The sequence below is a fragment of the Trichechus manatus genome, unplaced genomic scaffold (assembly GCF_000243295.1).
Source record: "Trichechus manatus latirostris isolate Lorelei unplaced genomic scaffold, TriManLat1.0 scaffold00153, whole genome shotgun sequence".
NCBI lineage: Eukaryota > Metazoa > Chordata > Mammalia > Sirenia > Trichechidae > Trichechus > Trichechus manatus.
Genome location: NW_004444089.1, coordinates 2,296,026 through 2,368,114, shown reverse-complemented (window position 1 = coordinate 2,368,114; position 72,089 = coordinate 2,296,026). Strand labels below are relative to the sequence as shown.

General features: G+C 42.6%; 1 protein-coding gene across 1 annotated transcript; it reads right to left on the bottom strand.

The window, feature by feature from the left end:
• Window positions 1-23,152: 23,152 nt before the first annotated feature.
• On the bottom strand, window positions 23,153-55,052 carry LOC101351367 (zinc finger protein 556-like). The gene is made up of 6 exons (XM_023740333.1): window positions 54,939-55,052; window positions 52,111-52,363; window positions 32,187-32,313; window positions 30,853-31,003; window positions 29,979-30,273; window positions 23,153-23,208 (listed from the first exon to the last, which is right to left on the bottom strand). The coding sequence occupies exons 2-6, from the start codon at window positions 52,111-52,113 to the stop codon at window positions 23,185-23,187; spliced, it is 600 nt and encodes a 199-aa protein (XP_023596101.1). The 5' UTR covers window positions 52,114-52,363; window positions 54,939-55,052; the 3' UTR covers window positions 23,153-23,184.
• Window positions 55,053-72,089: the final 17,037 nt, after the last annotated feature.

Sequence of the window (72,089 nt, the reverse complement as noted above, 5' to 3'; positions counted from 1 at the left end):
GTCTACATGTACACTTCAGTGACACTGATGACATTCTTCGAGTTGTGCAGTCATTCTCACCCTCTTTTTCTGAGTTGTCCCTCCTCCATTAACATAAACTCACTGCCCCCTAAGGTTCCTATCGAACCTTTCAAGTTGCTGTTGTCAATTTGATCCCATGTAGATCTTAAAGGAGCAAAATACTCAAAGGCAGACATTCTTTACTAATTAAGCTAAATTACTGTTTGCAAACCATTGATATTGCTGCATTAGTTCTACAACTGTTTATTAAGCACCTACTTCATGCAAGACCCCATGCCAGGTCCAAAGGAATAAACACTGGGACCTGTCTGCGAGATGCTGGCAGTATGTTTTCTTGCACGAGTCTGAATAAGAGCACAATGCTCAAGGCGGACATTCTTCACTCATTAAGTTACACTGATGTTTGGTTTAAAGAAGTCTTCGGAGATATTTTGGTTAAAGGTTTAAAGATGATCTCAGGGCATCCCCAAAGGTCTTTAAACCCTTCAACACTCTCAGAGAGAGTTTCATAGAATAATCTTTATGTGTAGTCATGGGAGATTGAAGAGGCTCAGTGATCATCTATCTACAGGTAAGAATTAAATCTCACGAGGTCCAGTGGCTTCAGCTCTCTAGCCACTCTTCTCCAGAGTATCTCTCAAGGAGCAGCGAGGCCTGGCTGACATGCACATCTTGTCTCTGAGACTGAGCCGCTGGAGGGCAGAGCCAGGCCTCCCCTCTGTCTGGAGTCCCCTCTCTGCACTTCCCGCAGGGCCATGCCCATGGGACCAGCTGAAAGAGAAAACATCTGAGCTTTTTCCTTGGCTCGTGAGTTATCAAATGTCTAAAGCATAACACAGCCTCTACCAGAATGAGCCCAGAACAATTAGATGGTGCCCGGTTACCACCACCGACTGCTCTGACAGATCACAATAGAAGTTCCCGGACAGAGCTGCAGAAAAATGAACAAAATTCAAATTCACACACACACAAAGTAGACCAGGCTTGCTGGTTTGACAGAGACTGGAGAAACCCCAAGAGTATGGCCCCCAGACACTCTTTTAACTCAGTACTGAAGTCACTCCTGAAGTTCACCTTTCAGCCAAAGATTAGACAGGTCTATGGGGCAAACAGGAGCCCTCTTGACACAGGGGTTAAGAGCTACAGCTGCTAACCAAAAGGTCGGCAGTTCAAATCCACCAGGCATTCATTTGGTTTTTATAAAGCAAACAATAACATACATGAGGGACATGCTTCATAGTTCAATCATGTATACAAGACTAATGGGCACACCCCATTAAAAGCAAAGACTAGAAGGCAGGAAGGGAAGGAAAACTGGACGAACAGAAATGGGGAACCTGGGGTGGAGAAGAGGAGAGTGTTGACACATCACGGGGTTGGCAACCAATGTCACAAAACAATTTGTGTATTTACTGTTTAATGAGAAACTTATTTGCTGTGTACATGTTCACCTAAATCACAATTTGAAAAAAAAAAGTCTTTAACAACAACAACAAAAATGTCTGAAGCAGGGGTCGTAACCTGGGGCCCATGGGCCGCTAAGGGTTTGCCGGTTAGGCTTTGGGAGATGCAAGAACTCCCTAGTTTTATGCAAAACACTCAACTTCGGGGTCTCCCCTATTGGGATTCCGTGGGTGTCTCACTGTCGGCAGATGAGGATCTGCAGGCTGTGGCTTGGGAAGGGTGGGCTGAGACTCCGGCAGCTGGGGAGGGGGCTGGGTTCCAGCCAGCACTGAACGAGACAGCTGGCCTCTTCTGTCCTCTGTGTATTCATCAACTGGTTCAAGACTTGAAGGGAAGACGTGTGACTGGTAAAACAAAACTGACCCACTGCCGTGGAGTCGATTCGGACTCACGGCACCCCCATGTGTGTCAGAGCAGAACTGTGCTCCACAGGGTTTTCAGTGGCTGATTTTTCAGAAGTAGATCACTGGGCCTTTCTTTCAAGGTGCCTCTGGGTGGACTCCAACTGCCAACATTTCAGTTAGCAGCTGAGTGTGTCAACAACTGTTTGCAACACCCGGGGACTCCTAGGAATGTGATTATCACCCTAAACCCCAACACCCAGCACTGCGCCTGGCATACAGCGGGTGCTCACCATGACGAAATGCATCAATGAACCCATGATCATAGTAGCAGATGGAAGACCTGAAAGAAATGGAACCAGGACAGAGGAATTGCAGGGAGTAGGGCAGAAGGAAGGGGGGAAACTTTGCAATGCAATATACAAGCAGTAAGGACAGACCCTAAGGAGCACTGGTGGCACAATGGTTAAGCGCCTGGCTGCTAAACAAAAGGTTGGCGGTTCAAACCCACCCAGCGGCTCCATGGGAAAAAGAGCTGGCTATCTGCTCCCGTAAAGATTACAGCCTAGAAAACCCTGTGGGGGCAGTTCTACTCTGTCACATGGTGTCGCTATGAGTCAGAATCGACTCAACGCACCCAGTGAAGAAAGCCCTGGTGGGGAACGTGGCGGACATGGCCAGGGAAGACCCTGGAGTCTGGTGGTGAGGGCGGCAGATAAGCCTGGGGAACACAAAGAAAAGCGACAGCTAGGAAACTGAGGTGGGTGGGGAGTAGGCCTGTACGCGGGCGATACGGGCAGAGGGGCCCATGGGGCAGAGCCCTTCCGGTTGGCTGTGGATGAGGAAAGGGCTCCTGGAGGGGGTGGGCTGGCATGTGAGATGGGCTTTGATGGACGGCTGCCTGGAGATGTGGGACGAGCCAGCTGAATCCTGGAGCTCCCTTCCAGCCCCGAGAATCTCCACTTGACAGGTCCACGGGAAGCCGTGCCAACCCCTTACAACTGGGGAGCAGTCCAGAGCTGGAATTCCTTCCAAACCCCTCACCCGGGGGTTCAAGCCAGGCCAGCCGAACCTGCTCTCTCACCTACGGGGTCATCAGAGGGGATGGGACTGTTCAGCTCGCAGTACATGTGGCCTGAGATGACATTCCAATGATTTCCCAGTCATAACTGGAGCTGGCAAGAAGGAACAGTGGGCACTGAGCCACACAGAGGACATCTTCCTTATGCCTGTGGTTCTGAGAAAGAGCGAGAGACAGAGTTATGAAAGTCAATTCCAAATATGCACAATCCACACTCCATCTGGTCCCTAAGACAGAGGACACAGTGGGCTCCTCCTTCTGTGGTTGCCCATGTCAAGGACTCGCCTGGAACCTCCATGGCCCAGCCCAGGGGTCAGAAGCATCCATCCGACTAGGAGTCTGTAGGTGAGCCAGAGATTTACCGGCTTGGGTCATTCCCTTAGTCATTTAGTGCTGCTCTAACAGAAATACCACAAGCGGATGGCTTTAATAAACAAATTTATTCTCTCACAGTCTAGGAGGCTAGACGTCCAAATTCAGGGCGCCAGTTCCAGGGGAAGGCTTTCTCTCTCTGTTGGGTCTGGGGGAAGGTCCTGGTCATCAATCTTCCCCTGGTCTAGGAGCTTCTCAGCACAGGGATCCCGGGTCCAAAGGGAGCACTCTGCTCCCGGGACTTCTTTCTTGGTGGTGTGAGGTCCCTCTCCTCTCTGCCCACTTCTCTCTCTTATATCTCAGAAGATATTGACTCAAGATACACCCTAATCCTGTAGATTGTGACTACCTCATTAACATAACAGCCTCTAATCCTGCCTCATCAACATCATAGAGGATTTACAACACATAAGATAATCACATCAGATCAGAAAATGCAGGACAACCACACACTACTGGGAATCATGGCCTAGCCAAGTTGACACACATTTTTGGGGGACACAAGTTAATCCATGACAATAAGTTGTGTCACCTCTAAGAGCCTAGCCTTTCCCAGGACAGTGATGTTTCTAGCAGCTTCTGAACTTCACCACAGTGCCAGCAAGCAGACTACTCACAAGGTGCCCTCACTGGGGCGGGAGTGTGGGTGGAAATGGGGCAATGGAACCCAAGTCCTGGCCAAGGCAGTTGGCTTCCCAACAGCCCCAGGTCTTAACCCCAGAGTATAATGTCCCAAAATACCAAACCTGTGGCCGTGGAGTCGACTCCAACTCATAGCGACCCGTGTGTTACATAATAGAACCACTCTGTGAGGGTTTCTTGGCTATAATCTTTACGGAAGCAGATCGTCAGGCCTTTATTCCACAGCACCACTGGATGGGTTTGAATGGCCAACTTTTTGATTAGTAAAAAACCCAAAAACCAAACCCGTTGCTGTCAAGTTGATTCTGACTCATAGCTGAGCACAAATCATTTGTGCCACCCAGGGACCACGGTTTACGCTCCACTACTAACCTAAGATTGGCAGTATGAACTCACACAGCAGCACTGTGGAAGAAAGGCCTGGCAACCTGCTTCCGTAAAGATTACAGCCAAGAAAACCCTATGGAGCACAGTTCTACTCTGGCACATCGGCTCATCAGGAGTCAGAACTGACTTGACAGCAACGAGTTTGGGGCAACAGATTTATTTACTTTTTTAATGTCTACATGGAGTCCCTGGGTGGTGCAAATGGTTTTCATGCTTGACTGCTAACTGAAAGGTTGTTCAAGTTCACCCAGAAGTACCTTGGGAGAAAATCTTGGCAATCTACTTCTGAAAAAACAGCCATTGAAAACCCTACGGAGCCCCGTTCTATCTGACACAAATAGGGTGGCAACTGGTTACTTGTTACGTCTGTGGTTCTCCTTACAAGGCCCCCACTGTCCACAGAGTCAAGCTGATACGCCTTAGCACAACTTTTCATGCTCTAATTTAACTTTCCAACCACATTTCCCTCTTGTACCTCATGCTCCAGCCCCTGAAACATTTCATAACCCCCCAAACAATATGCTCCTCATGCTCCCCCACCTGGACTGCCTTTCCCTACCTTGTCTTCTGTTGTTGCTGGATGCCACCGAGTCCATTCGGACTCATAGCCACTCCATGTGACAGAGTAGAACTGCCCCATAGGGTTTCCTTGGCTGTAATCTTTACAGCAGCAGATTGCCAGGTCTTGCTCCCTGGGAGTTGCTGGGTGGGTTTGAACCTCCAATCTTCTGTTTAGCAGCTGAGCACTTAACTATTGCGCCACCAGGGCTCTCTGGTCCTGGGAATACCACGGTGAAAAGACAGACAACGTCTGCCTTCACGGAGTCTGTATTCTAGTGACTGGTACCTTCTGGAATATTTACAGAGGACAGAAGGTAGGCTGGAGTCCTTTGGTGGTGCAAACGGTTAGTGTGCTCGGCTGCTAACTTAAAGTTTGGATGTTTGAGTCCACTGAGAGGTACCTCAGAAGAAAGGCCTGGTGATATCCTTCCAAACAGGCTGCCAGTGAAAACACCATGGGGCAGAGTTCCACTCTGACAGCGTGGGGTTGCCATGAGCCAGTCTGGTTAAGGCAGGGTGGGGCAGTGGCAGAAGGCTGGCACAGTCACCTTGCTCCCTTGATGCTCGTCTGTCTGGCTCGGCATCAATTTTGAGGGAAGTCATTCAGTTCTGGGAAGCTGCCAAAAGTTGGGGGCATTTTGAGTCCCAGCAAGCCTCTCAAGCAGCCCCCTGGCTCTGGGACCCTAGCCAGCAGCAGGGCGGCAGGAATGCCATCTCCTGGGCTCCGCGGTGTGGGAGGTCGGAGCTGTGACTGTGTGCGGCTTGGCAGGAGCAGAAGTGGGTGCTGATTTGAGGACAGCCACCGCCCATCCCGACCCTGTGCTTCCCGTCTGCACCACTGGGCTCCCGGCAGGGCGGATGGAGCACAGCACGAACTCGGGTCCTTAGTCCATACCCCAATCCCAGCACGCTGCCCCACACTCCTCCTGGGCCCCCAGTACGAATCCCACCCAGCTGGGCTCCTGAGGTGCCGTACTCGCCCTGGGCAGGCCTGGAGTCAGGGAGACTCTCATGAACCCCTACAGGCTGGGCTGAACCCCAGGTCGTCGGCCAGAGGGGAGGAGAGTCACGTAGCGTCTTCTGTACCCAAGGCAAACAGCAAGCAATGCAGTGAGTGGCCAGCACTCTGGCCACTTCCCCCCAGGGGCTGGCACGTTTTATCACCCTGCCTCTCACCCCACACGCCATGGAGATTTTCAGAATGTCAAAGCCCGTTCCCCGAGGGCCAGTGGGGATGAAAAGCGACCCACACCTGCTGTCTGGGTGTCTGTGTTTCAGTAAAATCAGACACCGACCAACTGGCTCGGCAGGGCCGGGCTTGCAAGGCCCTGTCTGTGTAACCAGACCCCTAGCTGATGTAGGCGGTGAAACAAAAGCCATCAGCCCAGGGGCCTGGAACACCAGAGGGCAGGTTCCCGCCAAGGACTCCCAGGTAGACACCTGTCAAATTAATTCTGAGGATGCAGGGCTTAGGCTGAGAAACACGGCACACTTTTAAATGAATATTAAGGACTTCGTGTTGAAAGATATTCAGTAATCCATGTCCCTCTGGCACAGTACACGGGGGAGAGAAAATGCCACAAGTAGATTGAAGACAAGGTACAATGGTTGAGCACTCAGCTGCTAACCGGAAGGTCTGTGCTTCAAACCCAGCCAGCGCTCCGCAGGAGAAAGACCTGGTGATCTGCTTCTGTAAAGATGACAGCCTAGAAAACCCTATTGGGAAGCTCTACTCTGTCACATGAGGGACCTGGGAGTAGGAATCGACTCCAGGGCACCTGACAACAGCAGATTTAAAACTCAGTTGTGGTCAACACTTTCTGCTTCCCCTGTCTCTTTAACATTTTCCTATCTGTAAGCCATTCAAAAAAAAGAAATCTTTGTTGTAGAACTGCTCATGGATGGCATTTCATCTCCTGCTTCCTTTTAGAGAGGGACCAGGGGGTTCACTGGTAGATTTCTTCGAACCCAGGTTTGATTCCCAGCCAATGAACCTCATGCACAGCCACCACCCGTCTATCAGTGGGGGCTTGCGTGGTGCTGTGATGCTGAACAGGTTTCAGTGGGGCTTCCAGACTAAGAAAGACTAGGAAGAAAGGCCTGGTGATGTACTTCTGAAAATCAGCCAATGAAAACCCTATGGATCACAAGGGCCGATCCACAATTGATTGTGGGAATGGCACAGGAAGGCAGCATTTGGTTCCGTGGTGCGTGGGGTCGCCATGAGTTGGGGGCTGGCTCGATGGCAGCCAACAACGACAGAATGTAAAGACAAGGCAGGAGGAAGAAGGAAGAAAAGAAATGGCTGATCAATTTATGGACTGGTTAAGCTTCAGGAAGGGGTGCTGCATGCTGGGACAGAGCAGTCGCTGTCACCTGCGTGATGGGTCTGGAAATGGCCAGGTGTGAGAGTCCAGGTGAGGAGCTACATGTGTCCCCAGCACAGCCTGGCTGGGCTCCCAGGGATGCCATCTCAGCCCCAATAGCTCTTCAACCAGCACTTCTTCCCACAGAAGAGACACAGGAGGGAAGTAACTCTGAAACAGACCAGGTGAAAAGCTTTCTAAAAGGAAAGAAGGAAGATAAGCTATTTTTTGCTTCAAAGAAGACTTCAGGCCAGGGGATATTTTTAGTTTAAAGATTATCTCAGGGCAATAGTTTTGGGGGTTCATCCAGCCTCCATGGCTCCAGAAAGTCTGGATTCCACTGTGCTCTTTTAAAGAATTATCTAGGTGAGATCAAACTGACAAGGGCAACTTGAAAGGTTGGATGGGAAGCTTAGGGGGCAGTGAGTTCAGATAATGGTGGTGGAAGAATTTGGAAAAGGGTGGCAAGAATGGTAGCACAACTTGAAGAATGTAACCAGTGTCACTGAACTGGACACATGGAAATTGTTGAAATAGTATATCTTTGGCCATATATACTTTCACCAAAAAAAAAAAAATAATAATAATAAAAATAACGAAAAAAAATATCAAAACCAAATCTGTTGCCACTGAGTCAATTCTGACTCATGGTGACCCTATAAGGTGTCACTGAACTGGACACATGGAAATTGTTGAAATAGTATATCTTTGGCCATATATACTTTCACCAAAAAAAAAATAATAATAATAATAAAAATAACGAAAAAAAATATCAAAACCAAATCTGTTGCCACTGAGTCAATTCTGACTCATGGTGACCCTATAAGGTGGAGGAGAACTGCCTCATAGGGTTTCTAAGGGGCGGATGGTGGATTTGAACTGTTACCTCTTGGTTAGCAGCTGAGCTCTTAACCACTGTGCCACCAGGGGCAAAAAAAAAAAAAAAATGGAAAGACAGAAGGAAATAAGGAGGGAGTGAGGAAACGGCTGTTTATATCACAGCCTGACTTACAACAGGTGCATAACCAATTTCTCCAAAAATCTATGTTTAAAAGCAAATTAATCCACACGGAAAGAAAGGAGAAGGGTATTAATCTGAAACAGGGTTTTGAAAAGGCGTCATTTTGCATATTTCACTTACAAAATACACATTCATTCTTCTGTCCCATGCAATGGCTATGATACACCTAGGACAATAATAGAAGCTTACATTTCGATACTTGAACTTTTCATCTGAATTAATACTGTGGTTTCATTTTGCCATATCACTATCCACATAAGAAAATGAAGAAAGAAAATATTCTCTTCTGTGCTTTTCAAAAAACGAGATAAAATGTGATTTGATAAGTTAGGATCAGTTTTTTGACTGATGCTTGAAGGATAAGAGGAAGCCCCTGGGTGGTGGGAAAGGTTAACCTGCTCGGCTATTAATTGAAAGGTATGTGGTTTGACTTTACCCAGAGGTGCCTCAGAAGAAAGGCCTGGTGAGCTATTTCCAAAAACGCAGCCATTGAAAACCCTGTACAGCACAGTTCTACTCTGACACACATGGGATCTCTATGAGTCAGGGTTGACTATATGGCAATGGACTTGTTTTTTTGGTTTAAAGAATATGAAAATACTAACAGGACATCCCATAATTCCCAAGGTCCACATTTGCTGCCCCTGAGCAGCTGCTTGAGGGTTGCCCGATTCTAAGAGCACAGTGGAACCACGGGGGCAAGAGCACAAACAGAGCTTGACCGAGAACTGCTTTGATCTGTTTTGTGTTCAGGAGGGAATCTATTGGATTTTTAGTCTTTGAGTACAACAGTTTCTGATTTATTCCTTAGAGAAAGCATTTGATGGGCTCTTGAATGGCACACAGTCATCACAATGTGCAGAGAATTTCTTCCAATATTCTGAAAAAGCCTAGATGCCTACGTTATGGTCAGGGAGCAACCGGAGTCCTCGGGAACACGTTGACACTTTCCTTCTGGAAAACTCCCTTTGCTGTCTTGGGATCCCCCTCCAGGACAAACTCTGTATCAAAGATGTCCCACTAGATATAAAAACCAAAAACCAAACCCACTGCCCTGGAGTTGATTCCGACTCATGGGCGACCCCACGTTACAGAGTAGAACTGCTCCATAGGGTTTTCTAGGCTGTAATCTTTATGGAAGGAGTCCTGGTGTTGCAATGGTTAAGCACTCGACTGCTAACGGAAAGGTCGGCAGTTTGAACCCACCAGCTGCTCCGGGGGAGAAAGATGTGGCAGTCTGCTTCCATAAAGATTACAGCCTTGGAAACCCTGTGGGGCAGTTCTACCCTGTCCTACAGGGTTGCTATGAGTCGGAATTGACTTCATGGCAACAGGTTTAATCTTTCTGGATGTAATTGCCAGGCTTTTCTTCTGTGGCACCACTAAGTGGGTTCAAATCACCGACCTTTAGGTTAGCAGATGAGCACAAACCACTTGCACCGCCCAGAGACCTTTTCTGCTAAATGCAGCCCCTCTTACGTCCAAGCTGAATAACTAACTTATTTTACTTCATCTCCACGTAGAAACAATCACACTTCACTTTGGTTTTCAGCTGGAAAGGTAATTTTATATTAGCATTTTTTCTTTGTTCTCTAATCAGTCTACATATACTAATCTGATCTAACTGACGACTGGAAGGAAATGTCAGTACTTCCTAGTTTTCAAATCACTGTTAGGTTCACGCCACCAAAGCACTGATGACTTTCAGCCACCCTCGTGTCCCCCGAAAGCTGATTCTGCCCTTTCTCCAGCTCTGGGAAGGGGTTCCACTTCTCCTGAGACGCCCCTGCATAGTGCCCAGCACTTCCTGTGCGAGCAAATGAACAAATGAAGGTTACAGGCACAATTAGGAATCATCACTAACTCATGACGGTAGTTTCACGACTTTAACTATGATGTTAACATCATGTGTCACCTTGGCTAGGCTATGATTCTCACTGGTTTGGCAGACGCTGCACTGGGTGCTCTTCCATATGTAATATAATGTAATCACCTCCCATGATGTGATCTGACGTGAGCAGCCAATGGGTTGGAAGGGGAACTTTCTTGGGAATGTGGCCTTCCTCCAGAATATACATGGATGTTCTGGCAACGCTTGCTCTCAACCCTGCGCTCTTCTCATTGCCTGACCTTTGGCCCTTGGGACATAAGCCTGCAGAGGTCTCCAGCCTGCCACCTGACCTAAAGATTTAGGACTTGCCAGTCCCCACAATCATGTGAGCCATTTCCTTGAAGTAAATCTCTCTCTCTTTGTATATATACACATACACACATGTACACATCACACTGATTTTGCTCCTCTAAAGAACCCAGACTAAAACAGAAACTTTTCATTTTTGTTTTAATGTTGACTTCAATTATCCCTTCGAATAGTTGAAAAATCTTTGTTGCTTAGATTCCCTACAGGAGTTTTACAGAACAGAACCGGGGACACAGCAAATGAAAAGAGTAAGCAGCCTTGGAAAGAAATCGCAATAACAACAAAAGAGACTTGCTTTCAGTTTATTGATCTAGATGTTGACTTACATGAAGTTAAAAATGTTTAGAAAAGTTTAGCTCTTTTAAGGAATCTGATATAAACCAGGTAGCGGAGGAAAAACTGCAGAAAGCAGAGCTGGGCGTACATGTTGTTATTTCTGTTAGCTGCATCCAGTTTGCCATGAGTAGGGACTGACTTGATGGCAACAGGTTGGGATTGTTTTGTCATCCAGTTGGCCCCGACTCATGGTGGTCTCATGTGTGTCAGAGTAGAACTGTGCTCCATAGGGTTTTTTCAGTGGCTGATTTTTTGGAAGTAGATTGCCATGCCTTTCTTCCAAGGCACCTTTGGGTGGACTCAAACTCGAACCTACCTTCAACCTTTGGGTCAGTAGCCAAGCATGTTAACCATTTCCACCACCCAGGGACTCCCAACCAGTTGCCGTGGAGTCAATGCTGACTCATGGCGACCCACGTGTGTCAGAGTAGAACTGAGCTCCATAGGATCTGCAGTGGAAGCCCCTGGGTGGTGCAAACGGTTAATGTGCTCCGCTGTTGACAGAAAGGTTGGAGGTTCAAGTCCACCGAGAGGTGCCTCAAAAGAAGGCCCAGCGATCTATTTCCCAACCCTCAGCCATTGCCAACACTAAGGGAGCACATACAGTTATGTAAAGTGCATCCCGACCTCACAGAACTTCAGAGTTGTTAGTAAAAGGCAGTACCAGAGAACAAGGCCGTGGAGTTGCTGCGTGCATCCTCGGCCTATCTCATTTGATTTCTTCCACATTTACTACAGAGGCCTAATCTTTCATCCTTATGGGGACCACTTGATAGGAAGTAACTTGCTGTGTTTCAGGGTATGCAGACAATGCCCGCTATTGTAGCTCCGTATTTTCAGACAACTGTCTCTGCTCCCAGTGGCTAGACTAGGAAACGGAGTTGCTCATTAGGAGGGCATGTCAGGGGTCACACCACCTAATGGCTGAAGACACTGGAGGAGGCAAGTACCTCCTTCCGCTGGAGTCGAAGGTTGAAGTGACTCCTGCACTGCCATGAGCCCCAACAGATTCAGACAAGAGTCTCTTTGTTCCAAAGTCCCACACTTTAATCACCTGTATCAAAAGTTGGAAACAAAAGTGATCTAGAGGTTTTCTAGTTGCTGTTGAGAGTAGAACTGTGCTCCAGGGTTTTCAATGCTGATTTTTTGGAAGTAAATTGCCAACCTTTCGTTCGGGGTGCCTCTGGGTAGACTTGAACCTCTAACCTTTCGGTTAGTAGCTGAGCATTAACTGTTTGTACCACCCAGGGACTCTCGATCTAGAGATACTGGATATCAAATTAAAAAGAACTGATATTTAAAAATCTAGTGCCATAGGGACCAAAGATAAAAGGTTAACCCCAAAACATCTGTATTTCCAGAACAAGTTGGCTTACCAATGAGAAAGTAAGATTTAGAAATCATAGGGTAAAAACGTTCTGACCCTCTAAGCTCAGAGAAAACAGGTGTGGATTGGATTTTGAGCAGCAAAATTTATTCACTGTCAGGGAAAATCTGAATGAGAAAGGTGAACTTTTGCGGGGGGGGTGGGTCTCTATCTTCTGAACCCTCAACTTTAACATTCCACTCAGTCCATCTAGTTCCAGGCTTGCAGTTGCTTTCCTTTTTTGTGTGTGTTGTTAAAATATACACAGCAAAACATACCATTATTACACGTACAATTCAGTGACAGTGATTAGTCTTCGAGTTATGCAGCCATTCTCACTCTCGTTTTCTGAATAGTTCCTCCCCCATTAACATAAACTCACTGCCCCCTAAGCTTTCTATCTAACCTTTCAAGCTGCTGTTATCAATTTCATCCCATATAGATTGTTGTTGTTGTTGTTGTTAGGTGCTGTCGAGTCAGTTTCAACTCACAGCAACCCTATGTACAACAGAACGAAACACTGCCCGGGTCTTGTGCCATCCTCATAATCGTTGTTATGCTTGAGCCTATTGTTACAGCCACTGTGTCAATCCATCTCGCTGAAGGTCTTCTTCTTTTTTGCTGACCTTCTACTTTACCAAGTGTGATGTCCTTGTCCAGGGACTGGTCCTTCCTGATAACATGTCCAAAGTATGTGATACGAAGTCTTGCTGTCCTTGCTTCTAATGAGCATTGTGTTTGTACTTCTCCCAAGACAGACTTGTTTGTTCTTCTGGCAGTCCATGGTATATTCAATATTCTTCGCCAACACTATAATTCAGAGGCATTGACTCTTCTTTGGGCTTCCTTATTCACTGTCCAGCTTTCATGTGCATATGAGGCGACTGAAAATATCATGGCTTGGGTCAGGCACATCTTAGTCCTTAAAATGACATCTTTGCTTTTTAATACTTTAAAGAGCTCTTTTGCAGCAGATTTACACAATGCATTGCATGGTTTGATTTCTTGGCTGACTCTTCCATGGGTGTTGATTGTGGATCGAAGTAAAATGAAATCCTTTACAACGTCAATCTTTTCTCTGTTTATCATGGTGTTGCTTATTGGTTCAGTTGTGAGGATTTTTGTTTTCTTTTATTGAGGTGAAGTCCATACTGAAGGCTGTGGTCTTTGATCTTCATCAAAAGTGCTTCAAGTCCTCTTCACTTTCAGCGAGCAAGGTTGTGTCATCTGCATATCGAAGGGTGATAATGAGTCTCCCTCCAATCCAGATGCTGCATTTTTCTTCATATAATCCAGCTTCTCAGATTATTTGCTCAGCATACAGACTGAATAAGTATGGTGAAAGGATACAACCCTGATGCACGTCTTTCTTGACTTTAAGCCACACAATATCCCCTTGTTCTGTTTGAACCACTGCCTCTTGGTCTATGTATAGGTTCCTCATGAGCACAATTAAGTGTCCTGGAATTCCCATTCTTCGCAATGTTACCCATAATTTGTTATGATCCACATAGTGGAATGCTTTTGCATACTCAATAAAACACAGGTAAACATCTTTCTGGCTCTCTGCTTTCAGCCACGATCTGACATCAACAACGATATCCCTTGTTCCACGTCCTATTCTGAATCCGGCTTGAAGTTCTGGCAGTTCTCTGTTGATGCACTGCAGCAACTGCTTTTGCATGATCTTCAGCAAAATTTTACTTGTGTGTGATATTAATGATATTGTTCAATAATTTCCACATTTTGTTCAATCACCGTTGGAATAGGTACAAATTTGTATTTCTTCCAGTTGGTTGGCCAGGTAGCTGTCTTCCAAATTTCTTGGCATAGATGAGTGAGTATCTCCAGCTCTGCATCTGTCTTAGGCTGGGTTCTCTAGAGAAGCAAAACCAGGAAAGTGTATAAAAAAATAGAGACAGATATTTATATCAAGGAAACAGCTCATGTGATTGTAGAGGCTAGAACATCCCATCAGGGTAGAGGCCTCTCCCAAGTCACGCAGCCGCAGAAGCTGGCAAGCCCAAGATTGGCAGGTCAGACAGCAGGGTCTCGCTCACAGGCTGTACAGATTGACGAATCCTAAGTTCGGCAGATAAGCTGACAGCTCAAGTCCCAAGAACTGGAGATGAGATGACAGGAGGCAGCCGCAGGATCCACAGCTAGCAAAAAGCCAGAACGTCTGCTTATATTCAGATGCGAGCCACACCCCCAAGGAGACTCCCTTTCATCTGATTGGCTACTCACAGTATATTCAATCATGGGAGTGATCACATCAAAACACTGAGAAGCATGTTGACACAATCTTAACCACCACAGCATCCGTTTGTTGAAACATTTCAACTGCTATTCCATCAATTCCTGGAGCCTTGTTTTTCGTCAGTGCCTTCAGTGCAGCTTGGATTTCTTCCTTCAGTACCATTGATTCTTGATCATATACCACTTCCTGAAACGGTTGAATGGTGACCAATTCCTTTTGGTACAGTGACTCTATGTATCTCTTCCATCTTCTTTTGATGGTTCCTGCTTCGTTTAATATTTTCCCCACAGAATACTTCAATATTGCAACTCGAGGCTCGAAATGTTTCTTCACTTCTTTCAGCTCGAGAAATGCCAGGCATATTCTCCCCTTTTGGTTTTCTACCTCCAGGTCTTTGCACATGTTACTCTGTCTTCTGAAGCCACCTTTTGAAACCTTCTGTTCAGCTCTTTCACTTTGCCATTTCTTCCTTTCGCTTTAGCTACTCTACGTTCAAGAGCAACTTTCAGTGTTTTCTGACATACATTTTGGTCTTTTCTTTCATGTCTTTTTAATAACCTTTTGCTTTCTTCATGTATGATGTCCCTGACGTCATTCCACAACTCTTCTGGTCTTTGGTCATTAGTGTTCAATGCGTCAAATCTATTCTTGAGATGGTCTCTAAATTCAGGTGGGATGCCGCAAGGTTGTACTTTGGCTCTTGTGGACTTGTTTTAATTTTCTTCAGCTTCAACTTGAACTTGCATAGGAGCAATTGATGGTCTGTTCCGCAGTCAGCCCTTGGCCTTGTTCTGACAGACAATATTGGGCTTTTCCATCGTCTCTTTCCACAGATGCAGTCGATTTGATTCCTGTATTCCATCTGGTGAGGTCCACGTGTATAGTCGCCGTTTATGTTGTTGAAAAGAAGTATTTACAATGAAGAAGTCATTACTCTTGCAAAATTCTATCATGCCATCTCTGGAGACATTTCTATCACTAAGGCCATATTTTCCAACTACCAATCCTTCGTTTCCAACTTATGCATTGCAATCTCCAGTAATTATTAATGCGTCTTGACTGCATGTTTGATCAATTTTAGACAGCAGAAGTTGGTAAAAAAATCTTCAATTTCGTCTTTGGCCTTAGTGGTTGGTGCATAAATTTGAATAACAGTTATATTAACTGGTCTTCCTGGTAGGTGTATCACTGACAGCATTGTACTTCAGGATAGATCTTGAAATGTTCTTTATGATGGTGAATGTGAAGCCATTCCTCTTCAATTTGTTATTCTTGGCATAGTAGACCATATGATTGTCTGATTCAAAATGGCCAATACCAGTCCATTTCAGCTCACTAACGCTTAGGATTTCAATCGTTATGCATTCCATCTCATTTTTGAGAACTTTCAATTTTCCTAGAGTCATACTTCGTACATTCCACTTTCCAATTAGTAGTGGATGTTTGCAGCTGTTTCTTCTCATTTCAAGTCGTGCCACAACAGCAAATGAAGGTCTTAAAAGCTAGAGTTCATCCACGTCATTAAAGTCAACTCTATTTTGAGGAGGCAGCTCTTCCCCAGTTGTATTTTGAGTGCTTTCCAACCTGAGGGGCTCATCTTCTGGCATTACATCAGACAACGTTCTGCTGCTATTCATAAGATTTTCACTGGCCAATTTTTCAGAAGTAGACTGCCAGGTCCTTCTTCCTAGTCTGTCTTAGTCTGGAAGCTCTGCTGAAACCTGTCCACTGAGGAAGACCCTGCTAGTATTTGAAATAATCAATGGCAAAGCTTCCAGTATCACAGCAGCATGCAGGCCACCACAGTATGACACTTGGTGGTGTGCAAATATACACATGTATCTTTATTGTGCTTTAGGTGGTAAGTTACAGCTCGAGTTAGTTTCTCATTCAAAAATTTATACATATATTGCTTTGTAACATTGGTTGCAATCCCCACAATGTGATAGCACACTCCCCCTTTCCACTTAGGGTTCCCTGTGTCCATTCATACAGTTCCTGTCCCTTCCTACCTTCTCATCTTGCTTTTGGGCAGGAGTTGCCCATCTGGTCTCGTATACTTGATTGAACTAAGAAGCTGGTTCCTCACGCGTGTTACCGTTTGTTTTATAGGCCTGTCTAATCTTTGTCTGAAAAGTCGGCTTCAGGAGTTGTTTCAGTTCTGAGTTAGCAGACCATCCAGAGGCCATAGTCTTGGGGGTTCCTTCAGTCTGTCAGACCAGTACGTCTGGTCTGTTTTTGTGAATTTGAATTTTGTTCTACATTTTTCTCCCGCTCTGTCTGGGACTCTCTGTTGTGATCCCTGTCAGAGCAGTCAGTGGTGGTAGCCAGGCACCATCTAATTCTACTGGGCTCAGGCTGGTGGAGGCTTTGGTTATGTGGTCCTTTAGTCTTTTGGTTAATATTTTCCTTGTGTCTTTGGTTTTCTTCATTCTCCTTTGCTCCAGATGGTATGGAACCAATAGATGTATCTTAGATGGCCGCTTGCAAGCTTTTAAGAGCTAGATGCTACTCACCAAAGGAGGATGTAGAACATTTTCTTTATAAACTATGTTATGCCAATTGACCTAGATGTCTCCCGAGACTATGGTCCCCCGTCCTCAGCGCCAGCACCTTGGTCCTTCAAGGTATTTGGGTGCATCTAGCTTTTTTTTTTTTTAAACAACAAATAAAAAGCAAAGTCACATAGAATTGCTCCATGACCTAGCAATTCCACCCTTAGGTATATACCCAGAACTGAAAACAGGGATTCAAACAGATATTTGTACACGAGTGTTCACAAAAATATTGTTCACAATAGACAAAGGCAAAAACAACCCAAGTGCCCATCAAAACATGAATGTATAAACAAAATATGATATATGCATACAATGGAATATTATTCAGCCATAAAGAGAAATGAAGTTGTGGTACATGCTACAACATGGATGAACCTTGAAGACATTATGACGAGTGAAATAAGCCAGACATGAAAGGGCAAATATCTTATGATTGCATTTATATGAAATGTTCAGAATAGGCAAATGCAGAGAGAGCAAGATTAGTGGCTGTATTTTTTTCTGTTGTACAAACGGTCGCTATGAGTTGGAACTGACTGGATTGCACCTAACAACAACAACTAGGGGCTGGAGGGGAGGGGAAATGGGGAGTTATTGTTTAATGGGTACAGAGTTTCTGTTTGGGGTGATGAAAATTTTTTTGAAATAGGCGTGACAGTTGCACAACACTAAACATAACTAATGCATTTGTACATTAAGATGGTTAAAATGCAAAATGTATGTTACATGTATTTTACCAAAATCTTTTTTAAATTCAATTGTAAAAAACAAAAACAATGTCTAGTCAATTCACAGAAAACAAAATATAAGAAACTTCGAAAGACTATGCAGCCTTTGTTATAAAAACTTAAATGACAAAAACAGGATACCATATTTTTTGTTTATTGTTTTTAAAGCAGACTTTATTTTTAGAGAAGTTTACATTTACAGAAAAATTGTGCATACAGTACAGAGTTCCCATGCACCCCACCTACACCCACACAGTGTTTCTCCCATTGTTAACATCTTGCATTCCTGTGGTGGGTGGGACATTTGTTACAACTGACAAATCAATATTGACACATTATTAACTACAGTCCATAGTTCACCTTAGGGTTCCCTCTTTGTGTTGTACACAAAACCCACCTGTGGGTTTTCACAAGTGCATAATGTCATGTGTCCATCATTACAGTAGCCTATAGGATAGTTGCACTGCCCTAAAAATCCCCTAGGCTCCACCTATTTCATTCCTCCTCCCTCTCCCCAAACCCCTGATCTTTGTGCTGTCTCTATAGTTTTGGCTTTTCCAGAATGTCAGACTTAGAATCACACAGTATGTAGTTTTGGACTGGCTTCTTTCACTTAGCAGTATGCATTTAATATTCCTCCGTATCTTTTCCTAGCTTGATAAATTATTTCTATTTATCACTGAATAAATACTCCAATGTATGGATGTACCATCATCTACTTGTTTACCCATTTACCTATTAAATGACATCTTGGTTGCTTCCAATTTGTAATTATGATTAAAGATGCTATAAACACTTGCATGCAGGTTTTTTAATGGACATGTTTTTGACCCCTTTAGGTAAATACCTAGGAGTGCTACTGCTAGATCAGAATGGTGAGCCTATGTTGAGATTTGTAAGAAACTGCCAGACTGTCTTCCGAAGTGGCATTCCCATGGAACACTATTTTTTACTTTCCAATTTGGCAAAGATCACAGTTCGTTAACACTGTTGGCAATGTTACAGGGAGACAGGCATTTTTATACATTACTGGTAGAGTTTATCCTGGCACAGCTCCTACAGAAGGAAGTATGGCAGGGTCTATCAAAATTTGATGTGTACATTTTAAAATGCATCTGGTGACCTAATAAAAATTCACTGCTAGGAACTTATTCTACAGTTATTACACATGTGCATGAAGGGCAAGAATGTGGCTTGCAACACTGTCTACAGGAACAAAAGAAAGGAATAGTCTTCACTAGAAAACTGGATAATACGTTATGGTCCATCCATGCAATATATATTAGAGGGAACCCTGGTAGCACAGTGGTTAAGAGCTCAGCTGCTAACCAAAAGGTCAGCAGTCTGAATCCACCAGCTGCTCCTTGGAAACCATATGGGACAGTTCTACTCTGTCCTACAGGGTCATTATGAGAATCAACTTGATGGCAACAGGTTTGGTTTTAGCTGTTAGAGACAGGCCAAACCCTATGTGCGTGGAATGATTTCCAAGACATATTAAGTGAAAAGGACAAAAAAGTAAGGTGCAAACAAAAGGTATGGTAATCTACCATTTGTGTAGAAAAAAGTCATTTGTGTTTGTATATGCATAAAATATTTCTGGATACACAAAGAAAATGATGACAAGGATTTCTCTGGGGAGGATGACTGAGGTCAAGCGAGAGACTTTTCATTGTGTTCCCTGTACTACTTGAATATATATATATTTTATCATAGGTTTGTATTTCCTTTTCCATATATAAAAACTGTAAGAATAAAATATATGGAATTTAAAAAAGACAGTTCACCTTTCAGTTCTCAGCCTTACCCTGAAATTTCTTTTTTGTAAATATATATAACACATTTGCCAATTTAGTACCGTGAATTACAGTAATCATGTTGTGCAACCATCATCAATATCTGTCAAATTTTCCATCAACATAAACAGAAGAAACGCAATGCCTACCATGAGTCTGAGTTGACTCAAAGGCTTTTTTTTTTTTTTAAATCGGGTAGGTTGGTATAGGGGAAGGTCAAGATGATGGAGGGTCGGACAGTTATATCAGCATTGGCCAGGAACACAGGGCAGAGCCTGAGGGACATAATTCTGGACCATCTATTAGGTGAGTCCCACTAGCAGAAAGGAAGCTGCATGTGATTTCTTCTATTAACTTTACAGTGTCCTCTGTGATTTGCCTGCTTCCTAGAGCTGAATCTACTCTCTACATCAGGGGTCAACACACTACCTGCCCCAGGCCAAACCTGACCCACAGCTGCTTCTGTAAATACCGTGTTACTGGAACATGGCCACGACCATTCATGAACCTACTGTCTTCAGCTGCTTTCGAGCTACAAGGGCAGAGTTGTCTTTGCAAAGGTGAAGCTACTGCCTGTGAAGCCTAAAATGTTTACTATCTAGCCCTTTACAAAATGTTCGCCTAACCCTGCTCTAAGTCACTGTCTGGGATGGATTTTCTTTCCAAAGTGGATTTTCTCATCAGAAAAGAATGAATACTGTACCTGTGTATGCAACCGAAAAATTGTCATGTCTGTTTAAACACGTTAATGTGCTTACTCCAGATACACCCACCAAGTAACTGGACCCGAGGGAACATGTACCATGAAACACTTTCTCAAAAATTAGTCTTTCTTCCCCTCAACCCTCCATTTCTTCTAGAATCTGTCTGCAGGGTTCAAAACAGAAGTCAGGTGGAGGAAGGGCAAGATGGCAGCGCAGACAGCAGCACCCTCACGATCCCCCACAATGACAAATAAGTAAAAGCGTGTGCAACCAGCGATCTCGGAACTCTGGACACTAACTGAAAGATGGGAGAACCAGGCTGAGCACCAAACTAGGGGAGAGTTGAAGCGTGGACTGCAGGAAGGCAGAGATTCAAGGGCTGTCCACACCCTACTCGCCAGAGGACTCAGTCGGGTTCCAGCCTGGAAGGAGCCGCAAGGCGGCAAAGCGTGTACTGGGACTAGGTAGGCCTAAGAGAGAGGCATGCAGGAGTGCAGTGTAAATCTGAATTCCAGCCACCCCAGGAAAATCCAGCTAGAGAGTAAGCGTGTGGACTGGCCTGGGGTACCTGGTGGGCTGAGGGCAGGACGAGCGTGCACCCCCAGGGAGGGGCACAGAGTAGCTGTAACAGTGTAGGCATGGGCAGTGGTGGAGAGTGCCAGGAACAGAACCCAGGATAACTTAGCAGTCACGGGACAGCAACATACTGGAAAAAACCTAGCACCCCCTCCCCCCACGGACACCTTAGTGGCCCAATGAGTCACCGCTAGCCAGGGTCCTGCTCCGAGAGGCACAGTGCCACTGCCATAGATTTTTTTGTCAGATACTCTTCTTTTGTACCAAAAAATTCTTATTTATTTCTCCTTGAATTCATCTCCAGATAAGTCTTAGAAACAAACTGTCATTAATGTTTTAAAAGTAAAAAGCTGTTTTTAAGATTAATCTAGAGAGATCTCATTTCCTTCCACGTTGACTCTTCTTTTTGAAATACGTTTTGTCTCCCCAGTTATACTTTGATAGATTTTTTCATGTCTTACAAATTTATATATGTCTGTCTATCTAAAGGAACCTTTGTGGGGCAGTGGTTAAGAGCTTCGCTGCTAACCAAAAGGTTGGCTGTTCAAACCCACCAGCCAGTCCATGGCAGAAAGACACGGCAGTCTGCTTCGGTAAAGATTACAGCCTGGGAAATCCCATGGGGCAGTTCTACTGTTGTATATGGTTGACATGAGTTGGAATCAACTGGAAAGCACACAACGTTTGTCCATCCGTCCATCCATCCATCCATCTAGAGAACGATAAGGATATAACTATAGAGATGCTAAACTTCAATATATGTTCAAAGGACAAACGAGACTTCCACTTTCGGTAGTTTGGACCAAGTCTTCCAGTGAAGACACCTAAAAAGTCTTATTAAATAAGATATTGAAAAATTGCTGGACACAATTCAGAAGAATATGGAATAAGAGAGAAGCCAAGCATTTCAGATGAACTTTACCAACATGACGCTGATTCAGTTAGACAACCATGTCAACAAGGTTCAGACATAGGGAAGGAAGCTGGAGCTCAGGCTTCCCAAAAGTGGGAGCCATAGCAATATAAAACAAGGACTTCGAGGCCTGGCTATGAGCCATCCTAATGGGAATCTCAAGCTCTGAAAGTTTTAAGGTTTATGAGATTGGTAGCAACTCCAGACACCTGGCATAGCAAAAACAACAACAAAAAAAAACCTTCTTTGGAAAAAAAGTTGTACCTTCAATTATGTCTAACTAAAAACATCTAACATATTCAGCTATTGATCTTTGACTACAAATATTTGTATTGTTGTATTTTATTTAGTGTACATCAATAACTCTTCAAAAAAATAAAAGTCAATGAATATAATGTCTGTTGTAGAACAAATTATCAGGAACACAGGGAATGAAGCAGCACAGACAACAGAAACAGACACCCAGATGTAAAACACCTCTGCTTCTACAGTCATGAGGATAAAAGGCAGAAACTGGAAATAACAAATGACACTTTAGATTGAAAGGAACCAGCCAGAAATTCTGTACTGAAATATATAGTTACAAAAACAGAGGTGCTGGATTGGTTTAATCTCATTCGATACATAGGAGGGGACAGATTTAACAAACTTAAAAAATTATACAAAAAACCAAGCAGAATAAACCAGAACTACAGAAGTTGGGAAACACTGCAGGGTTGGTAAGCAAAAGCGGAAAAGAGCTCATAGTAAGGAAAATAGAAGTGGAAGTGAGCAAACCTTTTTTCTAGTAACTGTCAGTTCTCATTTGTGGAAAATCTACTTTGTTTGAAAGTCTCTTTCTCCAGCTCATTTCTGGATTTTTAAAAATCTATTTAACACTTTGAATTTTATCACACAGCCTTCGTACCTCTGATTCCAGGAGTGAGATCGGAATTGTTCTCAATTCCTAGTACCATTTGGGGGCTGACCTTTCTCCACTCACATGCAAAATCCCTTGTTCCTTTACTGCTTTTTGACTATACCAGCTTCTCTCCATCCACATTACTGCTGTCTGCCCACCTCCCATTTACTTATGACTTTGGAAGCTGGCTAATTCTTACTTTCTCCCCTAAATTCTGCATCACTTCTGGGGGCTTCAGTGTCTGTATGGATTTTTATCTACTACTTTTGCCTCTAGTTTCATTGATCTCATTGCTGGGGATTTTCCACTCCGTTCCACTTCAGGTAACCAATTCCACAGACCGGTGGTCACCCACGGTCGCTATGAGTCGGTATTGACTAGATGGCAGTGGGTTTTTTTTTTTTTGGTGGTCATCCAGAAGGGCTCTGTGCCTGTGAAATCAATGACTCTCTCTTCAAAACACAGACTCACCTCCCTAGAGCTTGATCCATATTTAGTCCTTGATTAAATAAAACCTACAGTCATGCAGTTCTCCCATCTCTTCCTTCTCAGGGCACTCCTAATTCTTCTTTCAGACACCATGAATATAATCATGTCATGTATCCAATGCTTTTCTGAAATCAAGATACATTATCTCCCTGGAAATCCCATGAAATGCTCCCTGCTATTCAACAGTGAACTTTGTTTAAAACATAAAGACATCTAGTTTACTGTGAATACGTTCTTAGGGAATCTCTGTTCAATTATTCTTTTAAATCACATTTTGTTTCTAAGTTAAAAAAAAGCAGAACATTTAAAATATTTCACTTGGTTATGAATTCAGCGTCACTGTAGATCACATGAGTTTGATCTATAGGACTACATTGTTCAGTAGTGCAGTGGCTAAAAGATACCACTGTGACAAAATAAACTCTTTGGAGCCTACTGTAATGATTATAGGATATTTGGGGCTTAAGGCTGGGAAAGACCGCCGCTGGAGATGTGGACATGTGGAAGTTGACTGGTGGTTGAAGCCAAGAACACGGGTGGCCGTAGCACCTTTTCAAAGAAGCTTAAACATGAAGATAGTGAAAAGAGCTGAAACACAGCTATAAGATAGTTCAATTAGGTTGGAAAGATTTGATATTAAGTGCAGTCAGGAGACAGGAGATACTGAAGGCACTGGAGACAGAGTGGTTGATGGTGTGATGGATCAGAAAAGGAGGGGACCCAGAACTGACAGCCAAATTTTTCAGAGACCCAGAGTATGGAGTTGTAGATGGCTATGGGGGCAGAAACTTTTGTAATGAGAGGCAGGAAACTGAAGAATTCCCCGCATGACTGCCTCTAAATGTATCCAACCATTCATTCATTAAAAATTATTTATTGAATTCTTAACTGTATACAGACATCAGCTGCACAGACATGAGTATGGTTCAACCCATTTTCCAACCCTCACTAAAATTCCCCCAATCATGCAATACAGTAGTTGAGACATCAGATTTAAGGTCAGATGAAACTTAATGGCTTCAACTCCTTAGTATCTATGCCCAGGTGTTCTGGTTATCTAATGCTGCTGTAACAGAAATACCACACGTGGATGGCTTTGACAAAGAGAAATTTATTCTCTCACAGTTTAGTAAACTACAATTCCAAATTCAGGGCATCACCTTCAGGAGAAAGTTTTCTCTGTTGGCTCTGGAGGAAGGTCCTTCTCATCAATCTTCCCCAGGACCACGAGCTTGTCCGTGCAGAATCCCCAGGTCCTAAGGACGTGCTGTATTCCCAGCGCTGCTTTCTTGGTGGTATGAGGTCCTCTTGTCTCTCTGCTTGCTTCTCTCTTTTTTATCTTGAAACAGATTGGCTCGACACAATTCAACCTTGTAGACTGAGTCTTGCCTCATTAACATAACTGCTGCCTATCCCCTCTCATTAACATCACAGAGGCAGGATTTACAAGACAAGAAAATCACATCAGATGACAGTGGTGGACAATCACGCAATACTGGGAATCATGGCCTAGCCAAACTGACACACGTTTTTCGGGGACACAATTCAATCCATGACATTCCACCCTTTGGCCCCCAAAAGATGACATCCTTGCAACATACAAAACATATTGACCCCATCATAGCATAGCAAAAGTCTTAACTCCAAGTCCAAAATCCAAAAAATTCCTCTCCATCTGTAAAATCTGGAATACAAATTATCTGCTTCCAAAGGTACAATGGCAGAACAGGCACAAGCTAGACATTTCCATTACAAATGAGAGAAACTGGAGAAAAAGAGAATAACAGACACAAGCTAGACATTTCCATTACAAATGAGAAAAACTGGAAAGAAAGAAGGGATAACAGGCACCAAGCAAGTCAGTAGAACACATTACATTAGCCCTCAAGGCTTTGAAAATAATCCTGTGTTCCCCAAGACCATTTACACAATGGCCCTGCCCTATAGACTCTAGGTATTGGTCACACTGTCCGGATTCTGAGTGGAGGCCCCTCGGCCCTGGGCTTCAGCCCCACCTTCCAGGCCCACTGGGACGGCAACTCTGCTCCTCAGCTTTAGGTGCACCATTCTCCTAGTCCATCTGAGTGGCAACTCCACCCTTAGAAATACCAGGGGCCATGGCTCCACCCTCTGAAACCACAAAGGTCATGGCCATACCTTTTAAGACTGAGGCAGCTCAGCTTCCTATGTAGTCTCTTCAACTTCTGCTTCCTGGTCCCTTGGCCTCTAGGTCCTTGGGCATCATGTCCACATCTACCCTGCTCTGTAGCAAAGCTCTGTAGCTCCACCAACAAGTGCCTGGAAGCACACTACTCTGCCAGTAAAGTTTAGCCAGAAGGCACGCAGCTCTTTTGCTCTGTGAGTCAGCAAGCCTAGCTCCACTGCTAAGTGCCTGGAAGCATCCCACTCTGCCAGGAAGCGTCCTGTGCACAGGCACTCAGCTCTCTTGCTCCATAGGGCAGCTCTAGCTCTGTCTGGCACTGGTCTCCTGGTTCTGCTGCTGCTGCCGGTTCTCTATCCATTCAGTTTCAAAACCACTTCCACATTTTAGGTATCTGTTAGAGTAGCACCCCACTTTCTTAGTACCAAATTCTGTCTTGGTTATATAGTGCTGCTATAACAGAAATACCACAAGTTGATGGCTCTGACAAACAAATTTATTCTCTCACAGTTCAGTAGACTACAAGTCCGAATTCAGGGTGCAAGTTCCAGGGGAAGGCTGTCTTTCCATTGGCTCTGGAGGAAGGTCCTCATCAATCTTCCCTTGGACTAGGAGCTTCTCTGCACAGGAACCCTGGGTCCTAAGGATGCCACTTACTTGGTGGTATGAGGTCCCTTTGTCTCTGTGCTCACCTCTCTCTTATATTCCAAAAGAAACTGGCTCAACGTACAATCCAATCTTGTATATTGAGTTCTGCCTCATTAGCACGACTGCTGCCTATCCTCCCTCACTAACGTCACAGAGGCAGGATTTACACAAGAAAATCACATCAGATGACACATAGCCTAGTCAAATTGATTATCTTTTGGGGGCACAATTCAATCCATGACACCAGAGGACTAAGAAATTCCACTTCATATGCCAACTGCATCGTGGAAATCTCAGATTCCTGTCCTTGTTTAGCTCTGACACTAGCCACCCAAGCAGGATTCTCCCTCTGACTCTAACCACCCAGGGCTAGGCCAGACCTCACAAGTTACAAGGACACTGTCCTTCAGGCTGCCAAACAGGTAGACACCAGCTGCAAGTCTGGGAATCTGATCAACTCCTAACTTCTGATATGCCAGCTAAAAGTCTGGGGGTTCCCTCTAACCCCCTTAGAATACCAGCCTCAAGATTAGGGGTCCCCAGTCCACTTACTTCTGACCCTCCTTTCTGTTCAGTAATTCACTGGAACGACTCACAGAACAAAAAGGCCATCTGAATATCTTTAATATAACAAAACACAATACAAATGAAAATATATATGGGGTAGGGTCTGGGAGGATCCCAGTGCAGAGCTTCCATGTCCCCAGGACATGCTACCTTCCACATGAAAGGAAGTTTCTCACCAACCGGGAAACTCCCTTAAGCCCCTGACCTCTGGACTTTTATTGGCCAGTCCTGCATGATAAGCTAAATTATGCCTCAAAAGGTCAGCATCAGGCTATCAGGCAGTCCCTCTGATCTTGCCCACCCTCACTCATTAGCCTCAGCTGCACTCCAACTCTCAGGAACCTCAAAGGCCAAATTGCTTTCTGCAAGGTGGTTCATCACCTCTGGTTAGCAATTCTGAAACTATATATGTTTTAAAGTTCAGCAAAAAAATGTATTGTGAATAATGAGATCCAGGAGCATTATTACTAGAGAAAAAAGTAACACATAAAGTAAGTGAAGAGACTAAAACAAACCCTGTGGTATTGGACTAGAATCAGAGATATGGATATAATCTTGCAGTTTTTAACATAATATACATACAGATCCATAGAGAAGTATAAATGTGTGTCTTTGTATGTGTATACTTACATGTATCTGCTAGCTCTTTCCACTTTGAGGGCCCAGTAGCAATAAGTATACCTAATGCCCAGATCTTTTGTTTCTAAATATTATTCTCTAATAAAAGGAACCAGAGTTTCCTGGAGAAAAGTCTGATTCCAGGGCTTATGAAGGTAAAGGACAAAATGAGCCTCATACGCTGGCAGAAATTAACAAATTAAAATGAGGACATGTTAAAAAAAAAAAAATACAGGAACCTATTTAAGGGAGTGTCTTAGTCATTTAGTGTTGCTATAAGAGTGATACCACAAGTGGATGGCTTTAACAGAGAGAAATTTATTCTCTCACAGTCTAGTGGGTTACAAGTCCAAATTCAGGGTGTCAGCTCCAGGGAAGGCTTTCTCTGTCAGCTCTGGAGAAAGCTCCTCATCATCAATCTTCCTGTGGTCTAGGAGCCTCTCTGCACAGGAACCTCGGGTCCAAAGAACATGCTCTGCTCCCGGCGCTGCTTTCTTGGTGGTATGAGGTCTTCCACTCTCTGCTCGCTTTTCCTTTTATGTCTTGTAAGATACAAAGTGAAGGCCACACCCCAGGGAAAACTCCTTTTAAAATGGATCAAGGAGACGACCTGAGGAGAATGTTACATCCCACCATAATCCTCTTCAACATAATCCAATCTTACCTCATTGACCACAGGCAGAAATTAGGATTTACAACATATAGGAAAATTATATCAATCACAAAATGGAGGACAATCACACAATATTGAGAATCGTGGCCTAGCCAAATTGATACACATATTTTTTGGGGGACACAATTAAATCTACGACAAGGAGTTTATAACAACCAGCTCTGGGACAACTTGAGCCAAAAAAAAAAAAAAAAAAAACTAATATGGATTAGCCTACACTGGTATAAACAATTTGATAAACAAAGGGGAGAGAAGGAAAACCTATTCCTTGCAGAATTCCAATTAATAAACATAGAAAAAATGATTGGAACAGAAAGTATCATGTGGTAAACACCACAGTAATAATAATCGTAAGTAAAAACATCAATAAGTACTAAAATTAGTAGACTAAAGTACGATGCAAACTAGAAACTTTGCAAAGTCTCAAAGTATCTCATCATAAAAGTTAAAATAGCTAACTTTACAGTAGAAAAGAATGGAAAGAAATGTGATAAACACGAAAATAAAACAACAGTCTTAAAAACAAGATCAATGTATTTTATTGTATTCAAAATAACATCAATAAAACATTAAAAATATAAAATCACATTTCCTCAAGGCTATTCCATGCAGCCTTACTTGTAATAACCAAAGGCTTTAACACTGATCAGGACAGCCCTGCAATTACAATGAAACTTGTCATTTGTCCCAAAGGCACAAAGTAGCTCTAATGACCCCTTCTTTGAGTTAGTATTACTTCCTTACTCACTGAGAAACGTTCTTTAACCCTAGACTTTGGGAAATTTGCTGTTTCAAATTACAGCAGTAAGAATGAAACATTCCACTTTTGACATACAGTAGTCTCTCTACTGTGAGTTCTATGTGAACGGAGGTGTGAGAACAACTAAAAGCTTTCCCATATTTTGTACATTTGTAAGTCTCTCTTCATGGCAGGTTCTTCTATGTGTTGTGAGATTTATGGATTGCCTAAAGACCTTCCCACATTCCTTTCGTTCTTAAGACTTCTCTCCGCTGTGAATTCGTTTATGTGTAGTGAGGTGTGAGGCCTGACTAAAGGTCTTCCCACATTCCTTACATTCATAGGGCCTCTCTCCAGTGTGAGTTCTTATATGTGAAGCAAGAGCTGAGGTATCCCGAAAAGCTTTCCCACATTCCTTACATTTATAAGGCTTCTCTCCACTGTGAGTTCTTATATGTGTAGTGAGGTGTGAGGAACGACTAAAGGCCTTCCCACATTCCTTACATTTGTAAGGTCTCACTCCACTATGAGTTCTTCTATGGGCAGTAAGATGTGAGGAACATCTAAAGGCTTTCCCACATTCCTTACATTTGTAAGGCTTCTCTCCAGTGTGAGTTCTTTTATGTAAAGTGAGGGCTGAGGGGTCACTAAAGGTTTTCTCACATTCCTTACATTCATAAGGTGTCACTCCACTGTGAGTTCTTATATGTATAGTGAGGGATGAGGCATGACTAAAAGCTTTCCCACATGCCTTACATTCGTAAGGTTTCTCTCCACTGTGAGTTCTTATATGCGAAGTGAGAGCTGAGGAATCACTAAAGGCTCTCCCACATTCCTTACATTCAAAAGGTCTCTCTCCACTGTGAGTTCTTACATGTGTAGTGAGGTGTGAGGCATGCCTAAAGGCTTTCCCACATTCCTTACATTCATAGGGCCTCTCTCCAGTGTGAGTTCTTATATGTGCAGTGAGGGATGAAGCATAACTAAACGCTTTCCCACATTCTTTACATTCATAAGGTCTCTGCCCACTGTGAGTTCTTATATGTATAGTGAGGTGTGATGACTGACTAAAGGCTTTCCCACATTCCTTACATTCATAAGGCCTCTCTCCACTGTGAATTCTTTTATGTTTAGTGAGGGATGAGGTCTCACTAAAGGCTTTCCCACATTCCTTACACTCATAAGGCCTCTCTCCACTATGAGTTCTTTTATGTTTTGTGAGGGATGAGGCTTCACTAAAGGCTTTCCCACATTCCTTACATTCATAAGGCTTGTCTCTTTCATGAAATTTATGTAAATTGAGGGATGAAGGATGACTATAGGTTTTACATTCTTTACATTCATGCTTATGACGTCTCACATGTGTCCGAAAGGATGTGAAAGTACAGAAATGTTTCCCACATTCATTACATTCATAACGTTTCTCACCAGTGAGTCTTGTCACAGAATTCTTAAGCAGTGAGATACAAATGAAGTCATTCCCACATACCTTACATTTATGGAGTTTCTTTCGATTAAGAATTCTCATAGAAGTGGTTAGGTGAGAGGGAGAACTGCAGGTTTCTCCACATTCCTTACACTGACAGGTATTGCATCTAGTGTGAGATCTGGTACGATGCTTATGTGATGGGTGATCCATGAAGGCTTTTCTGTGCTCACAGCATTCAAAGCGATTTACTTCTGAAGGATTTCTTTTTAGCACAGTAAGATTTGGAATCCAGCTGAAGGTGTTCCCACACCAATTGCCTTCATTACTTTCACAGAGGTTCTTTACTGTACGACTTCTGTTAAAAATAGGCAACATGCTGTTGGAAATAAATTTGTTTTCATTTCACCATTTACAGACACAGTGAATCTGCATGGTTCTCGCCCTGACTTGTCTCATGTTTCATAGGTTAAATCATCTAGCAGAAATACTACCATCACTCTATTTTTCTAAAATACGTGGCTTTCTGGTAATTGTGTCCAAGTAAAATAAGTTTCAAATACGTGATACCTGGTTTACATTTATGAAAATGTTATACTGTAAAAATTCTCTGAACATATAATTTTACAGCTAAGTTTATATATATTCTTAGGTGCCTTCGAGTCAGTCCGACTCAGCAACCCCATGTACAACAAAATGAAACACTGCCTGGTCCTGCACCATCCTCACGATCGATGCTATGTTTGAGACCATTGTTGCAGCCACTGTGTCAATCCATCTTGTTGAGGGTCTTCCTTTTTTTTTTTTTTGACCCTCTACTAAGTATTACATGTATAAACGTACATATGTGTGTATATATACATATACACACACACACATGTAAGTATATCACAACACCTTAGGACTTTCTCCTGAGGCAGTTTTCTCTGACACTCACCTCGAACTTCTCTTCTGGTTTTCATGCTGCTCTTTATTGTCATGTGATTCGGAGATTGCTCCTAACATGGAGGACCAGATGTTATTCTTCATGAATCGCACCATTATGTGTTCACTGGATAACCTTTCTCCATCATTAAAGTTTCGAGAGACTGATCCATTAATTCAAAGTAAGGTTCACAATATGAAACAAAAAAAGGAATTCTTAGGGGAAAAAAAAGACTGCTGTGAACAAAGAAAAGACTTAGCCATATTTTGCTGTTTCAGCACTTTGGTAATGGTTAAAAAGTAATTTACCAGGAAATACGTCCATGAAGATTGAGACTAACGGTGACGTAAATAGGGACAACTAGGAGAACTAAGTAGGAAGATATTAGACACAATACACATGTAACATTAAAAAAGAAAAAGAGTCTCCATGACTACAGGTGTGAGAGGATTGCTAAAATCATTAATCTCAAGTATCTGTGAAGTTCTGCCCTCAACCCGAAAGAGACATTTTCCAGTTGACTGATTGAAATGTAATTCTCCCCATGCAGGGCTGGTCCTTCAAAAAATTATTGCTTTCCTGGTGCTCCCTGACACAGTGGCCCTGGATGAATCCTATCTCCACTGTCCTTGCTTCTCTGGGAAAACAAATGTGTACAGCTGACATGGTGTTTACGGAGAAATGCATATCATGAAGGAAGACAGTGCAAAGCAATGAACATTTCCCTGACACTGAGCCAAAACTTTGCTCTTCAGGGTCTCTGAAGATAGATAGGTATGTGTTTATTTGCAGCAAAATAATCATGTCACATTGTAATAAACATACAAAACTCTCTACAAAGTCCCAAAACACAAATCTTTCAGTGCCCCAAAGTGACCCCTGAAGCCAATGCTTACATTTAAAACACTCAGAAGAACCTCAGGGCTTTTAAACATAAGAGAAATAAAAATGCACCTTAATACGCAGAGTTTTACATTCACGGGAAGCCAAGATACGTGAGTGAGCTCCACAGACTAAGAGGCCATGCCATGCCTGTTTTATTTAACAATTTATTCCCATTCCTTAGCCCAAATTAGTTTCTCATTAAACAATTAATACACATATCGTTTTGTGACATTGGTTGCCAACCCAATGACATGTCAATACTCTCCCCTTCTCAACCTTGAGTTCCCCATTACCAGCTTTCCTGTCCTCTCCTGCCTTCTCATCCTTGCCCCTGGGCTGGTGTACCCATTTAGTCTCATTTTGTTTTATGGGCCCAATTTTTTGCTGAAGGGTGCAATGAGTAAAATGTTTTTGTTTACTAAAAGAATAAGTAAAAAAAAAAAAAATGATGCCACTCTTACCTACTGAGGCCAGGTTTCTGAAGGTTTCCATCATCACATCTCTGTAGAGTTTCCTCTGAGCAAGATCCAGCAAAGCCCACTCTTCCTGGCTAAATTCCACAGCCACATCCTCAACGACCACTGAGTCCTAAAACATCCCACACATTCTGGATCAGCAAGGTAACATGTACTCCAATGTATACAACAATGAAAGGTGAGGCTGACAATCCTAGGGAACTGAGAATTCATAGGGATTTGACACAAAGTTCTGTGTTCTACCAAGGTCTAGTCTAGAGTATAGCTATCAGCTCTGTCCCTTCATTAACTACATTCACTACCTTACTGATTGTATCCTGTCTCACAAACTTCCAACACACTGATATCATCTCTCCACAGTTTGACTGTGACCAACCGCAGCCTTATTCCTCTTTATGATCTAGAACAGTTAAAAAACATAGCAAAAATGACAGAAATGCTGTAATTCAGATCCTCACTTCCTTATGAACAATTTCGCATCCTTCCAGAGGTGATCCACCAGAATATTCAATAAAAAATTAAGCACAGGGTGAAAGCAAGATAAAGTATTAACAACTGGGAAATACTGCAGAATGGCAGTATTTCATTTTGTCCCTCACAGCCATGGAAGGATCAAGGGCCCGCACAAACGGTAACCCAAGGCCCTGACCTTATCATATTTTCTTGAACTGTAAGGAGATCAGGAGGTGACAGGTCCACCTGCTGATCTAAGAGTATTCTTTTGGAGAATTACAAATTTTTACAGGTCAGACACCAATTTTTCAAAAAACTCAGTTGTTCTGTCATTCACTCTGTCCCTTTCTTAGAGACAGGCACAGGTAATGCAAGTTAAAAAGCTCAGGTGAGAAACAGGAAACGTGAGAATCCAGGTCTCCCCACAATTCTCAAATTTCAAGACCTGATGCATCTGTACACCAATTATTAGTGATTGCACCCCTCAACAAACATAAACCCATACGCACTCACACAAGTACAGTCTAATGTTACGAGACAACAAAAAGCACTATGTCTGCAGAAACAAGAACAGTACGCCCTTGGGTTTGCTGACCTAGTGGCTACACTGTGCATTTTTTAATGACTGCACAACATGATAAATGTAATCAATGTCACCAAATTACACATGTAAACACTACTGAATAGGTAAACGTTTTGTTGTAATTTTTACCACTAAAATTAATTTTTTAAGTTGAGGTGGAGGCAGTTTATCTGTTAAATTGCCCATGAAGCCTAGGAAACAAGAGACTTACACAGCAGCCTTCTAGAGGCTCCACTCCAAAATTCTCTTACATTTGCAGCCCCTGGAAGGCACCCAACCATGACTACCGGAACTCTAACCACTGGAATACCCTGGTCTGTAAGAGTGACCTCTGTGAAATACCACCAATCCATTGGCTTCCTCATGTAGTGAGGAGAAAAAAGCTGCTGAACTACACTACGGGTGCTACAAAAGAGCAGCTTCAGAATAAGAAGACTTCTCTTGTCAAGGAAGGGGTGAAGTGAGCTATGTCATCTCTAATCAATCCTGGTACGATGGTGTCACAAAAAACTTTGAGCTAGAGCCCAAATCCAAAAGTCTCCTCCACTGCAGTACACCAGGTTACATATTTTAAAGTCATCAAAAACCCTAACGTTCATAATACAATATGGTAACGAAATGTCCCATGTATTGAACAACTACAACTTCTAAAACGTTTTGCAAAAACTTTTAGACACATTAGCTCATTTATATCTCATGACTCTCCTGAACAGATCTTATTTCACACAGTTCATAGCTGAGTAAAATTAGAAACAATCACATGCTCAATGTTGCCCACATGGAATACTGCTTAACCGGGATAATGGAGATCAACTTGCCTTTGAAACATAAATTCTTGACAAGTAAATTTTTGTTCATAAGCATACACTTTTGCTGTAATTCTGGCTGTTATTCTCCAATAACACCATGGATGATCTAGAGCCCTGCTGGATACTACGGAGAGGAGACAAACGAAACATCCTATTCAATTCAGAAAACACACAGCTACTTTTCCTGGCAAAGCTTATGTCTCAGAATTCTTCCCTTCAGACTCTTAACTATGTTGTTGAGAAGATTCTGACTCATAGCAACCCTAACAGGATACAGTAGGACTACCCAACAGGGTTTCCAAGGAGCAGCTGGCAGATTCAAACTGTGACCTTTTGGTTAGCAGCCAGAACTCTTAACTACTGTGCCACCAGGGCTCCTCTTAACTATGGCTACCTTCATTTATTAAAATTGATTTAGGTAATACTGACACAGGACCTACTTCATGTAGGCAAAGCAAATACAGCAGTGAAAAAAATATCCAATAAACATGGATCGTAAGTTCTTTCAGTGTGGACAGTAAAAAAAATATACATATGTATGTATGTATACATATAAAATGTCAAGTGCTGATACATTCTACTGGAAATGCAGCACAGTAAGGGGATGCGCAGCAAGTAACACAAGCATATTTATCTTTAATAAGCCTGCGCAGGGAGAATAATCATTTTAGAAAACATTAACTATTGAAACCTGGCTTGATAAGGAAAAAAAGATCCCACTTTCAATTCTAAAAACTTGAAAGCAGACTACGATGATTTTGCAAACACCCATACAAATTTCACACGCTTGTCTACTTCAAGTCCCAAAGTAGAGGCACAGGAGTCAAAGGGCTCTATTGACTTCATGCCCAGGAAAGAGAAGATACATCACTTATACCCAGAAAAGAAAAGGTCATTAGCAATAGACCAAACATATAAATTTGGAAAACCTGAAAAACAAAAGCAGCATAAATGAATACTATAAAGAAAATAAGATGAAAAAAAAAAGACCACAGTAATGAAAACAAAACACAAATGAAGACTTTCAGTTTCTGGTCTGATATATAAGGAACTTGGAAGTCATCATTACCATCCTGACAAGAAAAAATGTGAATATACTGAACTCAGAAAATTGAGGTCATAGGGAAAACTGCTGCCTCTAAACTGGAGGAAAACATAAGCAGATACCAAGACTCATACCAGAGCAAAAACCTAGGACCACAACTATCTCTAGGCTCATTATCAGCATACGAAAACTTAATATGCAATCAATGAACTGCTGGAGGATCAATGTGGACAAACTTCAGGGTTAAAAATGCCAGGGAGGCCCAATCTTAGGAGGACCCACAGAGTTTGAGTTTTACCTGCAGGAACCCAATCAGCTCCTCAATGTAACTGTCAGAGAAAAATCTCCCAGTACTTCCTCCTTCCAGTGGAGGGATGAGAAAATGTAGCCATTTCAAAAGTTTCCCAGAGAATTCTGTTCTTCTGACAAGGCCTCTCCTTAAGGGAACCTATTTTACCAGAAACTAACTGACCTGCACTAGTGAAATACCCAACTCCAGCCCCATCTAGGCTTCCTGTCTCACCAAAGTGGGTGAGGGGAGAAGCAGAGAAGCACTGGTCACTGCCAAGGGGCACAGGCTCACTAAAAGACTGAGACTTAAACCAGGTTTCCTCTTTGTCCACGTTTACCACAACATCAAAAGGACTCATATAATAATAAGATAACAGAAAGAATTCCAAGTCTCAGACCTGATTTAAGAAGTCTCTAGGAAACCCAAACACAACAGGGAAGAAAAAAACAAGAACATCAGAGCAACTGACAACTATAGCAAAGAGTAAACAGCCTAACTTCTAGCTGTTTAACAATAAAACCCCATACTAAAGGCCTATTCATTTATCTCATTTCTTTTTATTTAGTACATAATCTCCTTTCAACCAAAAACTACTAGGCACACTAAAGACAAAAACACAGCTTGAAAAGACAGAGCAAGCATTAAAATTAAGATACAGCATAGATTTCAGAATTATCAGACCAACAATTCCAAATAACTATCATTATACATGCTAAGAGTGCTAATAAGTACGCAACATGTAACAATACATGACTAATATAAGCAGAGAGAATAACAAAGATACCTAAGGAAACACTAGGAATAAACACTGCAACAAATGAAAATGCCTTTAACAAGTTCCTCAAATGACAAGACAAAGCCAAGGAAAGAATCAGTGAACTTGAAGATATGTTAATAAAACTCTCAAAACTGAAATGCAAAGAGAAAAAAAAAAAGATGGAACAGAATAGTCTAGAGCTGTGGGGCAATCACTAAAGGTGGGCCATCCATGTATTGATGTATTGAGAACACCAGAAAGGAAAGAAGATAGAAACAGAAAAAATATTTGAGATAATAATGACTGAAAAATTTAGAAAACTAATGACGCACACCAAAGCAAAGATTCTCGAAGTTCAGGGAACGCCAAAAAGGATAAATACCAAAAAATGTCATATTCAAACTGCACAAAAACTAACAGAAAATCCCATTCCTTGGAAAATAGCCAAAAGAATTGAAAGCAGAAAATCAAACAGAAAATTGTACACCAATATTCACTGCAGCACTATTCACAATAGCCACAATGCCCATTAACAGATGAATGGATGAACAAAATATACTATATCCATACAATGGAACATTGCTTAGCTATAAAGGGAAATGAAGTTCTGATAGGTGCTAGAACATGGATGAACTTTGAAAACAATGTGCGGAGTGAAATACGTCAGTCACAAAAGGACAAATATCGTATGATCCCACTTCAGGAGATAGGCAAATGTATAGTGACCAAACTCATTACTGATTACCAGGGGTGGGAAAGAGGGAGAAAAGGGGGCTCACTGTGTACGGGACACTGAGTTTCTGTTACTGGTGGTGGAGTAAAATGCGGAAAGAAATAGTAATGGTTGCACAACAGATGAATCAATGTCACTACATTACTGTTGTTCTTAACTTGCCACTGAGTCTATTATGACTCATGGTGACCCCGTGTATGCACAGCAGAATTACTCCATAGAGTTTCCAAGTCTGTGACCCTCTGTATGCATATCACTAAGCCTGTCTTCCGAGGAAGCTTGTAAGTGGGTTCAAACTGACAATCTTCTGCCTAGCAGTCGAGCATTTAATCGTTATACATATAAAATTGTTGAATTGACAAATGTCTTGTTATATGTATTTTTATTACAATTAAAAAGATTTTTTAAAAAAGACTGAAGAGGAAATAAGGATGTTTTCAAACAAACAAGGGTGAAATTGGTCACCAGCAGAACTCCCTTGCAAGAAAGGGTAAACGAAATTCTTTAGAGAGAAGAAAAATGATATGGATCAGAAACTCGGATCTACGTAAGAAAGGACATTAGAGAATGAATAAACAGATAACATAAAATCTTTTATCTTTCTTATTTTTTAATGGATCTAAAAGTTTGTCCAAAACAATAATAGCAAAAATATATTATGTGATTATAATTTACAGGTAAGTGAAATGAATGACAGCAATGTTATAGGAACAGGAGGGAAGAACTGACAATACAGTTCTAAGGCACTTGTACTACCCATGAAGTCGCACACTGTTATCTGAAAGTGACTGAGACAGTGGTAAATGTATTACTGCAAACTCTATAGCAAACACTAAAGAAAAAAAAAGAAGTATAATTGATATACTAAGAGGAGAAAATATGGAATCATATACAAAGCTCAATTAAAACCAGAGGCAGTAGAAAAAGATTGAAAGACAAAAAGAAAACAAAGAACAAGGACAATGAATAGGAAAACAGTAATAAACATGAAGATATTAATCCAACTATATTCATAATCTCTGTAAAAATGGTGTGGTGGAGACTTCTGACCTCCTCCAACTTCATAAGGGGGAGAAAGACTCACCATCAGCATCAGCCCAAGGCTGATTCCTGTGAAGTGGAGGTCAGACATACCTCCACTCTCCAACCTTTTTACCAATTCTGACACCAGCCCTGCCTACGACACTCTCTACTTCTCTGCTGGGCTCGATAATTTGTTGCAATGGCCACAAAGAACTCACAATGTTCATGATTATGGGGTTTATTGGGGAAGTAACGGTTACAGTTCAGGATCAGAAACAACTCAGGATACAGTTCTTCAATCAGGAGAGCTTCTCAGCTGTGATCACAGGCAGGCCTCTTCCTAGTCCTCAGCCTCTTGGCCCTCTTGGGCCAGCCCACCCTCTGCCCTGCTCGAGTAAGCATTACAAAACTCTTCAGCTCCACTGATAAGCTTCCAAAGTCACCCCATTTTGCCAGTAAGTCTTGGTCCAAAGGAGCTCAAGCTCTCTCGCTTCTTGAGTTGGTGAGCCTAGCTCTGCCAAGTGCCCGGCAGCACTCCCACTCCGTGCCAGCAAACCTCCTGTCCAAAGGTGCTCAGTTTTTTCACTCTGTGGGCCAGAAAGCCCACCATGCCATCTCTGCCAGTTTCCTGGTTCTGCTGCTACCGTTTCTCCGCCGCTGCTTTTCGTCGTCGCTGGTATTACAGCTTTCTCTTTGTCTCCTGGGTCTAGGAGGTTCTCAGTACAGGGATCTCAGGTCCAAAGGACACACTCCACTCCTAGCTTTTCTTTCTTGGTGGTAGTGAGGTCCTCCTCTGCTCTGGGATTGGCTGTCTTTTAAGCTTAGCAGGATGGCAAAACTGATCCTCTCATTAGGGTTCCATACACCTTATCTGCATTACTAGCAAGTTGTCTAATCCCCTTGATGGGCTACAAGCAATGTATTTGCATAGTCCCACTCAATCATTTGGTAGGAGTCACAAGACCCTGGCAAGAAAGACTATGTAAGAGTGATCCATCACACCACAATCCTTTTAAATGTCAATGGTCTATATATACCAATTAAAACACAGAGACTATACTGTTTACAAAAAAGTCACTTCAAATACAAAGAAACAGATTAAAAATAAAAGCAACTCCAAAGAAAGATGGAGTAGCTGTATTAATTTCAAACAAAGCAGATTCCAGAGCAAGAAAAATGATGAGGATAAAGAGGAGTATTCCATGACAAAAGCGTCAATTCTTTAAGAAGACACAATGACACTTAACTTGTATATACCTAACAGAGTGCCAAAATATGTGAGGCAAAAACCAACACAAATGCAAGGAGAAATAAACAAATCTATAGTTGGAGACTTCAACAGCCCTCTATTAGTAACTGATAGAGCCAACAGGCAAAAACTCAGAAAAACCATAGTTGAAGAAACAATACTATCAATCAACTGGATCTAATTGACATTTACATAATGTCATCTAAAAACACCACAATACAGTCTTCTCAAGCTCACAGGGAACATTCACCAAGGTAGACCACATTCTGGGTCATAAAACACAACAAATTTAAAATATCAGAAATCATACAAAGTATGTGCTCATACCACAAGGGAATTAAACTAGAAACCAATAAAAGAAAGATATCTGGAAAATCCCAACATACATGGAGATTAAACCACACACTTCTAAATAACATATGAGACAGAGACGTTCCAAAAGAAATTACAAAATACTTTCAACTAAGTGAAAATGAAAACACAACTTATCAAAATTTGCTGGATACAGACAAAGCCATGCTGAGAGAGAAATTTATGGCACCGAATGCACATATTAAAAATGAAGACAGTTCTAATAACAATAACCTAGGATTCCATCTTAGGAATCAAGAAAAAGAACAGCCAATTAAATCCAAAATAAGCAGAAAAAAAGAAATAATAAAAATGAAAGAACAAATCAACAAAAATGAAAACAGGAAATCAACAGAAAAAGTCACTGTTATGGATTGAATTACGTTCCCCAAAAAATCTGTGTAACAATTTGGCTGGGCCATAATTCCTGGTATTGTGTGATTTTCCCGTATATTGTAAATCCTGCCCCTATGATGTTAATGAGGGAGGATGGGTGGCAGTTGTGTTAGTAAGGCAGGACTCAATCCACAAGATTGGATTGTGTCCTAAGGCAATCTCTTGAGATATAAAAGAGAGAAGTGAGCAGAAGAGACAAGGGCACCTCATACCAACAAGACAGCAGTGCCAGGAGCAGAGCGTGTCCTTTGGACCCATGGAGAAGCTCCTAGTCCGGGGGAACATTGCTGAGAAGGCCAACAGAGAGAGAAAGCCTTCCCCTGGAGCTGACACTCTCAATTTGGACTTTTAGCCTACTTTACTGTGAAGAAATAAACTTCTCTTTGTTAAAGTCATCCACTTGTGGTATTTCTGTTATAGCAGCACTAGATGACCAAGACAATCACCAAAACCAAAACTGGTTCTTTGGAAAAAAACTCAAAAACCTAGAAAATTGATAAGACACAAATAACTAGTATCAGAAATGAAACAAAGGCCATTATTAGTGATCCCACAGACATGAAAAGGATAATTAAGGAATATTATGAACTACTTCATGCCCACAAACTTGATAACCAAGATGAAATGGACCAATTCCTTGTAAGACACAATTTAACAAAACATACACAATGAGAAAGAGATCATCTGAATAGACTTATATCTGTTAAATAATTACATCAGTAAAGTAAAAACATCCCAAAACAAAAAGTACCAGGCTCAGATGGGTTCATTCTACTACACAATTAATCAAGAAAGTATACCAAATTCTCTGTCTTCCAGAAAACAGAAGCAGAGCAAATACCTGCAAACTGATTTTATGAGACCAATATCACCCCAAAACCAAAAACAAGACAAAGATGTTACAGTATTACAATAAAGAAAAACTACAGACCAGTATCTCTCATGAACACAGACACAAAACACCCTAACAAAATATAACAATCTGTAACAAGAATTATAGACAATCAAGTGGGATTTAGTCTAGGTATGCAAGACTTGATCGGCACCAGAAAATCAATTAATGTAATCATCGCATCAACACGCTAAACAAGAAAAATCATATGAACATATCATTAGCTGCAGAGAAAGCAGATGACAAAAATCTAACACCCATTCAGAATAAAAGTTCTCAGCAAACTAGGAAAAGAAAGAAATATCTTCAACTTGATAAAGAACATCTACAAAAAACCAACAGTTAACATCATAATTACTGGCAAGAAACTAGATGCTTTCCTGCTACGATCAGGAACAAGGCAAGGATCCTTCCACTCACCACTCCTATTCAACATGGTACTAGAAGTCCTAAGTGATGCAATAAAGAAAAGGAAGGAAAAGTATACAGACTGTTAAGAGCAAAATAACGTGTCTTTGCTGATGAAATCATTGTTTATACAGGGAATCCCAAAGAATCAAGAAAAACATTCATAATCGATCATAATAAAGTTGCAGAATAAAGGGTTAATATACAAAAGTCAATTGCTTCCCTATATACCATTAAAGAGTAACTACAATTTGAAATTACAAACACAATAGCATTTACACTGGTAACAATAAAAAAGAAATAGTATAAATCTAACAAACTGTAAAAAATGTATGTGAAGAAAGCTACAAAGCTCTCATGAAAGAATTCAAAGGTCTAAATAAAAGAAGCTATTCCATGTTCATGCATGAAAAAACTCAATATTGTTAAGATGCCAGTTCATCCCAAAGTGATCTATACATTCAATGCAATTCCAATCAAAATCCCAGCGAGTCATTTTGTGACTGTCGACAAACTTTTTCTAACATGAAAAGAGCAAAGGCTCAAAAGAGCCAACACAATATTGAAAAAGATGAACAAAGGTGGAAGACTGATACTACGCCACCTCAAGGCTTACTCTGAAGCTACAGTAATCAAGACAGTGTGGTACTGACAAAAAAATAGTCAAATAGATCAATGGAACAGAAGAGAGAGCCCAAAAGTAGACAGACACAAATACAATCAACCATCTAATCTCTGAGTAACGATCAAAGGCAACTGAATGGAGAAAGGATAGCCTTTTCAGTAGATGGTGTTAGAACACCTATACATCCACTAGCAAAAAAATGGAATATAGACACAGATCTTACACCTTTTACAAACATTAATTCAAAATGGATCAAAAACCTAAATGTCAATGCAAAACTATAAAATTCCAAGACAACATAGGAGAAAACCTAGGTGACCTTGGGTTCGGTGATATGTTTTAGATACAACACTAAAAGCATGATCCATAATGGAAAAAATGGATAAATGGGACTTCATTAAAATAAAAAATTTCTATAAATGTTTTATTACCTATATATTTACTACAGTAAAATGGTTTAACAAAATGAAAAATTTCTGCTCTGCAAAAAACAAGACAATAAAAAGACAAGCAAAAAACCAGGAGAAAATTTTTCCAAAACACTTCAGTGATAAAGGATTGGTATTCAAAATATAAGATCCCTGGGTAGAGCACACAGTTTGTGCTCAGCTGCTAATGTAAAGGTCTGCAGTTCAAATCCAGCCAGAGGCCTAACGATCCGATTCCATAGATTACAGCCATGAAAACCCCATGGAACAGTTTTACTCTGTAACACATGGGGATGCCATTAGTCAGAATAAACTCGACAGCAATGGGCTTGGTTTTTAACTCAAAATATACAAAGAGCTTTTAAAACACAACAGTAAGAAAGCAAAAACGCAATTAGAAAATGAGCAAAAGATCTAAACACCTAACCAAAGAAAATATACAGGGGACAAACAGGCATATGAGAAGATGCTCAACATCATATAATTAAGAAATTGCAAATTACAACAGTAAGATACCACTACATATTGATTAAAATGGCTTAACTCCAAACCAATGACAACACCACCATGAGGTGGACCAACAGAAACTCTCAAGCCACTGCTGGTGGGAATGCTAAATGATACACCTAGTTTGGCAGTTTCTTACAAAACTGAGCATATCCTTACCATACGATCTAGCAACTGTACTCCTTGGTATTTACCCAAATGAGCTGAAAACCTATGTCCACACAAAAACTTGCATACAAATATTTATAACAGCTTTATTCATAATTGTCAAAATTGGGAGGCAACCAAGAGTCCCTTCAACAGGTGAATAGATAAGCAAAGTGTGGTGCATCCATACACTGGAATGTTACTCAGCAATAAAAAAAAAATGAGCTATCAACAGTTGTGTAAAGACACGGCAGAACCTTAAACGAATATTATTAGAAGAAACCACTCTGACAAAGTTTCCAATTATACAACATTCTGGAAAAGGCGAAAGTATACAGACAGTAAAAAGACCAGTGGATTTAAAAAAAAAAAAAGGCCAGTGGATGCCAGGTTTCAGGGTAGAAAGAAAAAAAAAGTGGAGCATAAGGGTTTTCATTTTCAGGGCAATGAAACTATGTTGAATGATATTATAATGGTAGATACATGACATTATGCATTTGTTAAATCCTATAAAGTGTATAATACAAAGAGTGTACCCTAATGTAAACTACGGCTATTTGTTGATAATAATGTATCAAAATTGATCAATGTAACAAATTCAGCATACTAATACAAGATACTATAATAGGGAAAGCTAAAGTGGGGGACAGGAGGAAGTAGAGATATATGGGAACTCTGTAGTTTCCACTCAATTCTTCTGAAAACCTAAAACTGCTCTTAAAAAAAAACTATTAAAAAACAAAAATAAACAGAAAATCATATAAGCTAAAACATGTAAAACAGTTGTATTGGTTAAGGCTGTGTGTCAACTTGGCTGGGCCATGATTCTCAGTGGTTTGGCAGTTACACAATGATGTGGTTATTCTCCATTTTGTGATATAATACAATCACCTCCGTGATGTGATCAGCCAATCAGTTGGAAGGGGAGTTTCCTGGGAGTGTGGCCTGCATCCAATATATATATAGACATTCTGGCAAAGCTCACTGGCTTCTGCTCACTCTGGATCCTGCATTCAGCTTGTCATCATCTAGACTCCCGGTTCTTGGGACTTGAGCCAGTGGCCTGCCATACTGCCTGATCTTTGGATTGGTTGGCCTCCGCAGCCTGTGAGCCAGCAGCCTGCTGCCTGACCTGTTAATCCTGGGTTCATCAGTCCCTGCAGCTATGTGAGTCATGAGAAGCCTCCAGCTGATGTCTCACCCATGGACTTGGGAATTGCCAGCCTCTATAACCTTGTAAGCTATTTCCCTGAGATAATCAATCTCTCTATACGTTCTTCACTGGTTTTGCTTCTCTAGAGAAGCCAGCCTAAAAAAACAGTCTTCTATGTAATGGCGATATATAACCAAAAAACTCAAAACATCTACATACTCTAAGGGTTGTTGACTCAGCAATCAACAATATAACATTAAATCACATACATACATATGTGTGTATATATATGTGTGTGCGTGTGTATATATATAAAGGTGATGAGTACAATGGAAAAATTAAAACACCCGAGCCAAGACTTGAAGGATGTGAAGGAACTACCCAAGGAATCTGAGAAGAGACTGTTCCAGAAGGAGGAAACAGCCAGAGTACAAGCAGAAGGTGAGGTGTCCAGTATGTTTTAGGAGGAGTCAAAGGTCAGTCACCATGACTGCAGCAGAATGCGATGCAGGGGAGTAATAGTAGAGGAACTTGGAGAGGCGACTGGGGTCAGTGGACATATCATGTTCTGGGGAACTTGTTGGAAATGAAACTGATTTAACAGCTCTTAAAGAACTGGTGTGTGGGGGACAAATATAATAAGCAAGAAGATACAAGGTTACGAACAAAATCAGATAAGAAGTGATGATGACAGGCTGGGATGGTGGCTGGAAAAGTGCGGTGTGCAAGGGATGGCCCTAGACTTAAGGTAGAGGCAATACAATTTACTGATGCACTGAAGGTTGAACTGTGAAAGAAACAGAGGACAAGGATGGATCCAAGATTTTTTCCCTTGAAAGCTAGAATGGTGTTATAGACTGAACTGTGTACCCCACAAAAAAATGTGTTGTAAAGTATAACTCTAAACTGCCTGTGGTTATAATCCCATTTGGGAATAGGTTTTCTTTACAACGTTAATGAGGCAGTATTCGGGTAGGTGTGTCTTGAGTCAATCTCTTTTAAGACATGAAAGGAGATTAAGCAAGCAGCAGAAAAGCAGAGACGGGGGAAAAGAGATGCCATGGCACATGAAGATCACCAAGAAGCCAAGAAAGAAGCTGAAAAGGGACAAGGACCTTCCTCTAGAGCCAACAGAGAAAGGCTTCCCCTAGTGCCAGCACCCCCAATTCAGACTTCTAGCCTTCTAAACTGTGAGAAAATAAATTTGTATTTGTTAAAGCCATCCACTTGTGGTATTTCTGTTATAGCGGCACTAGAAAACTAAGACAGATGGTGTGCTATCAACTTAGCTGTGGAAGCTGACAAGAGGAGCACATTTTATGGAGAGGATGCAGAGGTTACTTACAGCGTGTTGAGACTAAAATGAGAAAAAGACATCAAAGAAGGAAAAACATGAAAACAGTATATTCCTACAAGAAAACACCATTGAGCGATTAACGTGAATTAACAGCCCATGGAAGAGTGTTTCTAATGTGAATTTAAACTAAAGGACTTGACAAAAAGTACATAAAGTATTATTCTGTTTGTTTACAACATAAAAACCATCAAAAAGAAAACGTATTGATTTAAGGATGCATGAATTGACTCGATGGCAATGGGTTTGGTTTTTTAATACAGGTGATGGAGCCCTGGTGGTGCAGTGGTTAAGAGCTCGGCTGCTAACCAAAAGGGTGGCAGTTCCAATCCACTAGCCACTCCTTGAAAACCCTATGGGGTAGTTCTACTGTGTCCTATAGGGTTACTATGAGTCAGAATTGACTCGATGGCAATGATTTTGGTTTTTGGATCTACGTGATAAAAGCATAACGGAAAGCAAAGAAATGATCATTAATAATGTCAAGATACCGACTATATCAAAAGGGCAGAGTGAAGATTGTGATGGAAAATCAACTCATGATGGGGGCGATATGTGAGGAACAATCTATCTCTATGACATGGATGCTCATTTTATATATCACTCAATTGTACAGGTATCCTCTGCTTTTTCAAAGTTCACTTTACGCCACTTTGCTTTTACGAAAGACCCACCTTAGTACCAGTTTTGGCTAATAACCGAAAGAAATCTGAAGAGAATTTTTGCTTTTACAAAAAAAGGTGAAAAGCAGAAATAGGGTTCAGCGTTTGTTTTGCAGCAAGACATTAAAAGAGATAGTGCGCACCCCGAGTAGTGAAAGTGGCCTTGCCAAGCTCCTTGCCTGGGAACTACACTCAGCATCAAGCCGTCATAGTTTTGAACTGTGTCTGTGAACTTCTGCACTTTATCTCAATTTATCTTGTGCATCTGTTAGTAAGATGTGTCCTAAGGTATCAGAAAAGCCCAAGAGAACTGTAAGAGTATAAAACTTAGCATAAAACTAGACACAATTAAGCGTTATTTTAGGTTTTATGTGTTATTTGGTAATTTGGTAGGTTGTTTTTTGGGTCTAGGAAGGCTCAAAAATTTTTCCCATATAAACTAATGGTGGAGCCCTGGTGGCTTAGTGGCTAAGAGCTCGGCTGCTAACCAAAAGGTCAACAGTTCAAATCCACTTGGAAACCCTATAGGGGCAGTTCTACTCTGTCCTATAGGGTTGCTAAAAGTTGGAATCAACTCAACAGCAATGGGTTTAAACTAATGCCAACTGCTTCTTCGCTTTACACCATTTCAGCTTATGAACGGTTTCATAGGAATACTCTACTTTCGGATAAGGGGGAAACCTGTACATCTATTACAAATTTTTCTGCATCTATGTCAAAAACGCCTCTGAAATTTAGAAATGGAAAGAAACACGTACAATCTGAAAATGTTCATATACGAAAAATATACCCCAAGGAACATACGCACTGAAAAATTCCACATTTTCCTAGTAAAAGTAGATAGAAAACAATCATACCCATTATTCCATTCCTACTCCACATTATCCTAAAGGTTCTATAAGGTACATGCCAAAAAACAAGAAAGAAAAAAGGGTAAAGAAATAAAGAATGTTAAATGGGGGGGGTGGGATCCCCCTCCCCAATTTATTTTATAGATTAAATAATTGTATATCTAGAACCCCGAAAGACAGTATAGATAATTATAGAGCTGAGAGATTTTAGCAAGTATTCAGATTATAAAATAAATATCAAAAAAAGGTTTACTTATTTTATTTATATATACTAGTACCAACTAATTTCACTAGTTGAGAAATTAACTTTTAAAAAATAACATGCATTTTAGTAAAAACAAAAGGTACCTAAAAGGAGTGTAATTAAGTAAAGATCCTAATGAAAAAATTATAAGACATTATTAAATGATATCTAAATAGACTGAAATAAATAAAAAGGTAGTACATGCTCTTAGAAAACTGTTCTCCCCAGATAGATCATTATTTCCAATGTCCTTTCATAAAATTCCAAGCAATTTAATTATTTTTTAGAACTCCACAAAAAATACATTAAAAATATACTTGGAAGTGCAAACTTCCATGAATAGTCAACATGTTCTAAGGAGAATGGCATGGGGGCTTGTCCAAACATGTCATATGTATAATTATACTTTTATATATCTACTTTATAAATAAAGCTATCATAGATTACTGTAGTATTAGTACATCTTCTCACTTATCGACTATCTTGTTATCCAACATATTGCATTTATTACAATAGTAAAAAACTACTATCTATTTTGCACATTAACAGTGTATGTTTGGCAGTTATGAACACCAAGGTGACAGTAACTCTAGCTTTGATGGTTATGTGTCAACTTGGCTGGGCCATGATTCCCATGGTTTGGCAGTTATGTAATGATGTAGTTCGGCAGTTATGTAATAATGCAGTCATCCTCCATTTTCACTTACACTAACTTCACATAACAACTAGGTCTTTGGGATCTACCATGTCGATAAGTGAGGAGAGGGTGTATAGGAATACACAAATAGACCAACGGAAAAAAACAAACAGCCCTGGAAAAGGCCCGCCAATTTATATAAGGTTGATTCACGACACATACACTTCAATATATGGGGTAGTGTCAACTGGCACAAAGGGTTAAGTGCTCTTCTACTAACTGAAAGGTTTGTGGTTTCAGTTCACCCACAGGCACCTCCGAAGAAAGGTCTGACGATCTACTTCCAGAAAAATCAGCCTGAAAACCCTAGAGTGCAATTTTACTTTGAAACACAAAGTGTAACCATGACTCAGAATTGACTCTACGGCAACTAGCTTTTTATTAAAATCAACTAATTATTTAACAGGACTAATTAATCTATTTCCATGTACTCCATATGCAAAAAAATCAATTCCAGGCAGATTAGTTTCAAATACAAAGAAGTAAAATTACAATACTTTCAAAAGTTATAAGCAAATGACCTTAGGACATCAGAATAAAGGAAAAAATTCTTAAAGTGACTGAAACGATAAGTTACACACCAGGAGAAAAATTCCCAAAGTTTGTGTCTTAGACTGGGTTCTTTAGAGAAGCAAAACCAGTGAAGCGTATGTGTGTGTGTGTGTGTGTGTGTGTGTGTGTGTGTGTGTGTACATATACACAGAGAGAGACTGATTGATAGATACTCAGATTTATCTCTAGAAAACAGCTCACACAGTCGTAGAGGCTGGCAGTTCCCAAGTCTGTGGGTCAGGCATCAGGCTGAAGGGTTCTCCTGACTCATGCAGCTGCAGGGGCTGACGAACCCAAATCAGCAGGTCAGACGGCAGGCTGCTGGCTCACAAGGATACGGGAGCTGGAAATCTCAAAATCTGCAGGTCAGGCAGCAGTTGCTGGCTTATGTTCCAAGAATCAGAGGTCAGATGATGAGGAGTCAGATACAGGATCAAGAGCAAGTGAGCTTTGCCGAAACATCCATATATACTGGATGCAGGTCATATCCCAGAGAAACTCCCCTTACATCAGATCAAGGCTATGACCTGAGTAAGGGTGTGACCTGAGTCATACCTTCTTGTAAGAGTGAAACTCTAGATACATCCCACCCTAATCCTGCCTCGTTAACACACAGAGGTCAGGATTTACAACACAAAAAAATGGAGGATAATTATATAATATCACAAAATGGAGCACAATTACATTAGATCACAAAATACAGGATAATACTGGGAATCGTGGCCTATGTAAGTTGACACATAACACTAACCATCACAGTACGTAAAGAAGATCTAAAAGTCATAGAAATATAAGATAACAGTGGGAAAATATGCACATCCTTGTCAGTAGTGGAGTAGTGTAAGGTAATTACAGAATAAAATGAAAGTAAGATACCATTCACACTCTTCACAAGAGCACAAATTAATTAGATAAGCAGATGGAACAAATAAAATGTATATATACTTTGTAGAAGAAAAAAGCTGTAAAATGTATCAGTATTTCCTACTAAATTTGAACATCGCTATGGTCTACAACTTAGCCATATTCCCTCACTGCACAGTAATTGTTCAGGAGCACTAGGAGCCTGGAAAGAGAATGAACAGAAGAATAGCAAGTCGAACAAGAGCGAAAATTACACTTGAACCACCCAAATCCTGAAGTTCTACAATGGGTAGGCAGATTATGGCCCATTCATACAATGGAAACATACACACATAGGCACATGGGTAGACAACAGCTATGACACCAACATGTATGGAACGCAAAAGCATCCTGAGGAAACAAGTCACTGAGGAACCAGAGAGTAACAACTGAATTTACAGAAAGCTCAAAAGAGGTGAAACTAAACAATATAGAGTTTATAGATTAAGACTTGGGTGATAAGGCTGTAATAATAGCTAACAGTCATAAACTTCTAAATACAGATAACAACAATCTCCAGGCAGGAGGAGACACGATCAGGGAGAGACACACGGGGAGGCCACAAAAACTGACCAAGGTCTATTTATTATCAGCGACTCAGATTACTATTTAAATTATACAAGATAAGTTTATGCACTCCTTGTTTATGACAGAGTTGACAACAGGAAGTTTAAAGCATTATTTAAAACACAAAAGAAATGTACTTTTCATATATCAATTATGAAACTCCTTCATTTTGATTTTACGTATCTTAGTTCTGAAGGGCTTTTATACCTAAACTATGGCTACCTGGATCTCAGAAATTTACATTTACTAGAACAAGAGTTGTAAAAGCAAAATAACGGCCACAATCCAAGTGTCCATTCATGGCGATATAGTTAAAAACAACAACAAAAAACTAAGGTCAATCATATGTAGTATTCTGGAGTTTTGTACGAATTTAGACTTAAGCTCTCTATGTACTGTTGGAGTCCTGGGGCACAGTGGTTAAGAGCTTGGGTGCTAACCAAAAGGTCGGCAGTTCAAATCCACCAGCTGCTCCTTGGAAACCCTATGGGGCAGTTCTACTGCATCCTGTAGAGTTGCTATGAGTTGGAATCGACTCCACGGCAACGGGTTTAGGCATGTATTGTTATGAAAAGATCATCAAGATAATGTGTTCATTAAAAAGTAAGCGTAAATTCCATGCTATCTTTTGTTCAACAAACTGGAGGAAATAAAAAAAAATTCCATTTGCTTGCTTTTACATAAACACTGGCAAGATGCTTCAGAAAGTAATAAAGCTGGTTATTTAAAGGAAGCTGGGGGAAGAGGGATGGGCTAGATGAAGACAAGAGTAGGAACAAGTCTTCATAAAGTATGCTTTTAAAGTTTCATATTGTTTCGAACCTTGAAGGTATTAACTATTGGAAAAACACAATTTCAGTAAACAATATTATACTTTAAAACGTTTAAATCAAATGAGATATTAAGTGTTTTTACTAGGAATTTACATTTGAAATAATAAGCCCATTTAAAATTTAATTGTTTAGGACCCAATTGTTAATAAACAGTCTAACACACTTGTACAAATCACAAAAGTATAAATTCAAGCTCTCCTTCTAAACCCAGGAACCAGGGATATCAGGAGTCTGCATATACATTTTATCTCAGCCAGGAAAATGTTTCTAAAATGGCTAAAATGTTTAACACATTAGGGGTTCTGGCATGACTTGTCAAATGTAATAGGAGTCTTTAAGAACCTTAAGACGCTATGAGTCGGAATCGACTCAACGGCAGTGGGTTTGGTGTTTTTTTTTTTTCCTTAAGAGTAACTTTTACATCAGATAAAACAGGTATTACTCTGCATTTGATAAGTATGTATCCATTAAATTTAAAAAATCTCAGTAGAAACACACCAAATGATATAGAAATTTTCTTCCAGTGGAAACTGTACACCCAAGAACTTAAATATACACATCTCATATATTGGGCTTCTCTAGCCAAAGAGGACACTTTAATTTTAGATTCTAATTCAAGACTATGGAGAACAGTCAAAAATTACAGGGATTAAATACCAGCTCCAGGCATAGGGGGGAGGACAAGGACCTAGACTGGGGAGTCATGCTTTCCACACACCTGAAAGCATCAAGGCAAAAGCCTTCCCCACTGGGGGAAAAAAACTGGGTCTGGAGACCCCACACAGGATCCAGCTGGACTCACCGTCCCCAGCTTCATACCTTTGGTGACGTCAGGAGAACACCAACATCACCCCGGATCCCATAACAGACAGGGCCTTCACCTATGAACTCTCCCCCCGTTTTCTAACGCGTAACAGTGTGAGAGGGGGAGCTGTAGTTTTAGAACTGCACAGAAAATGCTCCAGTGCCTGGGGGGAATCAAGAACATTGCTCAGAGAGATGGGACAAGGATAGCTCTGGAGGGCGGGGCTCAGCCCCAACAGCCAGAGCTGCTCCATCTTCAGACTCTAGTCAGGAGACTCTGCCATTCAATACAGAGCACCAAGGCCCAGGGTGGGGATTTAACACCCCATGGTGCTGGCTCTGAGAGTCACATAAGGAAGGTGACACCAGGCATCCAAATCCTGAAAAGACAAATGCACACAGAGGAAGGGCCCAGTGACAGTGGAGCAGGGCCGCAGGGTGCCTCCTAGGGCTCAGTCCCATGGCCTCCTCTGCCACCTTTTTTCTTCACTGAGGAAACACAGTCTCGCAGCACACAGCTACTCCCACAACGTCTCATATCCAGCCTCACCCACTTATGGTAAGAACAGTCCAACTCTCCATAGAACTCACCATTTCCTTGCTCCACCTTCTGGAGGTCTAAGGGAATATAGTCTTTGAGCCCAAGAAGCCACTTCAGGAAGAGGGATGGGACTAGAAGCAGAGCACTGACCAGTCTGGAAGTAGATGAATAATGTTTGGTCCACACACCAGTCGGAGCAGCTGAAATCCTTCCTTGTGATTTGATTTACAGATGTGCAAGACTGTAGTGCTAGGTCCCCAGCTGCCTGGACTACACTAGTTCTTCCTGCACTGCACTTGAGACCTGAATGGAAGAAGGAAGAGGAAAAAACAGTACTGAGTAAGCAGGGAGTGATAGGTTTCTGGCTTCCTCCCAGGCGCAGGGCAATGCTCCACCCTGAGGCATTTACACTGAAGGCAGAACAGGCTCCAGCCTCCAGAGCACACACCTGCATTCTTCATGGAGCTCCACGGGCCTCTTCTTTCTGCCAAGATCACAGATGGCGGGATTTACTTATCCCAGAGCATGAGACGCAACCAGTCCTGGCCAGGGTGCAAAACATGAACCTGATTTCCTCAGGGGTCCAATAATGTTGAAGTTGTGGGTTCACCTTTGTGACTTTGTCCCTTATACGTCAACACACGCGTTTAAAAAAAGTTTAGTTTCTTAGTCTGACTGTATAAATAAAAGGAGGAAAATTTACATCCTATAGAAGCCCTGGTGGCACGGGGGTTATCAGCTTGGCTGCTAACCATAAGGGAGGCAGTTCAAATTCACCGTCCACTCCTTGGAAACCCTACGGGGCAGTTCTATTCTGTCATACAGGGTTACTATGAGTCGGAATCAACTTGATGGCAATGGGGTTTTTTTGGTACAGGGATACAGAGAGGAACGGGGACATTTCAAAGATTAAAATGTCAACTGTAGGCTGTACTAACTTAGAGAAATAAAATCACATTTGAGGAACGGCAGTGCATAAAGAACGGACTTTTAAAGGTAATTGGGTCTGGATCATTTTGTTATTAACATGAAGGAAAAACGAACAAACAAAAAACAGGACTGCTTCCACCATAAAAAAAATTCACATGAATTATCATCCTAAGTAGTGGGAAAAGAAAAAAAAAAAAAACACATTATGCCAATGGCACTGGAGTTTCTCAAACAGGGCACTTAAATTTAGATGCTTAAAGTTTGCTCCATAGGGTTTTCAACGCTGTGATCTTTTGGAAGCAGATCGCCAGGCCTGTCTTCCAAGGCACTTCATGGTAGGTCAAACCGCCAATCTTTCAGCTAGTAATCTTAGCCTTTTCCTCCACCCAAGGACTCCCTACTTGATTTCTACTTTGTGAAATAATTATTACAAAAGATGAGGTACTTTTTGCAACACTGTAATGTGGCTGATCCTCTAGGATTACCCTGAAGTATAAACAAAAGTTTCATTATACATGCCTTCCATTTTGCCCTCATTCCTAAGATTCACTGTTCCGACATTAGGAATACTAAGCCTTCAACCTTTTAATAAGTGTGGTTCTCTGGTAGCAAAAACTGTGGTTCAATCACTCGCATCCAATGCAGCACAGATCACACACACTGGCTGTGTGATGCCTATAAATCCCTCCTTGCCTCTATTAAGCTTGTTCAGCTACATCACATTTTACATTAGACCAACTAGGACTGGCCCTAATGTTTCTCACACAGTCATGATGAATGTTTCTGCCTTATGGCCAAAGAAATCCCTTGAAACATGCCTCTTACTAAACATTTTCCTCCTGAAATTGGGATAAAACCAAAAAACCAAACCCACTGCTGTTGAGCTGAACTGCCCCATAGGGTTTCCAAGGCTGTAAATCTTTCCGGAAGCAGACTGCCACATCTTTCTCCCGCAGAGTGCCTGGTGGGGTTGAAAACACCCACCTTCCGGTTAGCAGTCGGTTGGCAGCTAAGGGCAAAAGTGCACGGGAATAAATACTGCCCTCAACGTACGCACTACTTCCAACTCACGTTTTCCATCTGTCTTAAATACCTATAACCATTAAAGGAGGAGGACATATTCCTCACCATAATCTTCGTTTTTGTATGACCAGCAATACTCCACAAAAGTCCTGCCTGATGAAGCACAGAAAATGGAGGAGCCATTTTAGGCAGGGAAATGGTGATCAATACACCCTTTAAGTAAGAATAGATCTGAATCTGAGTTACGACGCTGCCACTTAACTAGGTATTTGTCCGTGGGCAAGCTATTTAATTTCTCCAAGACTATTACTTTTGTAAAATGCTGCAAATACTCCCTACCTGACAGTGTTGTAACGTGAATAAAAGGAGGTGCGCCATGTACTTAGCACAGCGCCCAGTCCTTCTGAAACAGCTCAATAAATGGTAAAGCACATACAGCCGGGGGTGACCGAGGCCTGACGACGAGCTCAACGAACTGCCGTGGGCGCGCGTGGTAAGGAGGGTGACAGACGAGGCCGAGGAGTCCGGCTGAGGCTGGACTGTACAAACGAAAAGAAAAGCGACCGGAGGGTGGGAGCAGGGCGTTCAGACTCTGGCCAACGACCCCGGCGACCATGAGGGCCGAGACCCCGCAGTTCTCACACACTCCCAGGTGAGGCTGATGCTGCTGCTCTGAGACTGCACGTTTGCTCGGCGAGGATTCCCACGAGTTTTAGCTGTTACTACAAGAGACACAGGCCCCCACTCCTCGGCCTCCAGAAAGCAGCTGCGGCCGGGGTTGCGCGGGGAGCGGAGACGCGGGCGACGGCGCCCCGGCTGGCGGGAGTCCCGTGGCCCTGGGAGGCGGAGAGAGCAGGGGCGCACAGGAGGAGCCTGCGGGTCACCGCTAGTGGATCAGGCCGTCTGGCGACAGAAGCAAACCTACCTCACACCACAGCAGGAGAGCGACGAAACGTTTCTGCGGATCTGACCCGAGGACGTACACTTCCGCTTCCGGCTCCTGGGACGCTTGGTGCCTCAGGGGAGGGGTTCCGTGTATGAACCTAGAGCGCTCTAACTCGTGACCGCGGGGTTCAGTTGTCCTCGCTTATGTTTAGGATCTGCCCGTGGCTGTCCTTATGTCCTCTATAGAGGAAAGCCTAGGTTTTCTTAAATGCTATATGAACTGAAGTGCGGATTTCAGTAATCAGAGATACCCTTGGGGAGCAGAGGAAGTTAGTATCTGCATATTTGGCCATTTGGAAAAATGTTACCAGGTTCTTTAGAGAAATAATTTGTTGGCTCCTCATGGATATTTCCCCATCTTTAGAATTGTCAAAGTCTCTAGTTTGGCTTCTGTTTCAGTTTGTCGTCTCTTGCATATCAGGTATCTTTCCCTAGGAGCAGGTGTCTAAGCGGCTAAAGAATCAATCTGTAAAAATAGTATTTTAAAAGAGATTTTATTGAAGGACAAGAACACTGCATGAATTGGGGAAACGCTGAATTCACAAAGTGAAAACAAAGCCTCACAAAATGAAACCAGCATTCTGAGGAGCTGGGGGGAGACGTGGGGTAGTTCTACATAGAAAACAAGAACAGTGTGGCAATCTGACGAATGTTGTAATAATCCTACCTTGGTTTGGATATATGGTAATTCGTTACAGTAAAAACTATAAATATTTATAGAAGTTACAGGAAAGATGATGATTATAAAACATGCTAACAGATTGTGAGAAGAAATGACAATGAGTTAACATGTTTCTGATTAGTTGATCCCTTTACAGAAAATCACAATTTCAGTAAGTTTCCTCGGAATAATTTGTAATAATCTTGTGAGTACACTTCCTGAGACTAGCAAGCAAAAGTTGGTTCCTGATAAACTTCAGTTAACATGGAGTCAGGCCTGTACTGTAGACAGAAGCCTCGATCACACCAAGTGCCTTTGATTATAAATTTTAGGGTGCCCTTAATCACAGAGTACAGACTTTGGGAACCCAGTCTGACCTCTGCAAGTGCTGAGGACCCTGAAGAGAGGAGTCTTCCAGAATGAGAGGCAGGACGGTACCAGTCCTTCTGAGGGCCAGTAGGTAAAAGATGAAATATCTTTGAAAATTACAATTATAAACAGTTTTACTTTTTTCTCATATGTAAAACAAAACCTGTTGCCATCAAGTCAATTCTGACTCATAGCAACCCTACAGGACAGAGTAGAACTGCCCCATAAGGTTTCCAAGGATTGGATAGAGGATTCCAACTGCCGACCTTTTGGTTAGCAGCCAAACGCTTAACCACTGCACCATATAATAAAGTGCATAATGTGTACTAATCTTGAGTGTACAACGCAATGAATTTTTACATCTGGATATACGCTTATACAACCTCCTCTGAGATCAAATTAGGGAAATTTTCCAGCACACAAGATTCCCTCTTGTCCTTTTCCCAGTTGATATTCACTCTAAGGAGTAACCAGTGTTCTGCTACTGCCAGAGATAATATTTGCCCATCCTTGGACTTCATATAATCGAAATCATACAGTATGAAGAATATTGCATCTACTCCATCTAGTCAACATAATGTCTGTGAGATTTTATCTGCGTTGTTGCACATAGCAGTAATTTGTTAATTTTTTTGTCGCTGTGTTTTATTCCAATGGATGAATATACAATTTTTCGTATTCATTTATTCATTTTATTCTGCTGTTAAAGTTTATATTATAACCCAGCATGTGGTCTATCTTGCTGAATACTTAATGAGCCCTTAGAAATAATGTGTCTTATGCTATTGTTAGGTAGAATGTTCAATAAATGCCAATTAGGTCAAGATGGTTGATGGTGTTTGTCTTAGTCATCTAGTGCTGCTATAACAGAAATACCACAAGTGGGTGACTTTAACCAACAGAAATTTATTCTCTCACAGTTTAGAAGGCTAGAAGTCTGAACTCAGGGTGCCGGCTCTAGGGGAAGGCTTTCTCTCTCTGTTGGCTCTGGAGGAAGGCCCTTGTCTCTTCAGCTTCTGCTCCTGCGCAATCTTCACGTGGCTTGGCGTCTCTCTTCCTTCATTTCTGCTACTCGCTTGCTTGTTCAATCTCTTGCATCTCAAAAGAGATTGATTTAAGACACACCCTACACTAATCCTATCTCTCATTGACAAAGACAACCCACTCCCAAATGGGATTACAACCACAGACACAGAGGTTAGGATTTACAACACATATTTTTGGGGGACACAATTCAATCCCTAACAGACCTGTTCCTTTATGATCACAGAGTAGGCACATCCAACACTCCTGCATTATGTGAATAGTCAGTGAGCGGCGTACACATCTATACAAGGAGGTGAAACTGATTTTACTCCTGAGAGTCCCGTCCCTTTGATTCAGACCACTCCAAACCCCCTCCCTCTGGCCTTCCGCAGTAGTCTAGACTAGAGGTGGATGAATTGTAAACATCAATCATGTTGTATTGTTAGCTGCTGTTGAGTTGATTCTGACTCATAGTGATCTCATGTGACAGAGTAGAACTGCTCCATGGGGTTTTCTAGGCTGTAATCTCTACGGGAGCAGATCACCAAGTCTTTTCTTCCAAAGAGCCTCTGGGTGCGTTCAAACTGCTGATCTTCCGATTAGCAGTCGAGCGCTTAACCCTTGAGCCACCAGGGCTCCTTAACACCGATCCTATTCACTAAAAAAGCAATGGAATGAGGATGAAGCAAACCAGTGAGGCTTCTTTACCTATAAGAAATAGTGCATTTTGAAGACCACAGGGTAGAAGAATTTTAGAGGTGAACAGGACCTTTAAGTAAAACACAGAGTGAGGGCAGACCAGATGAAGATGGGAGATTACTACCTCTGCCAGGGCCAACAATGTATTCAACCTAAGCCTTACAGATCAAATTTCCAAAAGGGCAAAATATTGCAAAATAAGATGATCCCTTGTAAAAAACGGCTTGGGTGCGGTGTCTGACCTCCTCCAACCCCACAAGAGGGAAGGAGTACCAAGATCAACAGCCCAAGGCTGATTCCTATGGAGTGGAGGTCAGACACACCGCCTCCTCTCTCTGCCATCTCTACCAGTTCTGACACCAACTATCCCTCCCACAGCACTCTCTACTGAATTCGGTAATTCATTGCAGCGGCCACCCAGAACTTACAGACCATACTCACAATTATGGGGTTTATTAGGGAAGTAACAGTTACAATTCAGGCTCAGGAACACTCAAGATACAGTTATTCCATCAGGATAGCCTCTCCCCAGCTGTGCTCACAGGCACACCTCTCCCTGGCCCTAGGTCTCTGCCCAAAGGCACCTGGCTTTCTCTCTCCGTGGGCCGGGAAGCCCACCGTGCTGTCTCCTGCTGCCAGATCTCTCCTTCCTTGGTGGTGGACTCCTTCTCTGCTCTGGAATTATCTCTCTTTTAAGGCAAAACTGACCAATCCCCTGGATAGGCCACAATTACCCTATCACACAATCACCTGGGTGGGAGCTACAAGCTCATGGCTAGAAAGGCCACACACAAAAGTAATTAATCCACCGCATCCCCACTAGTGGCAAGGGTTTGCTGCCTCTTTTTCCATTACCATTCCATCTCTAATTCTCTTCTCCATCCTCCATGATATGGATTGAATTGTGTACCGCCCCCCCCCCCCTCTGTATGTGTTGAATTCCTGACCTTTGTACCTGTGAATGTGATCCTGTTTGGAAATAGGGCTTTTCTTCTGTTATGCTAATGAGGTCACACACACACACACACACACACACGCACACACGCACACACACACACACACGCACACACGCACACACGCACACACGCACACACGCACACACGCACACACACACACACACACACACAGAAATAATGTGAGCATCACCTATAAGCCAAGGAACCAAGGAACCCCCAGGGCTATTGACAAGGAAGAAATCGACACGGCCGAGACCCTGATTTGGACTGTTAGCCTCCAGAACTGAAAGAAAACAAATTTCTCTTCTTTGGAGGCACCCACTTGTGGTATTTGTGTTACAGCAGCACCACATAATTAAGACACCCCAATACACACTCTTGCAGGGAAGATTAGGATAGGGTGCAACAGGCCTACTCATCCTACCAACGAACACCAGATGTGGAAATTTCTCTAAGAAGCTACCCTTCAATTGCCTATATGTCCTCCCTCTCCAAAGCAAACTCATAAATGCAAGTAACATTTGAGCATCTACTTATGCAGAGATCCCAACTGCTATCCAAGAGGAAAAAATCAACGTAAAAGGAATACTCTCTCTCTCTGGAACTGTGTTGGATATAGGTATCAAGACTTAAAAAGGTAAAGACTGGCCTCCTTTGCCATGAGACCAGCCAGAACTGGGTGGTGCCCGGCAACGATTACTGAACATTTTCATCACAGATTCTAGAGAAGGATCCTGATCAAAAGGGGGAAAAAATGCAGAATAGAATGTAAAATCCTCACGGAATCCAGACTTTATGGAGCCACTGAGGCTGGATGAACTCCCAAAACTATTGCCCCAAGATAATCTTTAAACCTTAAACCCAAAATATCCCTTGAAGTCTTCTTTAAACCGAACAATAGTTTAGCTTAACCTCTGCCTTGCACATCACGCTCTTTTCAAGAACTATTTATATGGGATCAACAGCAACTTGAAAGGTTAGACAGGAAGCTTTGGGGGGCAGGGAGTTTATGTTAATGGGGAACAACTGGAAAAGGAAGGTGAGAATGGTTGCACAACGTGAAGAATGTAATCAATGTCACTGAACTGTACATGTAGGAACTGTTGAATTGGTGTACATTCTGCGGTGTATATTCTTAACAACAACAACAAAATAAAATAAATAAAAAAGCTAAAGATCTTAATGGTGCTGTCAGTGGATGTGGACATATTTTGTTATCCTCAGCAGATGTGGGGGTGTAAAGCTCTGGAGCCCTGTGGCCTTTCAGAAAACCTGTTGGTTTTCTTGAATGGAAAAAGAACAGATGAACACAAAGCAGTTCTATCTTCTGTTTCAAAATAAAAAATGCAAGACTAAACTTGGCTGGGGTTTGGCAGTCTACTCAGCCTGGGCGAGGACTGTGTCTGCCTCTGAAATCACACTGTCTCATATGATGAAAGGATTGGGGCCAATAGCAGCCATTTAGGTGTTTCTCCATCTGCTGACAGTGTCACTATAAAGGGAACACATGGGAAGAGCCCAGGGTGGGGCTGCAATACATTCCAGGGCAAGTTTTTGGAGCTTTATGCAGACAGGGGTTACCCATTGCCATCGAGTCAATTCCATCTCAGAATGACCCTATAGAACAGAGTAGAACTGCTCCATAGGGTTTCCAAGGCTGGAATCTTTATGGAAGCAGACTGCTACATCTTTCTCCCATGGAGTGGCTGGTTGGTTTGAACCACCAACCTTTGGATTAGCTGCTGAGCACATAACCACTGCGCCACCAGGGCTCCTTTAGGCAGGAGTGAACAGAATTAAAATCTCAGCGAATGTCTTTTCAACATCAGTTTATTTTAAGGCACTTAGGCCCCAGGGCTGTAATAGGGTCTGGGGACTGGGTGTGCGGTCAGGGCGGGAGGAGAGAGGCTGGGCTGAGGTGAGAGGCGTGAGCAGAGCGCCTTCACACAACCTAGATGCTGGGAAGGAGCAAATCTTTGCTGAATGCCAGGCAAATAGGAGCCTAAGGTCCTGGAGGTAGGGAGAAAATATCTGTTCTTTCTTACTGTGCATCTGACACTGTGCTGAGAGTTTTACAAGGAGATCGCAATTTTAATCTTTATTGCTACTCTAGGGGATGGGTAAGGAGCTCTGGTGGCGCAGTGGTTAAGAGCTCGGTTGCTAACCAAAAGGTTGGCAGTTTGAATCCACCAGCCACTCCTCGGAAACCCTATGGGGCAATTCTACTCTGTCCTATGGGGTCGCTGAGAGTCAGAATCGACTCGACAGCAGTGGGTTTTAGGAGATGGGCAGGAGTCCCTGGTGGTGCAAAGGGTTAAATGCTCAACTACTAGCCAAAAGGCTGGTGGCTTGAACGTACCCAGAGGTGCCTCAGAAGAAAGGCCTGGCAATCTGCTTCTGAACGGTCACAGCTTTGAAAACTTTATGGAACAGTTCTACTCTGCACACATGGCGTGTCCACGAGTCAGAATCAACTCGACGGCAATTAACAACAACAGGAGTTGGGGATTCTTTTTTTTTTTTAATTTTTTTTATTGTACTTTAGATGAAAGTTTACAGAGCAAACTAGTTTTTATTAAACAATTAATACACATATTGTTTTGTGACATTGGTTACCAACCCCACAACATATCAACACTCTCCCTTTCTCGACCTTGGCTTCCCTATTACCAGCTTTCCTGTCCCCTCCTGCCTTGTCATCCTTGCCCCTGGGCTGGTGTGCCCGTTTAGTCTCATTTTGTTTTATGGGTCTGTCTAATCTTTGGCTGAAAGGTGAACCTCAGGGGTGACTTCATTACTGAGCTATTAGGGTATCCGGCGGCCATACTCTCTGGGTTTCTCCAGTCTCTGTCAGGCCAGTAAGTCTGTATCAACCACGTCTTACTGAGCACTTGCCCCGTAGGGCACCCAGGAAAGGTACAGGCCTGATTCTAAGCAGTGCAATGATTATCAATTGAGGGTGTGATGCCAACGTACCTTCAATGATGGAACTCTATGCTACCCTGCTCTCCCAAAGTCAGGCTTTCCAGAACAATCCCTATTTCTTATGTCAATTATACCTGCCTTCTTACATCAATTCTACTATACCTTGGAGGTGGTCAAGTCAGTACTTATGATGGAGCCAAACTAACCCAGTGGAGAACTGACTAGGAACCTGGTTGGCACCACCTGAGCAAGGTGTACTGGAAGTCCATTGATGACACATTCAAGTCCCCAGTCACTCTCTGCAACTGATCCCGGCTCATTCTAGGGCAGATAGGAGTCTGATGGAAGAAAATCATAATGCCGGGTGAGAGAATTCTGGCTCCACTCGGGCTCTCTGTCCTTGCAAGGCACTGACATTTTAAATGAATTGCTTATTAACCCCAAAGCATGAATCTTTAAGGCTTCACAGAGAGGTTTCCCAGGCAGCATGCATGGGGGCATTCATTCTGGACAAAACCAAACCAAACCCATTGCCATCGAGTTGATTCCGACTCTTGGTGACCCCATGTGTCACAGAGTAGAACTGCCCCATAGAGTTTTCTTGGCTGTCCTCTTTACTGAAGGAGCCCTGGTGGTACAAAGGTTAAGCACTTGGCTCCTAACCAAAAGGTTGGCAGCTAGAACCCATCCAACGGCTCTGTGGGAAAAAGACCTGGTGATCTGTTTCTATGAAGTTTACTAAACCAAACCCTTTGCTATCGAGGTGGTTCCGACTCCTAGCAACCCTATAGGACAGAGGAGAACTGCCCTATAGGGTTTCCAAGGCTGTAGTCTTTATGGAAGCAGACTGCCACATCTCTCTCCCATGGAGCGCCTGGTGGGTTTGAACCATGGCCCTATTGGTTAGCAGCCAAGCACTTTAACCACTGCACTACCAAGGCTCCTTCAGTAAAGAGTGCAGCCAAGAAAACCCTATGGGGCAGTTCTACTCTGTCACATGGCATCACTGTGAGTTGAAATCTACTTGACAGCACCCAACAACGATCTTCACAGAAGCAAATTGCCAGGCCTTTCTTCCACAGCTGCTGGGTCGGTTTGAACAGCCAACCTTTAGGTTAGTAAACCCTGTTAAACCAAACCCATTGCCACTGAGTTGATTCCAACTTATAGCAATCCTATAGGACAGAGTAGAACTGCCCCATAGGGTTTCCAAGGAGTGGCTCATGGATTCGAACTGCCGAACTTCTGGTTAGCAGCTGAGCTCTTAACCACTGCGCCACCAGGACTCCTTTAGGTTAGTAGTCAAGCTCAAACTGTCTGAGCCACGCAGAGATTTAATTTTGGACCAAACCCCAAACCCACTGCCATAGAGTCAATTCTGACTCACAGTGACCCCACAGAATTTCCAAGGCTATAAATCTCCATGGAAGCAGACTGCCACATCTTTCTCCCACCAAGCCACTGGCGGTTTCGAACCGCCGACCTTTCAGTTAGCAGCCGAGTGCTTTCACCACTGCATCACCATGACTCCTTTAACTTTGGACAGGGTTCCTTAAGTTATCCTACTAAGGAATCAGCAACCCCCCTCCCGCTTCCATAAACTGACCACATCAATGGCGCCCTTGGTGGGGGAGAGAAACGAAAGCTTACCCAGGCAGACAAGGATTCCAGGTTCGAATGATTCAATTCATTCCACCTGTCAGCAGCAAGTTATTTCTCTCACAGAAGGGAAAGGCCTTGATGCCGTTATGGAGAGGAAGCACCATCTGATCGCATTCTGCCCGTCTTTGGGCAAACCGAGGCACGCTCGGTCGTTTCTTGATGTGACGTCTTTGCCAGTGTCCTTCATCTCCTTCATCTTTTGCTTGACAGTTGCTGTTCCTGCAGACACCCTAAACACACCCACAGAAGAACAAGACGCAGTTTCTTAATATGATCCGTCTCCACTTCCCGAGAAGTTGCAGATTTTTAAAGGTCCCACGTTCGTTTTCAGCAATGACTCATGGTTCTTCTCCTCTCACCCTCAGATATTAAACCATCAAAGAATGGAAGAAAAGCAAGATTTTTTTCCTCCTTCTCTGGAAAGAGGAGCCCTGGTGGTGCAGTGGTTAAGCGCTCAGCTACTAACTAAAAGGTTGGCCATTCGAACCCACCAGTTGCTCTGCAGGAGAAAGATGTGGCAGTCGCTTCCGTAAAGATTAAAACACCTGTTGCCGTCAAGTTGCTTCCGACTCATAGCGACCCTATAGGACAGGGTAGAACTGCCGCATAGGGTTTACCAAGGAGCAGCTGGTGGATCTGAACTGCTGACCTTAATGGTTAACAGCTGTAGCGCTTACCCACTACACCACCAGAGTTTCCTCCCTGACTTCAGCCTTGGAAATCCTATGGAGCAGTTCTGCTTTGTCCTATAGGCGGGAAGGGATTAGCCAGTAATCACAGTATGCATCAGCTTGCATTGAGCAAGGTACACAGGGGCTTACTTGTATTTACTTGCTAATCTGTGGTGAGCAATTTCACCTGGGTTTCACCACATCGTTGACCTGGTGGGGGACAGGTGAAATTGTGCACTGCAGATTGGTGGGAAGGCACAACTGGGCACGGACATACCTTGCTTACCGGGTAACGGGCCCTGCCTATAGGCTCACTAAGGAGTCCTGGTGGTGCAGTGGTTAAAGCGATCAGCCACTAACCGAAAGATCGGCGGTTTGAAACTACCGGCTCCTCGGGAGAAAGATGTGGCAGTCAGCTTCCATAGAGATTTACAGCCTTGGAAACCCTATGGGGTCGTTATGAGTCAGAATTGACTTGATGGCAGTGGGTTTGGTTTTATAGGGTCACTATGAGTTGGAATCCACTTGACAGCGATGGGTTTTTTGTTTGCCTGTTTCTAGAAAGAGGCAAGAGGAGCACCCAGGGAGAAGAGGAAGCATGAAGGAGGGTCCCTCATTGTACGGAAACTAACTTCTAAGAAATATCAACCGAGCGCCAGACATCGTGCCAGGACCTCTTTGTTGACAATCTGCTTGGAGCCCACAGAAACTGGGTGGGGTGAGGCATCATCACCTCGCTTTACAAGTAAGAAAGCCTGTGCTCAGAGACGTTAAGACACTTGCCATCGAGCAAACAGTAGAACCAGGAATCAAACCCAGGACTCTCTGACTCCTACTTCGGTGCCCATCGAGTTGACTATCAATTTCATCACCCAACCGGACAATTTTGTCCTATGATTATTTTAACAATGAACAAATAAACAAAAAAACCCAAACCTGTTTCTGTCGAGTCAATTCTGACTCACAGCGACCCAACAGGACCAAGTAGAACTGCCTCATAGGGTTCCCAAGGAGAGGCTGGTGGATTCAAACTGCTGACCTTTTGGTTAGCAGCCGCGGTTAACCACTGCACCACCAAAACAGAGCATCACTGAAATGACTTATTGGTTTATGAATCTACCGAACAATCGAATCAAACTAGAAGCAACATGGCACAGACCGTTACTGTGCTTGGCTGCTAACCGAATGGTTGGATGTTCAAGTCCACCCAGAGGCACCTTGGAAGAAAGGCCTGGTGATCTACTTCTGAAAACTCAGTCACTGAAAACCCTGCGGATTCACCAGGAGTTGGAGTTGATTTGATAGCAACTGGTAATCTGAGCCCTGGGCTACCTCTGGCCAGTTTCTTGACAGTGAATTGAGGGGTCAACCCTGTTCTTCATGGCTTCTTTTCATGGTCCTAAGGGCTAGGCTGGGTAGGATGGCTGGCTAGTCTCCCTGGCCTTGTCCTTCCCTTCCTTCTTTACCATGCAGTAGAAAGGCAAATAGCCTTGAATGTGCAGCTCTCAGGCAAAGGGGAAGGGAGGAGAAGTGTGGAGTGTAGGTAATTACTGAAGATGCAGAGAGCCAGTGTATCTGGGTCGACACACGGAGTGTCAAAGCCATGAAACCAACCATCCCCAAACACCAAGGTGAGACTTGCACTCTTCTGGTTAGGAGCAGAGATCTAACACTTCCAAGCAGGTGCCTCACTTTGTTTTTACTTTTTAAGCTACAGGTAGAGCAGCCAGCTAATTTGTATGTCTCCAGCAGTTCTTTTCCAACAAAGCCAGACAGAGATTCATGTTCAAGTCGTTGTTATGGAAACCAGACAGCCAAGCTCTCTCCCAAGCTCTGAAAGAAGGATGGTGGAAAGTTATCACCATGGAAACCTAGAGCAGATTCAAGGCATACTAACCGGCAGTAAGTCTTCAGGTAACTGGAGTCTGGGTGGAGCGTCCATTCTAACTGTTCACAGTGGCCTCTAGCATCAGTGCTGATCCAGATGCCCCACATCTACAGTACTGGGGTCAGAGGGTCTCATGGGGTCAACATCAAGGTGGACGGGTATGTTGTTGTTGCTAGGTGCCATCAAGTTGTTTTCGACTCACTGCAACCCCATGTGACAGAGTAGAACTGCCCCATAGGGTTTCTAGGCTGTAACCTTTACAGAAGCAGATCACCAGGTCTTTTCTCCTGCAGAGCTGCTGGGTGGGTTTCAACCACCAACCTTTGAGTTAGCAGCTGAGCACTTAACTGTTGTGCCACCAGGGCTCCTCAAGGTGGGCATGCTCCCTTATCCCCAAAGCTCAGACTTTTACTTTTTCTGTCAGGAAGCAGATCTTGGGGCTTCTCTTGCCCATTTTTCCCTCTATCTCTTTATTTTAATTTTTTTGTTTTTGTTGTTGAGAATATGCACAGCAGAACATATACCAATTCCTGACAATCTACATGTACAATTCCTGACAATGATTATATTCTTCAAGTTGGGCAACTATTCTTACCCTTTTCCCAATTGTTCCTCCCCCATTAGCATATAATCACTACCCCTAAAGTTCCTATCTAATTTTTCAAGATGCTGTTGCGAATTTGATCCTATATAAATAGTTCTAAAAAGAGCACAATGCTCAAGGACGACATTCTTTACTAGTTAAGTTAATCTATTGCTTGGTTTCAAGAAGACTTCAATGAATACTTTTGGTTTAAGGTTTAAAAGATTATCTCAAAGTAATAGTTTCAGGGGTTTATCCAGCCTCCATGGCTCCAGAAAGTCTAGATTCCATGAGAACTTGAAATTCTGTTTTGCATAATTCCCCCTTTTGATCAGGATTCATATGTATTTGATCAAAACCTTCAGCAATGGTAGCTGGGCACCATTGTTTTCTATATCTTATCCAACTTCCTCCACTGTTATCCTCAGTATGGGGGAGCCCATGGATCTGCTGTCACAATATGGAACCCTGCTCAGGTTTGCAGGGGGGAAGACACTCAAGGCCCAGGCCTGGTGTCTCCGTGGCATTGACCAGATATATCCCCTTTTCATGCCTATTAATGACCAAAATGGAGTCAGAGATTCCTGTCTTCCATTCCCTTGAATAAACACACAGACTTGAATGCACCTTATAAACTGCAGAGCCCTCTATGCAACTGTTAGTTTTCTTATGTTATGGTTTTTCCCTCTTGCCTAAGGTGGGCCTGCTGGGAAAGAGGTGGCTGCCCTTAATCTGAATTTTTAAATCCAGGAGTATGTGAAGGAGGATCCGTGGCTTAAGCTTTAAAGATTATTTTAGGGCAGGTGTTTTGGGGTTTGTTATGGATTGAATTGTTTCCCCAAAAAATGTATGTCAACTTGGCTAGGCCATGATTCCCAGTATTGTGTGCATGTCCTCCATTTTGTGATCTGATGTGATTATCCTATGCGTTGTAAACCCTACATCTATTATGTTAATGAGGCAAGGTTAGAGGCAGTTATGTTAATAAGGCAGGACACAATCTACAGGATTGGGCTGTATCTTGAGTCAATCTCTTTTGAGATATAAAAGAGAGCTGTGAGCAGAGATGAAAGGGACCTCATTACCACCAAGCAAGAAGAGCCAGGAGTGGAGTGTGACCTTTGGACTTAGGGACCCTGTGCTGAGAAGCTCCTAGACCCAGGGGAAGATTGATGACAAGGACCTTCCCCCAGAGTTGACAGAGAGAAAACCTTCCCCTGGAACTGGTACCCTGAATTTGGACTTTTAGTCTCCTAAAATGTGAGAGAATAAATTTCTCTTTGTTAAAGCCATCCACTTCTGGTATTTCTGTTATAGCAGCACTAGACAACTAAGACAAGGTTCATTCACCTTCAATTGCTCCAGGAAGTCTGGATTCCATGAAAATTTTAAATTATGTTCTGCAGTTTCCCCCTGTTGATCAGGATTCATCTACAGAACCTTTGATCACAATGTTCAGTAATGGTAGCCAAGTCCTGGGAGGGCACTCTTCCAGAGATGGAGAATGGAACTACTGAAAGTATGGTAAACTACCTCCCTTGTTTCCTGACAGGGTTGGGACCTCCCAGCAACCACTTGGGGTGGTGGGGGCTGGTGCTATAGAACATGACGAGGCAGAGAGGTAAGAGTTGGGGGTTGTTCACACAGGGCTTTGGAGGATTTAGACTTGGACCTGAGTGAGATGGGGACTGATGGGAGGGTTTGAACATATCTGACTTATAGTCAAGGAACCCTGGTGGCTCAGTGGTTAAGCACTAGGCTGCTAACCACAAGGTTGGCTGTTCAAACACACCAGCCACTCCATGGGAGAAAGATGTGGCAGTCTGCTTCTGTAAAGATTACAGCCTTAGAAACCCTATGGGGCAGTTCTACTTTGTCCTATCAGGTTGCTATGAGTTGGAAATGACTCGATGGCAACAGGGTTTTTGGAGTTACAGTTGTACAGGATCTCTCTCGCTTCTGTGAGGCGAACAGGCTGGAGAGAGCAGGGTGGAAGCAGGAAGGCCAGTTGAAGGCCCTTGCAGTAATCTAGGGAAGAGAAGGTAGCAATCTCACTAGATGGTAGCAATGGAGCTAGTGAGAGGCAGCCAGGTTCTGGATGTATTATGGTGGCAGAGCCAACAGCTGGGATGTGGGTTGTGAGGGAGAGGAGTCAGCGTTTTTGGTCTGAGCAACTGGAAGGATGGAGCTGGCATCAACTGAGATGGGGAAGATGGTGGAGCAGGTACAAGGAAGAAGCTCTGTAACTCAGCTGTGGACTTCATTCTGGGATATCCATTAGATGCGTGAAGGAGACTTGGTGGGCACAAATGTTAAGCGCTCGGCTGCTAACGGAAAGGTTGATGGTTTGAATCCACCCAGCAGCTCCTTGGGAGAAAGACCTGGTGATCTGCTCCTGTAAAGATTACAGCCTAAAAAAACCCAATGGGTCATTTCCACTCTGTCACATGGGGTCACTATGAGTCAGAATCAACTTGACAGCACCCAACAACATTAGATATCCAAGAGGAGATATCCCTTAGAAATCCAAGGCAGTTGGAAACGTCAGACTGAAGTTCAGGGAGTGGGTGGGGCTAGAGATGTAAATGTGGGAACTGATGGGATATGATTGATTCCTGAGGGACGTGGCTATGGGAAGGGAAGAAGACCAAGGACTGGAGATGAGGAGGAACAAGAAAAGGAGACAGAGAAGGAGCAACCAGTGAAATGGAAGAAAAACCAAGAGAGGGCAGGTCCTGAAGCCAAGTGAGAGTAGCACATGAAGGGAGCCAGAGTGGGTCAGCTGCTTCAAATGCTGAGAGACCAAATGGGATGACGATTGTCTGCTGGATTTAGCAACATGAGGGCCACTGGTGATCCTTGCAAGAGCCATTTTGGTAGAATGGTGGGGACAAAAGCCAGATTGGAAGGATATTTAAGAGAATGGGAGGAGAGGAGTTGGAAAGGGCAAGTACAGGCAACTCTTTCCAGGATTTTACTCCAAAGACTCGGAGCCTCAATATTCTGATGGTAGCATCACACCTGGCACAATATAAACATCCAATAAAACGGAACTGTAATTATGTAGACTGGTGGACTAATACTTTCTATAGCATAATTATCTAGACCTCTGTTGTTGGGTGCCATCAAGTGGATTCTGACTCACGGTAACCCAGTGTAACCAAGTAGAACTGCCCTATAGGTTTTCCAAGGCTATAATCTTTACAGGAGCGGATTGCCAGGTCTTTCTCCTGTGGAGCCACTCGGTGGGTTCGAACTGCTGACCCTTTGGTTAGCAGCCGAGTGCTTAACTGTTGCACCACCAGGGCTCCTTATCTAGATCTCTAGAGAAACCTACCTGATGAATACTAGTTTAGAGCTATAAGAAAGTTTGGAGACCCCTGCTTTCTGTAATGTTAGGAGGCAGAAGGGTTTGATGGGGGATTTACAGCCAAATGAGGAATCTGTGAGTTCAGAGCTAGAAAAAATGGAGAGCTCATATGCAACTTTCTTGTTGAACTAGAGAGGACCCTGAGGCTAAAGCCTAGAACTCAGGGTTCCTTGTTCTGGACCCATTGCATCTGATCTGCTTAAACACTGAATTTTGAGCTACTTCTGCGGGCTGACTTTTAGTTTCTCCAGGTTCATATCCATTATTGTCCTAGGAAACCACAATTTCCTAGTTCCAAGAAAGTTTAATGAACATTGCCAAGAAACTTCTGAACCATTGCACATTTCTTTCTAACACCTTGGTGATCTAAATGTCAGTGAATCAGAAATTCATAAAGGAAGCTTTCTTGGAAGATTACATGTGCTCTTGTGTCTGAATCAGGAGCTGGAAGGGGCCTCAGGGCAGCTTCCCACCAAGACAAAAGCGAGCTGGTATTTCATGGGAGACTGAGACCTTCGGCATAAATTACTACTGGTTTTCCATGATGTTCAGTGACCATTGAAACTTGATTTTGAAAGGAAAAAAAAAAAAAAAACCACTAGGATTTCCGTCTTTGCAAAGACTCAGAACTGCACAGGCACAGCTAGGCGGGAAGGCATAAAAAAAGAAAGAGTTGGTGTCATCATGTGGGTGGCTGACTTCAGAGTTGCTTAAAACGGTGTTCTCAAAAGTCCGGGGATGGGTGGGGCTATGGGGGTACAGCTGGGAGGAGGAGGGAGGGAAGGTAAAGGGCAGTTAGGAGGGCCACCAACTAAAAGGTGAAGATAATCCCAGCGAATGAAATATATGGAGAAGATCTCATGTAGGAACAGACTCAAGTCATGATAAACACACAACACACAACACAACCCAAGTCATGATCAACACACAACACAACTCAAGTCATGATAAACGCACAACACATAACACACAACACAACCTAAGTCATGATAAACACACAACACAGCCCAAGTCACATAAACACACAACACACAACACAATCCAAGTCATGATAAACACATAACACAACCCACATCATGGTAACACATAACACAACCCAGGTCATGATAAGTACACAACACACAACACAACCCATGTCATGATAAACAGAACACACAACACAACCCAAGTCATGACAAATCCACTACACACAACACAACCCAAGTCATGATAAATCCACTACACACAACACAACATGTCTTAGTCATCTAGTGCTGCTGTAACAGAAATACCACGAGTGGATGGCTTTAACAAAGAGAAATTTATTCTCTCACAGTCTAGGAGGCTAGAAGTCCAAATTCAGGATGCCAGCTCCAGGGGAAGGTTTTCTCTCTCTGTTGGCTCTGGGGGAAGGTCCCTGTCATCAACCTTTCCCTCTTCACTTTCAACAAGCACAGACTGAACGAATATGGTGAAAGGATCAACTCTGACGCATTGCTTTCGTGACTTTCCTGGTCTTAGGTAGATAATTTTTTAAAGAATGCAGTACTCAAGAGTGACAATCTTTACGTTTTGTGCTAAACTGTTACTTAAGTTTAAAGGTGACGTCAGGGAATATGCTAGACTATGTGATCTCTCGCTTTTCTGGACTCCAGAAAAGTCGAGCATCTAATTGCCATGTTTGATATGCTCGATGTTCTTATTTTCTCACTGAGACTGTGTACGCCTGAGGTCAAGGGTGTGTCTTGCAGAGCCCCCATGAGGCCTGGTGGAGAGCTAGAGACTCAACAAATACTGATTGGTCAAGGGCTCCCAGGAGTTCCCTGTGGGTTTTAGTAGGGGCCCGATGAGCCTTTTAGAAGAAGATACTGGGCTTCTGAAGTCAGTCCCATGAAGATGTGGACCTCATTCACAGGCACCACACATTGAGGGCAGATGGGAAGAACTTAGATCTGGTATCAATGGCCTCACATTTTATATAAGCTCTTTGATTATTGATTAATTCACACGTGTGTTCTGAGAGACACTGAGGCAGGAAGAGGTCAGTCCAACAGAAAAACGATGAACACCGGGGCATTCTCTCTCTGTGTCCCTGCTAACAAAACCAAGGCAAAGAGCTCTTGATTTCAGGGATGTCATGTCACTCAGTCCTGGCCAATGAGACAAGATGAAGTCAGCAAAGGAACTGTGTGGAATTTTTTTGCTCCCTGATAAAATGTGAAATTAATGTGAGACCGTCTCTCTCTCTCTCTCATTTTTAGTCTCCCCTGAATTACCCTCCTCTTTCTGATTTTAAACACAGTTGTGATGTCTGGAGCTGTCACAGCCATTGTGAGACCATG

Bases quoted from the DNA above. Each gene is read 5' to 3' on its own strand.
- LOC101351367 (XM_023740333.1), bottom strand. The intron at 31,004-32,186 runs GTAAGAGTGGCA...TTAATGGATCAG, and splicing joins CAGAAACCTGGCCTCAGTAG to TCTCTCGAAACTTTAATGAT. The intron at 30,274-30,852 runs GTGAGTGTCAGA...TATTTTTAACAG, and splicing joins AACCAGAAGAGAAGTTCGAG to AAGTCGTACAGTAAAGAACC.